Source organism: Quercus robur, chromosome 5 (assembly GCF_932294415.1).
Source record: "Quercus robur chromosome 5, dhQueRobu3.1, whole genome shotgun sequence".
In the NCBI taxonomy this organism is placed as follows: Eukaryota; Viridiplantae; Streptophyta; class Magnoliopsida; order Fagales; family Fagaceae; genus Quercus; species Quercus robur.
In genome coordinates, this window is record NC_065538.1 from 36,449,795 (window position 1) to 36,521,883 (window position 72,089).

Sequence of the window (72,089 nt, forward strand, 5' to 3'; positions counted from 1 at the left end):
TTTAATAAGAATGCATGTAAATCAAATAGTGTATGGATATGCCAAATTTGATAAAATAGCCTTCATACTATTCATATTGTTCTTAAAAATAACTTAAGAACTTTCAGATGAGAATGCTTCATTTATCTTTTATATAATAAATAAAATGACATAATAAGGAACTTAAATATAAGTTCAGTAATTTTATCTTTGAACAGATTATCAAATACTTTATCATAACTTCTCATCAGATTTATAACATATTCAATATACCTTTCTTATAATTTCCAAATAGCTTTATACCTCATTTATAATATAGATTAGTTAATCCAATTGTAAGTCTGTCACTACTTTGGGAGGCTTCCAACACAGAGTGCCAGGCATCCAACATTCCCACAATGCCAGGTAATTCCGAAATCATATCATAATACATACTTTCAACTATGGGGGTAGGTTGACATTCTCCACAAGTTGGCTGTTACCAACAAGGGCGGGAACAGCAGAGCCAGTCCCACTTTTAATGGCCAATCAGAATTTCCATGGAAATGCCAGTACTATAACCCCTACTGGCTGAGTTCAAAACATAAAAATGGAATAACCTGAAACTACATTTTTTCTGATAACTTTGCTTTTATATAAATGTTTCACAACAGTAGCATATCCACTTCGTTTTTAAATAATATGTTCGTGATATATATCATAGCATCAATATGCTAAAACTATTATGTATATAATATTGAATAACTCACGAACACGTATTTTACTTAAATCATGTATATACGTAATATCTCTAATTAAAAGCTTTAATACATAATATTTTTGTAAACATTTTTTTATACTTATCAAAAGCACATGTCACAAGTCCTTTACCTGAAAACAGAAGGCGCGAGAGATGGTACACGAGGAGCTCAAGTGTCCGTGTTCTCGTTCTCGCCACCTAAATGAAAAAAAAAAAAACCAAAACTTATTACGGACAAACTCTTCCTAATATATAAACTTATACCTCAATCACAACCTAACTCTCAAACTCAAGCAAATCTTAATTCTCATCACATAAAGTTCCCCAAAACATATGATACAATCATCAAACACATTTTGCAGCCAAACCATGGAGAAACCAATCCATAAAATTTATATATGCTTCAAACATACCAAAGGATGAGCATATTAAATTATAGCCCAAAACATACACCCTAACTTGAGAATTAAATCCACAAAGTCGGGTGTAGCATATGTTGTTCACTGCTCATTCCAGCAGCATATGCTCCATTTGTAAAATACAAACGGGCTGTCCAAACACCTCCAATCGTCATTAAATTTTACATAACTACTTTCCTGTATGTCCAGTATATACCATAAAAATTTCGGAGTCAAAGAATAAACCAATAATTTACTAAATATCACACAAGACAGCATACTCAAATCTGTCCTGACAGAATTTCTTGTAACTTACAAATTAAACCATTATTTTTTATGTTCATCCAAATGCTGTGATACCACTTCTATAAAAACCATGTGTACCTTAGAATTCATAAAAACTACCCCTTGCATCCTAATTCACAAAATACGATTTAATACAGAATTTTCTTGTAGTAAACATCAAATCTGTCACAGAGACAGCTTCACTACATAATCTTATAAAATCATCAACAAATAGCAATAAGTCTTAATTTAATTTGGGTATTTTTATACCTATAGTATACATATTAAAATACCCTAATAAGCATTCAATAGACCACAATATCATTAATATTTCAAGTAACTAAAACAGAATCACCAATCCAGCTTCCAAAATCAGAGTAGAGAACAAAGAGGGAAAGTAAGCAAGCAATTATACTATCCAAATACACAAAATCAGATGAGGTTTAATTACTTACCCACACACTTTGAAGATGAAACCTTAAGGCTAATTGTTTAATTTCTTCTTTAAAAAAACTAGAATTTTTGGTGAGAAAGGAAGAGAGAGATGTTGCCGTGTAAGAAGGGAAGAGGAAAGAAGAACAAAGAAAGGGGAAAAAGGAGTAGAGAAAGAGGAAAGTGAGCTGCTGGACTTCAGATGCAGCAAAATAAAGATAAGCCGAATTGACTTTAGGGGTGGGGTACGTGGGATGCTAGGGAAGAAAATATCCCACCCCTTTTCAACTTTTTTTTTTCTTTGCATTCACACTTATATATATATATATATATATATATATATCCTTACCCTTATAAAGTTATACCCATCACATTAAAATGGCATACATGTTCTATAATATCACAAAATCAAAGCTTCATGCACTAAAAGTAATTAAGATAATGACATGCATATAAACCCATAAATTAATTAGGCAATTAGGTTGGGGTGTTACATCCTTCCCTCCTTAAAAAAAATTTTCGTCCTCGAAAATTGTACACATACCATCAACAAAGAGATTTGGATACTTTTGCCTCATTTCCTCCTCTACCTCTTAGGTTGCCTCTTCTGTAGAGTGATTTATCCACAACACCTTGACTATAGGAATTGTCTTTGTGCAAAGAACTTGCTCCTTACAATCTAAAATTCTAATTGGGATCTCTTCATATGACAAGTTCTCTTGGATTTGAAGTGGTTCATACTCTATCACATGCTTTGAATCAGGAATATATTTTCTAAGATTAGAGATATGAAATACATTGTGCATCTCGGATAACGTAGGAGGTAAGGCAATTTGATATGCAGCTGATCCAATCTTGTCAAGTATCTCAAATAGTCCAACAAATCTAGGACTTAGCTTATTTATCTTCCCAAATCTCATCACTCCCTTCAATGGTGTGATCTCCCACATCAAATTCAATGTCTCATTGTTTCTTATGAGCATGGCTTTTCTACCTACTCTGAGTAGCCTTTAGTCGTTCTCAGATCAACTGGATTTTATCAACTGTAATCTGCACAATCTCGGGTCCTATCAACTTCCTTTCTCCAACTTCCTCCCAATAGATTGGTGACCGACATCTTCATCCATATAAAGACTCAAAAGGAGCCATCCCAATGCTAGAATGATAGCTATTGTTGTAGGCAAAGTCAATTAACGGTAAATGACTATCCCATCTACCTCCTAAATCCAAAACACAAGCCCGCAACATGTCTTCAAAGGCCTAAATAGTAAGTTCAGATTATCCATCTGTCTTATGCTGAATGTCAGTTTAGTACCCATAGCTGTCTGTAAGCTCTCCCAAAAATGCGAAGTAAACTTAGGATCTCTATCAGACACAATGGATGAAGGAACCCCATGTAACCTCACAATTTCTTGTATATAAAACTCAGCAAGCTTATTTAAAGGATAGTTGAACTTCACACGAAGAAAATGAGCTGACTTGGTTACTCGATCTACAATCACCCAAACCGAATCATAACCTTGAAGAGATTTTGGGAGTCCCACAACAAAATCCATAGAAATATGCTCCCACTTCCACTCAGGGATAGGGATAGGCTGTAATAGTCCTCCAGGTCGTTGATGTTCAGCTTTTATTTGTTGACAAGTCAAGCAACAACTTACAAATTCAGCAATATCTTTCTTCATACCACTCCACTAGAAATTTCCTATCAAGTCTCGATACATTTTGGTACTACCTAGATGTACAGTATAGGGAGTACAATGAGCTTCTTCCATAATCTGTCTTTTCAACTCATTATCTACTGGAACACACAATCTGGAACCATGCATTAAAACACCATCCTTACTAATGAGAAAACCATGTATATTGCCATTAGTTGCTCTATCACGGATCTTAGCTAATTCTGGATCATTAAATTGAGAGGCCTTAATTTTATCCAATAAGGCAGGCTTCACAACTAGAGTGGAAAAACATATACTTGAACCCCTGATCATAAACTCAATCCCCATCTGTTGTAAATCAGCCAAAAATTTTTTTTGAGTAGTTAACAAGCAAGCTAATTGTCCTGAAGACTTTCTACTCAAAGCATCTGCCACCACATTTGCTTTGCCAGAATGATATTCAATGGAGCAATCATAGTCATTTATCAACTCCAACCATCTTCTTTGCCTAAGATTCAACTCTTTTTGTGTAAAGAAATATTTGAGACTCTTGTGATCTGTGTATATCATACAAGGTTCATCGTACAAATGGTGTCTCCAAATTTTAAGAGTAAAGACCATTGCTGCTAATTCCAAGTCATGAGTAGGATAATTCTGTTCATATGACTTTAGTTGTCTAGAGGCATAAGCTATGACCTTCCCTTGTTGCATGAGAACACATCCCAAACCTTTCTTAGAAGCATCACAGTATATCACAAAGCCTCCTGAACTTGAAGGTAAAGTAAGTACTGGAGCTGTAACTAGTCTCTATTTTAACTCCTTAAAACTATGCTCACATTTATCAGTCCATTCAAACTTCACTACTTTCTTGGTTAAATTGGTTAGAGGCCTGGAAATCTTGGAGAAACCTTCCATGAATCTCCGATAATAACCAACCAAACCCAAGAAACTATGAACCTCCGAGACAGTCTTTGGTCTTTCCTAATTCACTATAGCTTCAATCTTCTTTGGATCAACAGAAATTCCATCCTTTGATATCACAAGTCCTAAGAATGAAATTTGTGCCAGCCAAAATTCACACTTCTTTAGTTTGGCATAAAGTTGCTTATCCCTTAAGGTCTGCAATAAAATCTGCAAATGCTTCTCATGATCTTCCTGACTCTTAGAGTATACTAAAATGTCATCAATGAATATCACCACAAACTGATCTAAGTAAGGCTAAAACACTTTATTCATTAAATCCATAAAAGTAGTTGGTGCATTTGTCAATCCAAAAGGCATCACAAGAAATTCATAATGACCATATCGGGTTTGAAAGGCAGTTTTCAATATATCATCCTTCTTCACCTTCAATTGATGATAGCCAGAACGCAAATCAATTTTCGAGAAAACTGATGCTCCTTGTAATTGATCGAATAAATCATTAATTTGGGGAAGTGGATACTTGTTCTTAACTGTTACCTTATTCAATTCCCAATAATCAATACAAAGTCTCAAACTTCCATCCTTCTTTTTAACAAATAGAACTGGTGCACCCCATGGTGAAACACTTGGCCTAATAAAGCCCTTATCAAGCAGATCTTGTAATTGCAATTTTAACTCTCTAAGTTCAACTGGGGCCATTCTATAAGGAGCCTTAGATATAGGACCAGTACCAGGCAAAAGTTCAATAGAGAATTCAATCTCCCTATCTGGAGGTAAGCCAAGTAACTCTAATGGAAAAACATCCAGAAATTCCTTTACAATAGGAATATCTTCTAACTTCTCATTAGTAGCTTCGGAGTTAATCATATATGCCAAAAAGCCACTACACCCCTTTTTAAGCATATTACTAGCTTGAAGAGTAGAAATTATACTTAATGGTTTAACCTTTCTATCTCCCTCAAAATAAAATTTAGATTGGCTAGGTATATGAAAAATTACACGTTTCTCAAAACATTCTACAACTGCATGGTGAGTCGACAACCAATCCATACCCAAAATGGCATCAAAGTCATGCATATTTAACAATATTAAATCTGCAACTAACTCCCTACTAGCAATATTTATAACACAATTTCGATACACCCATTGAGTACACAAAATTACATCCGAAGGAGTAGACACCCATAGTTCACAATCCAACAACTCAGGACTCATATGTAACATATCAGCAAAAGTAGGGGATACAAAAGAGTGTGAAGAGCCAGAATCAAAGAAAACATGAGCAGCTTTAGAGCAAACATTGAGAGTACCTGATACCACATCCGGTGCTGCTTGTGCATCTTGTTCAGTGAGGGCAAAAACTCTTCCCTGGGCCATTGACCTCTTTTGTCCACTTCCAGCATTGGAGTTTCCCCTATTAGGATTATTTGGGCAATCCCTAATAAAATGCCCAAGTTTGCCACAACGAAAACATGTATTGTTGGCAGCACGACACTCCCTAGAATGAGGCCTTCCGCAATGGGCACATTTTTGTGCAGCTCTTGGCGGGTACTTAGTGGTATTCTTCTTAGAGGAGTTATGGGAAGATTTTCCTTTCCAGGGCTGATTAAATTTCACTGTCTTACCTTTATCTTTTTCCATTACTGCTTTCATTTTACTACATTCTTGAATGTCTTCTTCTACAGCTTCAGCAAGTGTAACCAAAGTCTTGTAGTCCTCAACTCGAGAAGTAGTTAAACGTTGTTTGATTTTGAAATTCAGCCCTTTGCGAAACTTCTTAACCCTTAAAGCCTCGGTAGAAACAAGGTGAGCAGCGAAACGAGACAACTTAGCAAACTTTGCTTCATATTGAGCAACCCCCATACTCCTTTGGACAAGTTCATCAAAATTTTCAATTTGTTTATCTCTGAAACGTTCTGTAAAATATTGCTCATAAAATTTCTTCACAAATTCTGCCCAACTAATCTGAGCATTATCACCTCTTCCTTTTAAGAGAAGTCTCTTTGCTGACTTCCACCATATGTCAGCAGGACCTTGAAACATATATCTAGCATAATTCACCTTCTGAGAATCTGTGCATCCAAGGAATTTAAAGATCTTTTCCATTTTAAAAACCCAACTTTCCGCTTCTAATGGATTCGTAGTCCCACTAAAAGAAGGAGGCCTTTGCTTTAGAAAAGCCTCTTGGGTAGAACCTTGGCTAACTCCAACTGGAGGATGGATATTAGCTGCCCTTTGGGCAATCTCCTCCAACACTTGGTTGCACACATTACTTATATATGAAGCTTGCATCCTATTAAGAAACAACATCATACATGCTAGGATACCATTTTTTATTATTAACATATTCATAATCATGAATATTATAATTTAAACTCAACATGTATGTGCGGTAAATTAGGCATGCAATCATACAAACATAGAGCACAAAAAAATTCACAAAACAAAATTCAAACGTCTCCAAAGAGATATGCATTTACTAATCTACCCAAGCTACCCTTTCTGACTTCTAACAACACTTACATCTATCTAAAAGTCTATAAAATCATAACCTATACTCTGATACCACAACTGTCACAACCCAAACTTGTAATTCAGAGTTTAGAGCATGACCGACATGTTAATATTAAATTTACCTCAATACTAACACGAACCAACCTAAACTGAAGGTACTTATCAAGAATTATTTCTTGACTTCTTGCATATTTTCTTGCATAAAAGCCAATATATATACAAAAATGATGGCAACCCTGAAATTTCATTTCCTTCGAACTTGGAAAATACCACCTAGCTGAAACTTAAGGTATTCATGAAATATTGGCTTTTATGCAAGAAAATAAGCAAGAAGTCAAGAAATAATTCTTGATAAGTACCTTCAATTTAGGCTGGTTTGTGTTAGTATTGAGGTAAACTTAATATTAACATGCCGGTCATGCTCTAAACTCTGAAGTACAGGTTTGGGTCGTGACAGTTTGAATACCATTCAACATGGCTTGAATATTCTCCAACAAAAGATATAGCTTATTGTCTACTTTGCTTTATCTTTCATAAGCTAAATGGGCTTCTAGGACAAAATGCATTCACCGTTGATGGATTTAGAAATTGGAAAATAGTTGGGGGCAAAAATTGTTATTTTCAAAGTCATATTGGGAAAGATCCTAACTCGACTCATAGAGTTGCATAGTAAATATGTAAGGATTTGATGAACCATCGCAGCATTTACAAAAGGTGATTGATCATTTCACTAAAGAACAAATTGCAAATAATCAATTGTAATTGAAGGCCTCAATTTATATTGCCCAACATCTTGCCTTTCAAGCTATATCTTCTAGAGATTGAGGTGAAAGCTTTAGTTTATCTAATCGTGGGAACTTTCTTGAAACATTGGATATTGTGACTTTTTGGAATGAGAAGGTTGCTAAAATAATAGAAAAAGTTCCCAAAAATGCAACCTACACATCACCTAGGATTCAAAAGTAAATTCCACATGTTTACTCAGCCAAAGTGAAGAAGGCAATTCAGGAAGAAATTGATGATGCAAAGTTTTGCATAATGGTTGATAAAGCTCGTGATGAGTCTATGAAAGAGCAACTGGCTGTGGTTTTTAGATATGTTGGTACAAAAGGCTTTATGAAAGAACTTTTTTTTGGGCTTATTCATGTTTTTAACACTGTGGCTTTGATTCTAAAGTAGGGGATATATTCTTTGTTATCTCAACATTGCTTAGATATACAATATATTTTAGGGCAAGGATATAATGGAGCAAGCAACATGCGAGGTATGTGGAATGGGTTACAAGCTTTGATTTTGAATGATTGCTCATATGCTTATTACATTCATTGTTTTGCACATTGCTTACAATTGGAATTAGTAAAAGCATCAAAACAAGTGGTCCCCATTAGTGGGTTTTTTTCTAAAATTAATTTTGGTGATCAACACTATTAATGCTTCATGCAAGCATAATGAGTAATTGAAAGTTGCCAATGCTAATGAAATAGCACGTTTGATTGATCTTGAAGAGCTTGAGACTAGAAGTGGACTTAATCAAATTGGCACTTTACAAATTGGAGTTCACATTTTAGATCAATTTCCAGCATATTAAGGATGTTTACTCCAACGTGTGAAGTTTTACTAAATATAATTGATGATGCAAGTAATGGTGAACATTGGGCAGAAGCAAAGTCAGCTTAAATTTGTCTTCATCTTGCATCTTGAGAAGGAAACTATGGGGATCACTGATAAACTTTGTCAAGCTTTGCAAAGCCAATCTCAAGATATTTTAAATGTCATGCATTTAGTTTCATTTACTAAAGTACTTATCCACAAATTTAGACATGATGGATGGGATGGCTTACCTGCCAATGTGATATCCTTTTGTGAGAAGCATTGCATTGATGTCCTAGATATGAATGCTTGTTATGTTTAGAGGTGAGGCCGAGCTTGTAAAAAAAAAGATGAATGTATAGTTGAGCATCATTATCGAATTAGTTATTTTTATGCTACAATAGATTCTCATCTACAGGAACTAAATCATCGGTTTAATGAGGATGCAATGGAGTTACTTAGGCTTTGCTCAGCTTTAGAACCTTGAGAGGCATTAAATTCTTTTAGAATCAGTGATCTTTGTTTGATGGTAAAGAAGTTCTATCCATAGGATTTCACAGATTATGACAAACAAGTGTTAGAGAAGGACTTTTATCATTATGAGCATAATCTAGTCCAAGATCCAGAGTTCAAAAAATTGAAAAGTTTGTCTGAGTTGTGCCAATGGTTAGTGAGAATTAGAAACTCAGAACACTACAAACTTGTTTATAGAATGGTGAGACTTATGCTTACTCTTCTGATTTCTACTGCAATTATAGAACAAGCATTTTCAGCTATGAAAGTTGTCAAAACTAACCTTCGTAACAAAATAGAAAATGATTTTTTGACGAACTCTCTGATGTTTCACATTGAAAAGGATATAGTTTTGATATTTAGTTTGGATTCAGTCATAGATGATTTTGAAGATTTAAAAGAGCGTCAAGTTCCGTCTTCATAGATAATGTATTAAAAGACAATAGTGTTTTATGTCTTTTGTTTTTGTTGGTAGATGATTGCATCTTAATATATTAAGAAACAATGATTTTTGTATATTTGTCTTGGTTAATAGTTTGTTAATACTATATGGATGTGTATTTGATTTTTTTTTTTTTTTAGCTTATCTCTGGCTCCCTCTAGCTTGAAATCCTGGGTCCGTCCTTGGTACCTCGGGTGTGTGACTGGAATATGAGTTGATTTTAAGGATTAAGGGATAAGTGAAGTCGCCACCAATAATTGGGTTTTTCTAAGGTGTGATTAGTCACCTGACTCTATTTGATTTTATTACTGATCTTAGGTTAAGAAAAAAAGGTTGTTTTTCCTAATCTAATATGGATGGATAAAAAATCTTGATTCTTGAGTTTGGAAGTTTGATTACGTGTGGGAAATGTGTTAGGCACATGATAATGCTTTAAAATGTATACTTGTTATATATTTATGTGGGTGTTATCTTCTTATTACTATGCTTAATTTGTATAATTAAGCCATGATTTGCATTATTCCCAATCATTTATATTTACGTAATTTCTTGAATAAGATGTCATTCATTACATGCAATTTTCTATTTTCAAGAAATTATGTGAATAAAGATGAGTTCACAGGAGTTTGTGAGAGAATGGAGGCCAAACTAGAATTAAAGAGGAGCTAAAGGACCATGCTTAAATGTCTAAGGAGGTGCAACTGGAGTGCTTGGGTCATCAACCATGTTTGGAAGCTTCAAATAAGGAAAGAAATCAAAGAGGCAAAATTTGAAAAGGAAAAATCAGATTTGAGCGCTGATCAGTATTTTGGGCGTATCTCTCTCTTCAAATATCTAATTGATATAAAGCTAGATGTGTTGGAACTGTGACTTAAATATCTACAACTTTTCAGTTGTGAGTGTTTTGAAATTCACAATTTTTGTAGACCGAAATTAACTCACAAGTTATTGCTGTAAATCTAGATGAAAATTAAAATAGTAAAACTTTTATTTTCTTTGGACACTTTGACGATAGGATTTGGAGGGAGGCCGTAGAGAACGAATTTTGGATAGAGAAAAAGCTGTATTTTCTTTTCTCTAATGGAGCCTAAAGTCTTTGCTAGGGTTAGGTGTTATATTTCTTCTATACGGTATGAATATTCAATATGATTCTTTATAAGATTTTAGACAACAATACATTTGATTGTTCAATTAGATTTCTTTTGATGTATTAGTTCTTCCATGCTTTCAATAAGTTAATCATATTTTTCTTACTCTTTAGATGAATTTCTAATAGTTTCAAATAGAAATCAGGTTTTAAAATGAATGAATTTTTCTGAAAACTATTCTAACTGCATTATTAATATAGGTTATCATGCATTCTTAAATTTTCTTAGTTCAATTTTTGCCTGCATTATTAATATATTTTATTAGATCACAAAGAATTTCATATCGATATAGGGAAACACCCTGATGTCCTAGTATTTACATTATTGACTTAAATTAGTTATCATTGTTATTCTTGTTTACAATTATCAGGCAAAAATTATTCTTCATCCTCACCAAAAGTTTTTATTTTTATTTTTTTTTATTTTTTAAATTACATTGTCTAATTACATTGTCTTTGAATTCACCCCGCTCCTTGTGGTTCAATCTCAATACTCCAAGAATTATATAGCTACGATCTCCTGCACTTGGGAGTGAGCAAGCAACACCCTATAATGCCTGTCCATAAACAGTTCTTTGTTTAAGTAAAATCATAATTTTTAGACATTGGCAATTGAAAACAAGCTATTGGCAATAGCTTCCAGGGCTTTAAATGTGTTGGGCTTTGAGGTTTGGTTTTGGAATGGGTGTGGTCCCGATCGATACTTTCCAAGTGTGTTTGAAGTTGATAGGCCAAAAATAAATTAACCTCTTATGATAAATTAACTAATTAATTTAGCCAAGTGAATTAATTAAGTTAATTAACATGCAAACGCATGGTAGTACAAACAAATCACCAATAAACTAAGTATGCAACGGAAAATAAATTGACACGATGATTTGTTTACGAATGGGGAAAACCTACACGACAAAAACCCTACCGGGTGATTTTAAGGTTATCACTCCCAAAATTCCACTATTATCACAACAAGTGGTTACAAGTAAAGGAATCTCAGTACCTTATATCAACCTATAGTTGAACCCTTACCCCAATACCCAATTGGACTTGTTCTGTAGTGACAATTTCTCCCTATGATGCACGCTCCCAGTACATGACTAACCAATTGCGCAAATCCCAGTATGCGACTTCAATCACCAACTAGAGAAGGTTGTTGGCTACAAAGTTCTTTAGTCCATCCCAACAATGAAGATCAAAAAGATGCTTGGTCACAAAACCCTACGGTGCACAAATACAGTAACTTCTTCACAAGAAAGATGACCTAGGACAAATTCTGTCTCGATCATAATTTACTAGAACAAACTTTGCTCAACACTTGTGAACACTTTGACAACCCTTAAAATAATCATTTTAAATGTCTAGGGTTGTGAGTAAAGAAAGCTCAAACACGTAATCACAGATTAGAGTCAAAACATAACTGAAATTCTGTTTTTCATAAACCTCGACAGATACCCTATCTGTCGAGTTGTTGTCAAGTTACAAGGCTGAACAACTCTTTAAGCTCGATAGATGGCTAGCTGTCGAGCTTTAATGACAAACATTTTTCAGCTTAAATCTTGGACAGACTTGCATGACTTCAATGCTTAATCTTGAATCAAAGTTTCTTGAAGTATTAAATGCATCCTAGATCTACCCAAATATAAGCAAAGTGCGTTTTGTCAAAAGATAAGTCAATTACATAAAATAGTGACATATCTTCCTAACAAGTAAATCACATATGTCCTAACAATCTCCCCTTTTGAAAATCTGTGACAAAACCACAACAAACAAATGAGATATGAGAGAAGTCATAAATCACTCAACTTTGAAAAACTTTGTAAGAAGAGAGTTTATGGTAAGAAGACTTTGACAACCTGTATTTCTGAAACACTTTAAACAAAACTCATTAAGGCATCTTTATGTGAAACAAAAATAATAGATTGCATACAAGTAATAAGAGACATGTGTATAAAGAAAGAAAAGAAACAACACATGCAAGGATAGGTGAAAGAAACATACAATAACATATAAAGAAAATAAATACAATGTATGTCAATAATGGTCACAAGACCTAAGGTACAAGAATAAATGTATCTAAAGTAGCAAAAAGAAAAAGATACACGTAATCCTCACTACATCCCTCAATATGCACTCTCCCCCTAAAAAAATATCCTATGCTAACCCTTCTCCTAAATATGACTACTCTTATAACCAAAACTACTCCCCCTTTTTTTCACGAGTGACAAAGGGTATTAGTGTCAAATAGACATCTCATCATCGCTAGGTGAGCTAGCATTGCCATCAGCTTCATCATCAGAATCAAAATCAATATCATCAGCATCACTTTCATCCGTAAGGGCCACAGGAGTGGAAGGCATAGTATAACCACCCATCTTAGCCTGGCGTCAAGCAATGCATCCAACATGGGTGTTCACTTGACACAACTCATCACTGAGAGTGTTGAGGTGAGCATCCATACGTTAAAGCTACGCCATGATGTCCTCTAAAGTCACTTCGCTCATAGAAGAGGAGGGAGCGGATATGGATGGAGCAAAAGGAATGGGAAGAGCTGCCGTACCTAACCGCCTCGATCGAAACTACACCTCGCTCTGTTTAACGGTAGCATAGTCAATGGCACACATAACGGAGAAGTGGTAAGAAAAGGGAAAAAGAACAAAAAAATGGCATAAAATCCGCGTGATAGCCGAAAGGAGAATGAGCTTATCACGGGTATCCGTATCCTTATACACATCTATAATAGAAAGAATAACATGTGTAGGAAAATCTATAGTGAGGTGCCCTAACAGAGAAAGCAAAAATCAAGCACGAGGTTCTGTGATAGAGTTATAGTGAGAGAGTGGATGCAAAACAAAAGTCATTACCATGCTCAAGAATCTGATGATCACCCCAATCAGATGAGCTCTTGCAGAAAGCAGAAATCATCTTGTCTTTGGAAACAGTCCTTAGATGCTCACATCAAGGTAGTCAGGATGCTCTACCTTCAGGACACGAAGCACATCGAATACCAACTCCTGTGTGACAACAATTCACGTACCTCGAACGTGAGTATGAAAGAGAGGTATTGAAGAATCAATTCCATGCATGTTGGAGTAAAACTCCGGGATTAGCACAGAAGGACATGTGACCGAGACATCACACAGTGACTCTTAACCCCAACTGTGAATGACATCGAGTAGGTTAGTGTCGGCGAAGTTTGCTAAAATGACTCGGCGTTCCAAATGAACAACTCATTGGGAAAAGTTCTCCGAGAAGTCCTTTTGGGCATCCTCATCACGGAACTGAATAGAAGAAAGGGTTGGATTAGAAGATGAAGTGTAGGCCCTAGAACGCAAAGGGTTCTAGAACGGAGCAGACTTACATTTTGGTGCCATTGACGCACCAACTTAAACAAGAGAGAGAAGGGGAAGAAATAGACAATTAGAAAAGCTCCAAACAGTTCAAATATATAGAAATATACTAAATGTAAGGTATGTATGCATGAAAATGCATAAGCATGTGACGTGCAAAGTAAAAAGCATCATGGGCTCAGCCAAATCCAAACCCACCAGCACACAAATAGTTCAACATGTATAACACACAACTTGCATGAAAATACAATTATAGTGCACATGTAATGCAATGCATGGAGTTTTTTAAGATTAAATCTTCAAAACCCATCCAAAAAAAAAAAAAAAAACTCAACAATTTTGAAAAACCCCAATTTTGCAAAAATCCCAAAAACTTAGGTTTCAAAGAATGAAATGCATGAAAATAAGGGATTGGAGACTTACCAAGTGAAGAAAAACTTGATTAATCTCAAAAAATGCTTAAGGAAGAGGTTTAAGGGGGAGAGGAGAGTGTTTGGAAGGTGAACAGCCACGGACAGATCGAGAGAGATCGAGAAAAATGAAGTTCGGATCACATAGAACCTATATATAGATCCTTAGTAATTCTCGATAGATAGAGGTGTCGAGAGGTATCGAGACAAGTGTTGAGATAGGTGTTGAGGAAAAAAGGCGTCGACAGATGAAGCTATTGAGAAGCTGTCGAGGGATAAATCAACAAAAAATAAAAAGAAGCTCGATCGATCCACCAGCTGTCGAGAAGCTATCAAGGGTCCAAGAACTTTCTTGATCGATCCACTAGCTGTTGAGACAGCTAATGAGATTGCGATAAGAAACATCTTAAGATCTCGACAGATAGGCCAGGTGTCGAGAGGTGTCGAAAAGGTGTCGAGGTTGCTTAAAAACAGTTTTTCAAGAAGGGAAAAATACAAATATGAATGCAATCAAGCATGTAACTCAACCAATGATCCAATCAACATTTTAAACTCTCAAAAACATCTCTTAACAACAATTTTTAAGCACATGGATCCCAAAAACACACACACACACACTAAACAAGTCTAACCAATTTTATATTTCAAAAACAAGTTAAGACAGTTTAGTGAGCATACATTAACACATGTAAACCTTGTGATGGCCAAATCATATTGTACTTGCACATGTATCAAAAGTAGCAAAGAATATTGCGTGTTGTGTGTGAAAAACATTGCAAGATTGCATAAGTGTATACATGTTATAATGATTTGAGATATGAGAAAAATACTTTTAACTCACACACAATCATAACTATTTGATGGGGACTATCACCTTTGAGGTACATCTTATAACTCTCACATCTCCTACAATACACGCTTGCAATCATATTTAAAGCATTTTGATCTTTTTGCTTTTTATTTTTCTTTGTATATTTTTCTTTTTAAGAAAATCATGCATGAGCATATAAGAGAGACAAAAGAAATACCCTATTATGTTAAGCATTTGACATTCCAATTTTGTTATGCCGGAGCACACAAATGTCATTTCATGATTGGCGGGCAATAGTGGTGTGATGCTTATTTATGCCTTTCTCTCAGAATTTTCTAGTCCTTCCCGTTAAAAAGAGTGATACGAGTGTTAAGTACAAGAGATTACTTAACCTTACTCATCACAAACACGAGCCACAAAACTTACTTAGTTAGTTGTGCATAGAGATGCTCATCTAAATTACAAGAGATACAAAGTTTAGAAAACTTTGTTTTAATAGCCATCCAAGGTACACAAGTACCAATGTACACAAAACACACACTGTTTTTGTATTTTTCTAATTTTTCCAAATTTTTTTTAATTTTTACATGAAAAACAAAATAAACAAAACTAAAAATAAACAAAAACATGTTAAACAAAGTAAAACATAAAACTAGACTGACTCAAAACTTGAAAGAAAAACACACAAGTAATGCACGCACAAAAACAAGAAGAGAGAAAGAGAAAAGTATTAGAATCACTTGGAGCATTTTTCCTTCCACGCTTTGAAAGAACTTTTCCTTTGAGTGAACTCTTGAACCAGCGGTGAGGGGGAAGAATTGAAACTGTTGAAGTTTAAAAAGAATATGAGGGTTTTAAGAAGATCTCCAAAAGGAACAAGAGAGGATTGAAGCTAATTCTGGCTTCCTGATGATATCATGCCGTTGCTTTGTTAAATGGCTAACCGCTTATAACAATTTGGTCGAGTATGACTGGTAACTCCACAATGATGACAGAGATGCTGCTTCTTCTATTTAGGCTTTTGAGAGTTAGCTTTCTTAGCCCTAGGGTTTTTAACTTCCTTCTTATCTTGCCTAAGGGGTGCTCCTAAGATAGATTTACCTTTGTCTATGTTCTCACTAGCTAAATCAATTTTAACATCATTGTTCTCAATCTCAACATTATTACTAGGAGGAACAAAAACAGTAGTACTAGTAGAAGCAATATTAGAAGAAGAGAGACCATACCCTAAACATATTCGATCAGAAGCAGATTTCTGAAAACTGAGCATCTCATCAAGCTTTGCACTTGTAGTCCTCTCCAATTGAGCTCTAACTTGAAACAGCTTTGCTTCAAGCTTCTTGGTCTTCTCAGCCAAGAAATTATTTTCAAACCTCAATGCTCCAATAGTCTAATTAGCTTCATCAAACTTTGTGGAAAGCTCTTCACAATCAAGTTCCACATCACTGAGCTTTTTGGTGGCTAGCCTATAAAGTTTCTCATGTTTCTTAGAAAGCTTGTATAATTTCTCATAGGCTGTATGGATATCATCTTGATCATCCATCTTCTCAAACTTGGACTCCACTAATTCCTCTTCTTCATCGACATCTTCAACAATCCTCTCAGTAGGATTGACAGTGGCAGTGAAGGCATTCAAGATTCCGTCATCCTTATTATCGGAATCATCCTTAGGCTCGGTGTCGCTCAAAGTAGTAGTAAGTGCCTTGCTTTTCCCAATGCTCTTAAGATATGTAGGACACTCATGTTTCATATGACTGAAGCCTTGACACCCAAAGCACTTAGGTCTTGTAGGAACAGTGTACTGACCGCCATCCCTAGCATTCTTCTTCCCTTTGTCTTAACTCTTGAACTGAAAAGAACTGGATTGCCTATGGTCCTTGTCGAAGCCCTTCCCATTGGCATTCTTTATCAACTTCTTGAATTTCTTGGTGATGTAGGACTTCATCTTAGAATCTTCATCATCTGAAGACTCATCCGTGTCACTGCTCTTGGCCCCGATTTGCCATTCTAGTTAACCCTAGCTTGTAGGTCTGTAGATTGCCAACCAACTCTATTAAAGGAATCTTGTCAATATCCTTTGATTTCTCAATCGTTGTGATCTTTGCATGGAATCTCTTGGGTAGAGATCTGAGCACTTTTCTCATAATCTTGGATTCAGGAATAGTTACCCCAAGATTAAAGGCTGAGCTCACTGTGTCCTTGAGCTTGGCATAGAACTCATCAAACGACTCATCCTCTTCCATTTTAATCTCTTTGAAGATTGTAGTAAGCCTCTGGAGTTTCAAATCTTTGACATCCTTAGTTTCTTCTTAGGTTGTCTAGAGGATGGTCCATGCTTCCTTTGTAGTTTCAATGGAGGATATCTTCTTGAATTCCTCATTAGTGACTGTATTGAACAAAGCATTCAATGCCCTATTGTTGAAGTTTGCTTCCTTGATCTTGGCTTTATCCCAGTCGGCTAGTGCTTCCTTTGGCTTAGTCTAGCCTATCTCAACAGCTTGCCACACCTTCTCATTTAGAGACTTCAAGAAAGTTCCCATGCATACTTTCCAGTATGCATAGTTAGTACCATCAAATTAAGAAGGTATAATTAATGATTGTCCTTTATCCATGACAAACAGGGGTCAATGGATCAACACAGCAAACATTAACCCTAATAAGAGTGTGTCTGCTCTGATACCACTTGATAGGCCAAAAATGAATTGACCCCTTGTGATAAATTAACCAATTAATTTAGTTAAGTGAATTAATTAAGTTAATTAACATGCAAATGCATGGCAGCATAAACAAATCACCAATAAACTATGTATGCAGCGGAAAATAAATTAATACAGTGATTTGTTTACGAATGGGGAAAACCTATACGGCAAAAACTCCACCGGGTAATTTTAAGGTCATCACTCTCGAAATTTCACTATTATCACAACAAACGATTACAAGTAAAGGAATCTCGATACCTTATACCAAACCTACAGTTGAACCCTTACCCCAATATCCAATTAGACTTATTCTGTAGTGACAATTTCTCCCTTTGATGCACGGCACCCAATACGTGACTAACTAATTGCACGGATCCCAATACACGACTTTAATTACCAACTAGAAAAGGTTGTTGGCTGCAGAGTTCTTCAGTTCATCCCAACGATGAAGATCAAGAAGATACTTGGTCACAAAACCTTACGGTACACAAACACAGCAACTTCTTCACAAGAAAGATGAACTAGGGAAACTTTTGACTCCGGTCACAATTTGCTTGAACAAACTTTGCTTAATACTTGTGCAACTTGTGAACACTTTAATGGCCTTTAAAATAATCCTTTTATATATCTAGGCTTGTGAGAAAAGAAAGCCTAAACATATAATCATGAATTAGAGTAAAAATAGAACTCAAACACAAACACAGCAACTTCTTCACAAGAAAGATGAACTAGGGCAAATTTTGACTCCGGTCACAATTTGCTTGAATAAACTTTGCTTAATACTTGTGCAACTTGTGAACACTTTAATGGCCTTTAAAATAATCCTTTTATATATCTAGTGTTGTGAGAAAAGAAAGCCCAAACACATAATCATGAATTAGAGTAAAAATAGAACTGAAATTCTGTTTTTCATAAACCTCGACAGATACCCTATCTGTCGAGCTGCTGTCGAGCCACGGGGTTGAATAGCTCTTTAAGCTCAATAGATAGCTAGCTGTCAAGCTTTAATGATAAGCACTTTTCAGCTTGAATCTTGGACAAACTTGCATGGTTTCAACACTTAATCTTGAAACAAATTTTCATGAAGTATTAAACACATCCTAAATCTACCAAAATACAAGTAAAGTGCTTTTTGTCAAAGGATAAATCAATTATATAAAATAGTGACATATATTCCTAATAAATGAATCACATATGTCCTAACAAAATTCAGTGCCAAATTTCCACGGCAAAAATTTGATAGCATATCGCCTTATTTTCATGGTGGAAATTTGGTAGCTTTTCATCTTAGATGCGTCATGGCACACCAAATGCTATTCTTACCAAGCTTTTGACGTGAGAATACGGCAATGGAGATGCCCCATTTTCATGGCAAAATTCTGCAGAGTTTGGTGCGCTATGGCGCACCAACATGATTTCGCATCTTTGTATATGGCGTGTATCGATATGCTTGCAACGTGGCAAGCCAAAGCCCTCTAAAGTATTAAGCATATTGATGCGTGTCATATACACGGGGCAACCAATATTACTTGGTGATATGGATCAAGACAATCACACTATGGTGATCGTGCACACAGTATAGCATGAATATGCACCTAAGGCAATTACCTTGAGCACATACCCATACTATAAGGTTAAGAGCTCTCATGATTAGAGAGGGTCACTCTCGTAGCCATGGGAGTCCATCATACAAAGTGCACAATCACCCATATACAAGCAAGCATATATATATATATATATATATACACATGCATCATGCACAATGCTATCACACAGAGCGGGAAAGTAAATTAGACATTGCCAACATTCCAAGGGTATGGCCCAACAAGGTACAGAAAATGTAAAACAAACATTGCCATACCTAGGGAATGCGACCTAACCAAGGAGAAGGAAAAGTAAAGGGGTGCATGGATGGCGACCTTAATACATGCTCTGGAGAAGAGGCTTAGAGAGAGGGAGAGAGAAAACCATTCTGGAGGGGCTAGGCCCCCTAATCTACTAAACATTGCCCTTTGTGGGCTTGCATCCTCTTGCTTGCATCTTTGCCCTTTTTGCTCATGCCTAAGAGGTCGCACCCTTGCTCCAAGCCTCCTCGCTCCATGTGTGTACATCCAAAGACAAAAGAAACAAGCCAATAGACAAGCAAAGAAACAAATAGAAGGAAAACATGCTAAAAGACAAGCTAGCAAAGGATGCCAAATGGGGGCAAGCAAGCATGTGAAGCACATGAAGAGGCAAACGAACATGTTATCCAACAAAAGGGGGTGTCCTAGGAGGAAAAATGTAGGTTTGGATCGAGTGTCCATAGTTCCATTCGATTGGAGTATGAATGACACATAGATCCATGCATGAATATGTAGGCAAGTGTGCAAAGATGCAGAGAAGTAAAGAAGCAAAAAAAAAGCCAAACAGATGTCACAAAGCAAGCAAGGCAAGCATATTAACATCACACGGAGCGAAGAAGGGTTTATATCAAGAACACCCACAATACAGTGGTGTATCTCACAAGTGGTTACATCCAAACAAACCATAGGAGGGATGGATGTAACCACACAAGCACAAGCCCACGGAGGGCACAAAGTGAGGCAAAGCCTAGATCTAGAGAGGCTAACATTGAGATAAATCATAGAAGCAAGCAAGCAAACATAAACATGCAAAGGAAATGATCCAAACCCTTTAATATAGGCCTAGATCATGGGATCTAGATCTACGCCCTACTGAATGGACCAAAACACAAGAAAAAGAGATATCAAGGGACAAAAAGGGCTATAGTAGCACATGGCATAGCAACCAACACAGATCCAAGCATACAAGCATGGCATAGAGCACATAAACACATAGATCTAGGCATAGGAACATAGATCTAAGCACTAACATGTAGATCTAAGCAAAAACATGGCAAAAAATACATAGGCATGTAGATCTAAGCATAAACATGGCAAGGAGCCCAAAAGCATGTGGATCTAAGCACACACATAAAACTTAGACATATCCTACCCAAAATGGCTAGGCCAACAACGTCAAAGTGGTAAATCATGGCAAAAGCAAGGAAACGTGCAAGAAAGACTATAAAAACATACTAGGAAGCAAGAACATGCTAGGAAGATCAATAAAAGCATTTTATTAAGCAAAACAAAGCTATGCAAAGTAATAAAGAGAAAGGGATGTGGATTGTAGCTGAAAAGTTACATCCACACCCTTAAACCTCAAATCCAAGGTATGCAACCAAGGAGACGAAGATTAGGTGCGAGAACACTACCTTGAAGATTGTAGAGAAAATATAAGAATCTAAGGTTATGTTTGGTAACAGTTTTTATTTTCTATTTTCAAAAACTTGTTTTGGGGAATATAAAGAAAAAACAATTTTCTTGTATTTTTGAAATCAAACCATGTTTGGTTAGTTGAAATTAAAAAGATAGTTTTTTGAAGAAAAAAAATAGAAAATACTAAAATATATTGTTATTAGAATTTGAACTCTAATCCTAACTTATTAAATGAGATGGATTCATTAAATTAAATGCGTGTTTTCATTAACTTTTGAAAATTTAAAACTAAAAACAGCATTTTACATGTTTTTAGTTTCCTTCACAAATTGAGTTTTGAGAACAGTTTTTGTTTTTTTGTCCATTTTGAGTTGTCAAACAAGTTTCTTAGTCTCAAAAATAGAAAATTGTTTTTGAAAACAAAAAATAGGGAAAAAAAAAAATAGTTATCAAACATACCCTAAGGTGTTTGAAGGTGTTTTAATGTGTTTGGGAGAGAAATTAGAGAAAGAATCTACTTCGGATTTTTTTTTTTTTTTTTTTTTGGAAAATGAGGGGTTTGGGGGCATTTATAGTAAAAAAGTACCATTTTGGCTTCTAGCGAACCTCGAAGGGCCACTAGTTACCTTGCTGACATTAGCAATTCTGGCATTTTCCCAATTCAAATTTGGAAGTGTATTTAAAGGCCTTCCCAGACCCTGATTGAGTTGATATTGGTGTCCCTGGAAAGCTCTAGATGTCTAGTTTCCAGAACACTAAAGAAATTTAAAAATCCAATGGCTTGATCAAAAGTTATAGTCTCGAGAAGTGTGCTAATGCGCTTTTCATGGTCTCAACTATTTTAACTCCGATTTCGACCCATAAATAGTTATTGGAAAGAGAATTTCATTATCTTTGCAATGGCACTAGTCCCAACCTATTATGATAGTTGGATCAAAAATTAGGGTTTTTAGTGCCCATAAGAGTCAACCTTGAGCCAAACTTGGTCAAAGTTGGTGACAATCACTAAGTAGTTCGGGTTTGATGTAGAAATATGAAAAATGACATTTTGGGATGATTTTGACCAACTTTTATTTTTGGAGATTGACTAGGGGTATTTTGGTCAATTTGGCATGAAATGGCATTTTAAATGCTCCGATGCCCGAATGGATTGTGCCACGTCAATCTAGATGTTTCTGTAGCCCCTTGGAGAAAAGATAATATTTTTGAAATTTTCAGGGTCTAGCACGCAAATAGAGAGCAGACAAAATAGAGTGTCTAAAGTTGTAGTTGGACCACATTATTGAGTTCAACACGTAACTCACCGAGATAGTAGGCTATCATTTGTGCCTTTGGTTCTATAATATTGCATCGAATCATAAGATGATCAAACTCCTTTGTATACTCCTCTATAGAAAGCACTTTTTGTTTTAAATTATGAAATTTAAGAAAATGATCTTATTTGTAGTGGTCAAGCAAGTATTTTCTCTTGAGTTCTCTTTTCATCTTTTCCCATGTCACAATATGATCTCTTCCTTTACATTGTCACCGCCACTTGAGATGCTCCCACTAGATTGAAGCATGTTTCTTGAACTCGATAGCATTAATCTTTACTTTGCGATTTTCTAGAACATCTTTGAAATCAAAGATTCGCTCAACAGTAGTTAGCCAATCAATGAAATCATCAGGTTGCATTTTCCCTTCAAATTCTGTAATGTCCACCTTCGTATCATAACCTCGTTGTAAGTTTCTAAGATGACAAGGATGGGGTGGAGTGCTCCCATCGGAGGAATGACTATGAGCATAGTGAATCAGATTCTCCTCTTCATCATCGCTAACAACTTCATATTCTGAATTATGATGTTTAGGACCCTGTCCTTCATTTTCGTAAAACTCCAAACGCTCTTGGAGTTGCTGAAGTTGTCTCCTTAAATCATCTCTTTCAAAATCTTGATGATCTTTCTCAGGTATTTTAACATTATTTCCATGTTGATGATGTCCAGCCATTGAACCAAAACTCTAATACTAATTGATATCGGAATTGTATGGGGCAAACGAAACTGTTTTGATAAGGGAGTGAAGGATGGCTGGAATGTAATATGGTACAATAGTTTGAACCTAACACTTAATAAATAAAAGGGATAAATGACTCATCACTTTATGAGATATAGAAACACCATCCAAAGAGATACAAAACCAAAACTCACCACCCAAGGAATCTACCAAAGGGATAAGAGTTTAAAAAAAGAAATCCATCTTTTGAAGCACAAAGCTTTTTAATCTGAAAATACACTCTGATTTTATTTAATTTAGCCAAAAGGCTTATATAGAGCTTAGAACAACCTTTTAAGCATAGGAGAACAAAAATAGTAATTAAAACATTAACTTAGCATGACCAAAGTCGGACATGACTCTTAGGAATTAGAAGCACAATAAAATATTTGTTTGTTTAGGAGAAATAAAACATAAAGTCTGATACATCCTAGAAGACACTAATTAAAAACTATTTTAATTCTTTATTAATACTATTAACAACATTTTGCGTACTAAAATACCATTACACATATTTTTAAATTCTCTAAAATACCCATATCTTTTAGTTAAATAATTTTAAATTAAAAAAAAAATTGGCTAAAAAAGTAATTTATTGTTCCTAAGTTTTATCCCTTTTCATTTATCTTCTCTATTCAGCTTAAAACTTAGTATACTATCTCTATCTCAATTTTAAACATTATTCTACATTACTTTATCTCTTTCTAAAAAAATAAAAAAATACAAACTGTTATTTATGTATCACATTTAAATATTATAACACTAAACCAAAAATAAATAAATAAATAAAAAGAGCATAATTGCATGTGCAAAGTGTATATGATAAGTCTAACTAATGATATAAAACGTACAAATTGATGCATTGCATCTTTGCCGTGATGGTCACGGAATTAGACTCACATACTCTGGTGTTGTCAGGTGGTGCTATTAGGCAAGTATAGAGGGATCCATATCTGGTATGGATACGGATCCTCTACCAGATATGGATCCTTTCCATTTCCCTTTGAAATGGAGAGGCTCCAGTACACGGTGGGGATTTCGTCCAAAATAATCCACGCTCAAAAACTGGACACGTCATTTAAAATGTTAACACCACACTTAACTGGAGTTCAACGCACTTAACTGGGGTTTAACTCAACTGGACAAAAAAAAACTCAAGTTAAACTCTTAACTCTCACTAGCCGTTCAAACTCTCTCTCTCAAATTTCAAAGTTCAAACTCTCTCAACCTCCACTTCTAGCATACTCAACTCAAACCCATCAGCAAAAACAAAGAAAAAACCTTAGCTCACCAAGATCTCGACACCCATACACGCATCCTTTTTAGACCCAGATCAGAGAGAGAGTAAGGGTTGGGTTTTGGAGAGAATCGGGTGTAGAGAGAGACATTGACAGAGAAGGTTAGGTTTTGGGTTTGGAGAAAATCGGGAAAGAGAGAAGTTGATGATCTTTCAGGTTTGATCTGTGGAGGATTGAGACACAGAGAAAGAGATTTTGGTCGAAGGAAAGAAGAAGCCACCATCGGAGGTGGTGGTTGCGAGGAGCCAGCCTTGCCGATTTGGTTTAGACCCAAATCAGAGAAGGTTAGGGTTTGGGTTTGGAGAAAATCGGGAAAGAGAGAAGTTGATGCTCAATCTCCATGGCTACTGCTAGCAGCCACCGTGTTCCGCTCCACTAATTCCGGCCATGGTTCCAGTAAAGTTCCTCTATCTCTCTCTCTATGATTTTTCCTTCTTTTAATTTTCTCAACAAAAAAAAAAAAAAAAAATTGTTCTTGGCCGAGCTTCTTCTTGCAACCACACTACTGCCGGTGGCGGTGCATATCGACGGTGTTTACACCATTGGTGGCCACTGGTACCCCTCTTTTTCTCTTTATTGTCTCTTCTCTTTTTATTTGCTTTTTAGATATGATCAAAACCCCCATTTTGTTTCTGTTTTTATTAGTGACTAGGTTTCCTTTTGCATAAAACAATGGAGGTTTTTGGGTATAGCCAAATGTGCTGTGATTGAAGGGAAAGTGGCTTGCTTGTAGTTGTTGTGTGTTGTTGTCTTTGACATCAGTAAAGTAATTGTGTTGCTTGGTCTATGCTAAAAAAATCGTTATGAAATTTCTCTTTTTGTCCTAATTTTTCTTAGGTACCTGTTATTTTCCTAAATTGTAGATGGGTATTCTGCGTGTTGTAGTTCATTTTAAAGGTATAAACTGTGGCTCTTGATAGGCTAACTTGAGGGGAAAATTTTTGCTTACTTGAATTGTTACCAATCATACTTAACAAGTTTAGTCCAAATTTTAGGTAGTCAATTTAGATTTTTATATGTTAAGGCCTCCCTGAAATATTCTGGGTTTTTGGTTCAAAAGAATGTTTGAAAATTTGGTGATGTGTTTTTTCTTTTAATAAATCTTCAAATATTTCTAGATGAACTCTAATTCTTGGGCATTTCAATGTTATACAGATATGTTACTGATTTATGAACTCTAATTCTAATTGGGCATTTCTAAGTTATACAAATATGGTGCTAATCTATACAATAAAGCAGAAATTGCATTTAAATTTAGGCACAATTGAGCTTATGAACAAGAGTTTGTTTTATGAAATTTTCCCCATTTATTGTGCCAAAGCTTAGATGGATTAATAGCTAAATGTCTCTTGTTTTTTTGTTAACAGGATAAAATGTTTTGAAGCATTCCATGATCTATGACACATTCAGAAAAGTGCATAGTAGCTAAGACACATTACATGACTGAAAGTTCAAAAACGTGTACAAAAACACTTTTGAACGTTTAGACCCCCAAAAACCAATTTAATCAACACATGCAATATGTTAAACAACTAGTGTGCGGAAACTTAACATATGCTATAACATGGAATTGATTAAACAACTATCTAAGCCACAACAAAATAAACCACAGCAAATAATTTAAAGGCAGAGATAGAGAGGAAGGAAGATGCAAACACAGCGATAACACCAGATATGTTATCGAAGAGGAAACCGAAGACCTCGGCGAAAAACCTCTCCGCCGCCCTCCAAGCGGTAATCAATCCACTAGAAAATACAGTTGGGATACAAGGACAGCAATAGACCCTCCAAGCCTAATCTACCCAATGCACCTAAGCCCTCCAAGCTTCTTGCTCCAACGAGGTTGCGCCGAACCTTTTTCTTTTCTAGCTTTCCGGATTCCGCTACTACACCGTAGCATCAACCAATGAATATTGGCTCCTTCCTAACTGCTTCCCAGAACTCCAAACGTCTGTCTCACAGAGATGATAATGGTGAGAACCAGGTTTGGTATAATGGCCTCTCAAGGATTTGACAATGGAGAGGAAGAGAGTGAGGGATTTTGATGAGACTCTAAGGTAGAGATTGTGGGTTAAACAATCTGGTTTTTCTTTAGGGTTTCTCTCTCAAAATTCTCTCTGGAAGCTCTCTTTCAATCGTGGGTTAAAAGGGTATTTATACTGAAGTGGAGTGGAATGCGAAACGTCAGGTTTTTCCAAACAGGGGTGGCTCGCGGCTTGACCTCGCGGCTTGACTAAGTCGCGAGTTCCAGTCGCGAGTTAACCGTATGGCCAGTTGTCCTGTTTTGTCCTGTAGTGCTCCAGCTAACATGACTGTTCATCTTCCAGCATGCTTGGCACGTGTGCATCTTCTGGCGGGTTGAAGCCGCGAGTCCCAGCCGCGACACTCTGTTTTCTTGCACACTCTTGAGCAATCTTCACACTATCTCACTCACTACCCTTACAACAATCCCACTTAAATACAGGGTTACTAAATGCTGAATTACAAGCAAATTTGGCACGGAATAAAGCCAATTAGATGGTTGAATAAATTCAACCTTACAATCTCCCCCTTTGGCTATTCCGTGACAAAACCCTAAAACAGACTCTAGACTTAACATGTGAGTTGGGAACAGTTGATCAAAACTCACTCACACCTAACTCTAGAAGCTGTGAAGCACTTGAATCATATGAACATAAACTCCTGAAACACAACAATACACCATGATCATTGTAAGCAGAAAATTATAAATGCATATGAAACAGGCAAAATGAGATCAAGCATAAGATGGAGTTAATGAACAAACCATGGCTTGATCAACCAAGTGAACACCACAAGGTAGTGATCACAGTGCTCATTCACACTTGGAATGAACACAAGGACATACAAGTTAACAAGCACAAGGCAAGACACTTGTATGCACAACACTCAACCAATGCATAGCACACAAGGCATATGCATCTAGGAACAATCCTACAAGGGCACAAGAGTGACAGTACAACAATCACAATGCAGAACATTCAGATTAAAGTACTGATTTCAACATAGCATAAAGGCTGCACTTAAGCATGGTACATACCACAAGGCCTACAAACTATGCATAAAACCATAACCCTAAAAGCTTACAAAAGCATATGGGTACAAACCAACAAATACCTGAATCACAGTTTTACAAAACATAATATAACAACTTAAAGAGAAGAAGGAAACAAAAAAATAAAGACACTCCCCCTTAGATAGTGACACTCCCCCTTAGGGTAATATCCTCCCCCTTGATTATGCCTATCACTCCCCCTTTTTGTCATGGAATAGGCTAGTCATCCTCTTCGAGCTTTCTCTGAATTTGATCCAACTGAGTCTGAAGAGAAGTGAACTTCATATCCCATCGGTTGCTTTGATGGTGTAGAGAAGCAGTGAGTCCAGACATCTTTGTATTCAACTCGTGAACATAGGAGACAATGCAATCAAGTTTCTCATCGAGGGAGAGATTGCTGAACTAAGAGTCACTGTGAGGTGCAGAAGTTTCTGGTTTGGCTCTCTTCCGATTATGTCCAACACTTGCATTGTATGTGCGCATGTTGATCGGACTTGGTTTGGGGATAGGAGACTCATCAGCCGTTGGATAAATTCCCTTGAGCTTCAAGATCCGTGAAATGAGACTACAAAAAGGAATGCATATCCGAGACTCACTGCGAAGAACCGTTTTGCGCAGAACATGAAAGATGTGAGCACAAATGTCGATTTCTTCATCAGAGACCAGATCATGAAGAAACAAAGCTCGTCCGAGATTCATATACCCAGTACTTGATAAAGGGTACAAATTGTGAAACATCACAATTGTAAGCACTCGCAGTTTCGGAGAAAGGGAGGAGACATTGATGGATTTGCCATTTGGTGAGAACTCCAAATCTTGACCAAGACTTTGTTTGAGAAGCTCCTCATCAGGACATAGATCATCATAGACCGGTGAATGACGAAAAATGGGTCTGTTGATGTGAAGAATTTCTGCCAGGTATGTAGGAGAGACAGAAAAGCTCTTTTGCCGAACCCAGCACTTAAGCTCATCTCCTTCCACAATTGCATTAGCATAAAATTCTTTAACCAACTCTTCATACACGATATCCGGATCCGAGAGAAGGTAATTCCAATCCTTGTGAGCAAAACATATCGGAATGTCAGTGTTATGAAGTGAAGGCAGATCCACAGCTCTCTCTAGTAGTGGTGTGGCATGAAGAAAGAAATTCTCATATGACTGATATGCTGAATAGGATCTGAACTTATTGGGATCGAATCGCTGTGATGAAGAGCGAGTCACTTTCGGGAGAGGTGTGTCTTCATCAACATCAATTACAGGTTCCTTCCCTTTGGAAGAACCTCCTTTCACAGCAGCCTTTTTGAATGGAGACATGACTAGTCTGCATTATAAACAAGGAAAATGACAGAACACAATCCAACAGACTATATCAGCAGTGGGTTAGTGAAAATGTAGGAACAATGAAGAAATCCTAACAGCTGGATGAGAATGGTCAGAAAGTAACAATGAGGGACACCAAAGGCCCAAATTAGAACTACACAGCAGAGAGATCAAATATAACCACATAATCAGCTGCAAAAGGACCAAAATTAACACCACATCAACAAGATACCACACAAGATCAAAGTGAAACATGATAGCAACATCAGATCAGACAAAAAGAATAGCTAACCCTAGCTAAGCACATGATGAAGAACACAACCAATCAAAATAAATTAGCTCAAAAACCAAAAGAACAGGTTACCATAAGCTAACGATGACATCACAAAACCCATTACAAAACCCATCACAAAAGTGAATAATCCAGAGGGAAAAACCATGACAACAGGAAAATTAGAGTGCAAGACAAGGAACCATACCTGTGAGTCGACGATTTTTAGCTGAGAAGAAGCAAACAATGGAGATCGACAATGGAGGCACGGTGAGAAAGGGAAAGTGCAGAAGAAAAAGACAATGAACAGTCACAAAAAGATCGAGGGAAAACAGGAAATTTTAAAAACTGCCCCTGTATGTCCAAAACACGCGATTTTCGCGACTGAGACAAGTCGCCACACAGTCGCCAGATTAAGCCGCCAAAGAACACAAAAACAAAATTTTGAAAAATTTTTCTAAGTGTTTTTCGCGACTGGAAGGTCTACCCGCGAGAGAGTCGCGAGCTGAGCCGCGAAAATCTCTGAGTGAATCTCGCGACTGGACCTTCCACTCGCGAACAAGTCGCCAAAACTGACCAGCGAAGATGCGACTGAGTCTCGCGACTTGACATACTCGCGACTAAGCCGCCAAAACAGGGCAAAAACTGGATTTTTGAAATTTTCAGATTTTTTAACAAAATACTTTCCAAAAACACCTAAAACACTCAAAAATCTTTTTGTGCTTGAATTAACAAAGATTGAGCATGTGAAAACACATTTTATCAAGTACAATCACACAAATGAATATGGCATTTATTGAACATAAACTTGTGTGTTGTGTGTGGATATCAACAATGAGATAGTCCTTTGTCTAATGTGAAGCTTCAATGATCAATTCAACCAAGACATACACAATTAGCACAAGATCATGTGACCAATCTCAATTATAGAAATATGAATATATGACCTCCCACACAACTTGATAACATAACTTGGAGCTTTTTATTTGACTCCACTTTCAGCCTTAACATTTGATCTTTTGAGGCAATCATCTCTCATTGTGAGAGGGATATATAACATTTCTCTTTGAAGAACAGGCCTTTGGCCTTTTTGACAAGAAATTTCACTTTTGATATAAGGTCGCTTACCCTTTTTCCTAGTCAAATACTAGAATGTGCGACAGGCTTTTGCAGCTCAATATCTCTTTTCATTTGGAGATTTACATTTAGTGAGCTCTTTTTAGCAAAACAAAAAATAAAAAGTGGGAAGAGATATAGACACAAGTCTATGCATGTTTCAAGATCAACATAACCATTCACTAATCATTCATGACAAGTTTGAAGATCTATTTACAACAATCACATAGATTTCAAGATTTTTTCCCATAGTGATATGAGTGCATGAAAACAAGCAATGCTCGAAAATGCACAAAGCCATTAGCACAAAAGTACAAGGCAAAACGAGTTTTAAGACAAAAACTCAACAAAGTCAATCAAGCGTTTTGATTTTCAAATTCTTTATGTAATTTTTGGATTTTTGACTCAAGAAACAAAAAGAATGAATCAAACACAAACAAAACCAGCAGCAACCACAAAAGAACAAGCAAACAAGAAACAAGTTGCAAAAAGAAATGTGTGCTCCAACACAGACAGATATAAAAAAATGAAGCACACAACACACAAGAGAGTCAAGGAATTGTACCGACACCAATGGTCTTACGGAGTGATTCAAACCGTGGACCATCGAGAGGCTTGGTGAAGATATCCACCTTTTGATTGTCGGTGTGTATGAACTCAAGACACACAACTCTTTCCTCTACCAAATCCCGAATGAAATGGTAACGTATCTCTATGTGTTTGGATTTTGAATGCTGAACAGGATTTTTGGAAAGATTGATGGCACTGGTGTTGTCACAGAAGACACACATCGTTTCTTGAGGAATTCCATAGTCATGAAGTAATTTCTTCATCCAAAGAAGCTGAGTGCAGCAACTTCCAGCAGCTATGTACTCTGCTTCTGCAGTAGATAGAGACACTGAATTCTGCTTCTTGCTCATCCACGAAACAAGATTGTTACCAAGATAAAAACAGCCGCCTGAAGTGCTTTTCCGATCGTCTACACTTCCAGCCCAGTCAGCATCCGAATACCCAGCAAGACACGCATTTGAGTCTTTTGAATACCACAGACCATAGTTTGCAGTACCACTCACATATCGAATGATTCGCTTAGCAGCAGTCAGATGAGATTCCTTCGGATTAGCTTGGTACCTGGCACAAACGCCCACACTGAAAGCAATGTCCGGTCTACTTGCTGTAAGGTAGAGCAAACTTCCTATGATGCTCCTATACAATGTAGGACTTACTTCTACTCCTGATGAATCCACATTCAGTTTAGTGGAAGAGCTCATGGGAGTGGAGGCATGTTTTTTGGAGTCTAGGCCAAACTTCTTGACAATATTTCTGGCATACTTCTCTTGAGATACAAATATACCCTCCTTCTGTTGTTTGACTTGAAGACCCAAAAAGAATGTGAGCTCCCCCACCATGCTCATCTCAAACTCCTTCTTCATCTCCTCAGAAAATTCAGTAGCACGATCTTCGATAGTTGCTCCAAACACTATGTCATCAACATAGACTTGTGCCACAAGGAGATAATCTTCATCATTTTTGACAAATAGAGTTCGATCGGCGTACCCTCTCTTGAAACCTCTATCTAGAAGATAATGTGTGAGACGATCGTACCAGGCTCTAGGCGCTTGTTTTAAACCATATAGTGCTTTCTTCAATCTTAATACATGATCTGGAAAATGAGGATCCTCAAATCCTTTTGGTTGCTCAACAAAAACCTCTTCATTTAGATATCCATTCAGAAAAGCACACTTAACATCCATTTGATAAAGTTTGAACTTCAAAGTGCACGCAATGGACATGAGGATTCGAATGGATTCGAGTCTTGCCACCGGAGCAAATGATTCATCAAAATCCACCCCTTCTACTTGTGTGTAGCCTTGAGCCACCAACCGAGACTTGTTTCGAATTATCTCTCCATCTTCATCAGTTTTGTTTTTAAAAATCCACTTTGTGCCTATAACATGAACGTTCTCAGGCCGTGGAGCAAGTTCCCACACGTCATTCCTCACAAACTGATTCAGCTCGTCATGCATTGATTCAACCCAATTCTCATCTTGAAGAGCCTCTTCAACCCTCTTTGGTTCAAACTGTGCAAGATAACAGTGATATGTTACATGATTGGCTAGCAGAATATTTCCTTTCCTGAGGCGAAGACCGTCATCAAGTGATCCTATGATATTACTTTCCGGATGATTCTTGAGAATTCTTGAGGAAGGCCTTTTTGAAGTGGAGACTTCATCACTACGAGAGATAGGAGGATGAACTTCTGGAGGAGTAAGAGGACTTGAAGTTCTAGACATCGATCTCGTTTCCCTTCTTGGGTTGATGGGAGTCGATTCTACTTCTGGTATAGGTTCTTCACCTTCTATATCCAATGCTTCTACCTCAACATCAGGCTCTTCGGTGCTCGGCCCTTCTACATCATCAATCATTTCCACCTTAGGTAAGGCATCATCAATCTTGACATTTATGGATTCCATCACAGTCTTTGTTCTCTTGTTGAACACTCTATATGCTCGACTTGTAGTAGAGTAGCCAAGAAAAATACCCTCATCACTTCTTGCATCAAACTTCCCAAGATTCTCTCGATCATTTAAGATATAACATTTACTTCCAAATACCCGGAAATACTTCACTTTAGGCTTCTTCTCATTCCATATCTCATATGCAGTCTTCTTTGTACCAGCTCGAAAGAAAATCCTATTGCCAATGTGACACGAGGTGTTGACAGCTTCTCCCCAAAAATTTTGAGGTATTTGCTTATTAAGCAACATGACTCTTGCCATCTCCTGAATCACACGATTTTTTCTCTCTACCACTCCATTTTGTTGTGGAGTTTTGGGAGCTGAAAACTCTCTTTTAATACCATTCTTCTCACAGAAGGACTCGAATCTTGCATTCTCAAATTCTCTCCCATGATCACTTCTAACTTTGGCTATTGGAATCCCCTTTTCATTTTGTAGTTTCTTGCACAGAATCTCCAGCCTCTCACAAGCTTCTGATTTTTCTCTAAGGAATTCAACCCAAGTGTATCTTGAGTAGTCGTCCACAATGACCATAATATATCTTTTTCCCCCTAGGCTTTCAGTTCTGGTGGGCCCCATCAGATCAACATGAAGTAACTCCAAACAACGAGAGGTGGCTATCACATTTACCTTGTGATGACTTGCCTTAGTTTGCTTCCCCATTTGACATGCACCACAAATGGTCTTCTTTACTTTTCCAAACTTAGGAAGTCCCTCGACTGCTTCAAGTTTGGAGACTTTGGCTACTTGTTTGAAGTTGGCATGCCCAAATCTGTGATGCCACAGCTCCAACATATCCACCCGAGCACTTCTACATGATATTGGTGCCGTGGGAACTATTCCATAACAATTATCCGTAGTCCGATTTCCTTCCAAAACCTGAATCCCCTCTTTATTGATGATCAAACATCCTTTCTTGGAGACTTGTACCAGGAAGTCGTCATCACAAATTTGAGTGATGCTCAGCAAATTTGCCTTCAGCCCTTTTATGAACAGCACATCTTTCAACAGAGGAAAACCGGGTATCTCGATGGTTCCTTTGCCTAGGACTTGAGCATGGCTTCCATCCCCAAAGGTCACATAGTCACCCACCTTTTCTTTGAGTGACTTAAACAGTGACTTATCCCCTGTCATATGGCGAGAACATCCACTATCAAGATACCACAAACATGCATTAAACACCTTTAATGAGGTATGCACAAATAGGTTCACATGTGACAGACAATCTTGACCTTCAAACACAAACTCATCATCAGGTTTTATGCTACTTTTAGATTGATTTTTCATTTTCAGATTCTCAATCATCTCACACAACATTCTATTCTTTCTTTTATATTTCTTAATCAATGATTTTGATTCAGATATGCTACTGTGTAAGACAAGATTCTGATTCTCAAGAAATTTCAGCATGTGAACAAAAACTCTAGCATGTTTCTTAGTTTTTAATAACTCTACAAGGTCATCAGTAAGACACCTTTCAGTCATATGCATAGAGACATTTTCACAAACACTTGAGCTACAATTCAGCATGGTATAAACAAAAACAACAACCACAACTCAGGGGTCTAGGATCACACAAATGGTAATGAAACCAAACAGCTGTGTACCCGCTCTGATACCAATTGAAAGTTCAAAAACGTGTACAAAAACACTTTTGAACGTTTAGACCCCCAAAAACCAATTTAATCAACACATGCAATATGTTAAACAACTAGTGTGCGGAAACTTAACATATGCTATAACATGGAATTGATTAAACAACTATCTAAGCCACAACAAAATAAACCACAGCAAATAATTTAAAGGCAGAGATAGAGAGGAAGGTAGATGCAAACACAGCGATAACACCAGATATGTTATCGAAGAGGAAACCGAAGACCTCGGCGAAAAACCTCTCCGCCGCCCTCCAAGCGGTAATCAATCCACTAGAAAATACAGTTGGGATACAAGGACAGCAATAGACCCTCCAAGCCTAATCTACCCAATGCACCTAAGCCCTCCAAGCTTCTTGCTCCAACGAGGTTGCGCCGAACCTTTTTCTTTTCTAGCTTTCCGGATTCCGCTACTACACCGTAGCATCAACCAATGAATATTGGCTCCTTCCTAACTGCTTCCCAGAACTCCAAACGTCTGTCTCACAGAGATGATAATGGTGAGAACCAGGTTTGGTATAATGGCCTCTCAAGGATTTGACAATGGAGAGGAAGAGAGTGAGGGATTTTGATGAGACTCTAAGGTAGAGATTGTGGGTTAAACAATCTGGTTTTTCTTTAGGGTTTCTCTCTCAAAATTCTCTCTGGAAGCTCTCTTTCAATCGTGGGTTAAAAGGGTATTTATACTGAAGTGGAGTGGAATGCGAAACGTCAGGTTTTTCCAAAACAGGGGTGGCTCGCGGCTTGACCTCGCGGCTTGACTAAGTCGCGAGTTCCAGTCGCGAGTTAACCGTATGGCCAGTTGTCCTGTTTTGTCCTGTAGTGCTCCAGCTAACATGACTGTTCATCTTCCAGCATGCTTGGCACGTGTGCATCTTCTGGCGGGTTGAAGCCGCGAGTCCAGCCGCGAGTCCCAGCCGCGACACTCTGTTTTCTTGCACACTCTTGAGCAATCTTCACACTATCTCACTCACTACCCTTACAACAATCCCACTTAAATACAGGGTTACTAAATGCTGAATTACAAGCAAATTTGGCACGGAATAAAGCCAATTAGATGGTTGAATAAATTCAACCTTACAATGACAATGCTACATAAAGAAAAGCTTGACATAAAAATTGCTAAGAATATGAAGTGTTGGTACTCTGCCAGGAAAATAGTAGCTTTATCAAAGATGGCCTTCTGTTGTAACTTGTAACTGAATTTTTTCGAAGTAGAATGTGATGTCTGAAGAAAGAAGTGCACTGCTGAAAGGGAGAAGATTACATGGAAGACTTGGCATTGTTGATAGCTTTTGTCGTGGGTGGATAGCTATTGCATTTGAAATTCATATTTCGATTACTAAGGAGTTGCTGTTGCATTCATATTTGAATTATGTTATTTAGATAAAGTTATACCTGATTTGGTACTTGTATTTGAGTTTCTAAGAAGTTGAGTCCCTTTAGGATTATCTGTTAGTATTTTGAATATTCATAGGAGTATCTATTGTTATTTGTTTGTTATTTGAATTCCTAAGACTTGTATTTAACGTAGAATGCAATTAATAAAGCAGCAGAGAATTATTATCCCAATTCTCCTCTCTATTCTCTTATTCAGGAGACTGGTCATCTTGAATACGACCAAATAACTATCCATTCAGTTAGAAATTTAGCCCAGTCATAACATAGAACCTGTTACAAGCACTCCGTGATATATTGAAGCCATATCTTGTTGTCAATAGGCTAATTTAGTTACATTGGTTTGAGTGTGTAATACAATGTAATTGATTGTGCACCTTTTTATTTCTAATTTCTTGTAATGCTTCAAATTGAACAATTTTGATGTTGCCTATATGGTCATGAATTGATGCACGAGTTTGATCCAATAATGAATAAAGTTAATAATAAACAAAACTTTATTGAAATGTATACTTTGATTACAAAACTATTAGAACAAGAGCCCTAATTAAAAACACAGTCATGGGCAATGATTTATTTCACTCAAAAAGAACCTAAAATTTGCATTCACAAATTCTGTAAGGATGCAAGTTGAAGCCCAAGTGTAATAAATAAGATTATACCCAAGCAAAATACTTCCATTCAAAACAATTTTTGAATTATACAAGTGGCTGAAGTTTAGGTATCCAAAAAATATATATATTTGTACAATATTTCTTCTTAATGGTAGAACTTATACAAGTGTGAGAACATGTATTCTTCACTAACATAAAACAATCTAAACTTAGCACCAATCCCTCCAGCAGATGCCATTTCTCGCTCTTGGTGATCAATCGAAGAATAGTATTCCTTTTTTTTTTTTTTTTTTTTTGACATCAAGAATAGCATTCCTTTAATCATGCCATTCAACCTGACAAAAGAACAAAGCGTGATTTCAATGATAAACATAAATCAAAATTGCCAATTAACGGCAGGCACAAGTGAAGCCATAAGATCACTATCACTATTTACTACTAAATATGTAAGTTTGTTGAGGGTTTAGCTTGGGAATTTCCATCTTAAGAACTCAGGTAAGGGACCAACATTAAAAGTGAAATACAAAGCAGATCATATAGTCTAAATGTTCATGAGATACATTTAATTCCTTTGTAATCAATGGCATAATATGCTAGGTGAACAACCCAATTTAATGGGGCAATCAGAAAATAACAAATGCATTTTGCATTAAGGAGAAGCAAAGACTAAAAAATGGCATCAAAGCAAAATTACACTCCAATAAAGGTTGCCACTGAAAGAATCTGAAAAGAGACCCAAGGTATTTAGTGGCAAATGTCGGTGAAAATTTTTTGGCATGAATTTTATTTCAAGATAAGCCAATTAAATTCACAGCATGTTTCTATGCTGGACAAAAACAACAGGGAGCACCAATGGACAAAAACAAGAAATCAAACCCAGAGAAGGAAAAATCAAAGAGAGAGACAGAGGAACTTTGTTATACTTCTCCATCTTTCTCCTTCCATATATGTTTATCAAAAGCAAGATATCATATATCCACAATGAAGTTGCAAGCCATGCAACTAATCCAAATCTTTATACCTATTTTCATGAATTACGATTCAAAATATAACCATTTAAATGCTAAGATAAATTCGTTCTTACATTAAACAAGCAGCTAGACTATAAACACTTAAACTCATCATACTGTCATACACATGAAAAAAAAAAATAAAAAAAAAAATAAAAAGATCAAGAAATACTCCAATTTGGGGAAAAAAAAACTTCCCAACTTTTGAGGAATTCATTACAAAGGTCTGCTAGAGTAAATACTCACTCACTATTAAGCAATTAAAAAAAATCCTTATTTGAAGTAATTTTCAGTTTATAGCTAATCAAGAAAAACATGGAACATGAATTAGAAAAATTCATGAATCAGTTTGACAATGGTAAAACGCATTCATCAACTTAAAGGTTATGATGAATATATAACAACCTTAAATCAGCAAAGCGAAACTTTGCAAAAGTTTGGGATTTAGTCCTCTCATGGTGAAAAATGACAAAAGATAAATGCTTGTTTATTTAAAAGGAAAACAAGTAGGTAAACCACCATTTATACATACAGATTCTGTTATTTTTGTTGTCTTTTCACTTGAACACAATCGGTATCCAATAACACAAATTCCACATTATTTTTTTTCCCAAGTACAATAGGGAATTCAATTTCTTTATCAAAAGAAAACGAAATCCTAATACAACACTAAAAATTAAAAAATCTTTTTTTTTCTTTTTTTGTTGAGAAAATTAAAAGAAGGAAAAATCAAAGAGAGAGACAGAGGAACTTTACCGGAACCACAGCCGAAATTGGTGGAGCGGAACACGGTGGCTGCTAGCAGTAGCCATGGAGATTGAGCATCAACTTCTCTCTTTCCCGATTTTCTCCAAACCCAAACCCTAACCTTCTCTGATTTGGGTTTGAACCAAATCGGCAAGTCTGGCTCACCGCAACCACCACCTCCGATGGTGGCTTCTTCTCTCCTTCGACCAAAATCTCTTTCTCTGTCTCTCAATCCTCCACAGATCAAACCTAAAAGATCATCAACTTCTCTCTTTCCCGATTTTCTCCAAACCCAAACCCTAACCTTCTCTGATTTGGGTCTGAAAAGCATCAATGTCTCTCTCTACACCCAATTCTCTCCAAATCCCAACCCTTACTCTCTCTCTCTAATCTGGGTCTAAAAAGGATGCGTGTATGGGTGTCGAGATCTCTAGTGAGCTAAGGTTTTTTCTTTGTTTTTGCTGATGGGTTTGAGTTGAGTATGCTAGAAGTGGAGGTTGAGAGAGTTTGAACTTTGAAATTTGAGAGAGAGAGTTTGAACGGCTGGTGAGAGTTAAGAGTTTAACTTGAGTGTTTTTTTTGTTCGGTTGAGTTAAACCCAGTTAAGTGTATTCAACTCCAATTAAGTGTGGTGTTAACATTTTAAATGACGTGTCCAGTTTTTTAGCATGGATCATTTTGGACGAAATCCCTACAGTATACTGGAGCCTTTCTATTTTAAAGGGAAATGGAGAGGATCCGTATCCGGTATAGAGGGTGTGGGTGTGTTATAAACAAGTGGCCTTCCTTTCAAATCTAATTTGTGCATTTTGTCATTTTCTCCTCTCTTCGGATGGGATCTTCTCAACCTCAGAGTATCTCTCTCTCCATAAACAAAAAGAAATACAAAAAAGAAGCCAAGATTATGTCCTTTTTACTCCAAGAAGAAGACACAGGTAGGGTTAGGCATGGTGGGCATGGCCAACGCACTAACACTCTCATTCTCTTCTTCTAGCTCTCTTAATCTTATTCTTTGGCCTCACCACCACCTTTCAATACCTAATTGGAGTTGGAGATACAAACGCACTCCTACAATGGCCATGGCCATGGCCAAAGTGGTCCCAGCCGTAATTGTGGGCAGCGGACGAGTGGGAAGGGCATTGCAGGAAATGGGCAACGGTCAGGATTTGGTGGTGAAGAGAGGACAGTCCGTGCCTCTTGATTTCGAGGGACCCATCTTCGTCTGCACTAGGAATGATGATCTTGACGCCGTTCTTCAAGCCACTCCTCCCTCCAGATGGAACGGTAGCTAATAACTTAATTTCAATTATAATTTTTTCTTTTTTTGCCATTCAATCTCAATCTCAAATCAAAATGTAGCGCAGATTTGGTATTTTTCCAGAATGGAATGCTGGAGCCATGGCTTAATAGTAAAGGTCTAAGTGATGCGGAGCAAGTGTTAGCCTATTTTGCAGTTTCAAAGCTTGGAGAAACCCCTGTGGATGGAAAGACTGATACCAATCCTGAAGGACTAACTGCGGCTTATGGCAAGTGGGCCCCTGCTGTTGCTGCAAGGTTGCATGCTGCTGCCCTTTCTTGCAAGGTAACACCAAACCCAACTATACTTTTTCAGTTTCACCCATAAATTAATTTTTTAATGTTTTAACATCACACACACTCGCTCAAATACTGTTCTCCAATTAAATTCAAACACCTCGTTGCATTGACCAATGAAAATGCAAATATTGTTAGGACCTTTAAATTCTATGCAACTATGTGTCTGGATTTAGTTGAGTAACCTGACGTACTGCATCTACATCTATGCTACTGTACATATTGCCTGACAGGATTTAATACAAGCTTGTGTAATGTGTAATGTAACTTAAGCTAGGTTCTGGACAAGGAAGCGTTTCAAAAGCAGATGTTAGAAAAGCTGATATGGATATCAGCATTCATGCTTGTGGGAGCTCGTCATCAAGGGGCCACTGTTGGTGTTGTGGAGAAGGAGTACCGCTCTGAAGTATGTTACCTTTGTGAATAACATTTTTCCCCCTCTAAGTTCCACTGCAAATTAATTAGTGTTGTCTATCAGACTTTTGGGCTGAAAATATGAGAAATGAAGTTAGACTAAATTAGCTGCATATCATTTTTATTTGCAACTATTACTAGATTTTGGAGCTTCATAAAGAATATGTTGGAATGTGGGCTTTGGATTCTGATTTCTTGCTTTATCTACTTCTTCCTATGCCTCTCTATCCCTTACAGCTGCAGGCGGTGAACTAGGGTTTTGCCCTGATCTGCCATTAATTTATTTTTTAAACATAATTCCTTATTTTCTTTGTTTTTTCAGTGATCTCTTTGTTCAATTGTGTGCCCTCTTCTTTCTTAGACTGTAGTATCTAAGCTCAACTATTTAATGATATGAGAAAAATATACAAACACCTACTGTGGTGTGTCCTTAAAACATGAAACCTTAGTTTTGAATGTAATACAACCCCCTTTTGTTATTGTTTTATGTATAAACCATTAAACATCTCTTTATATGAATTGTAAGTTGCTCATGTGACAACACATGTCCATATTTAGTGCTGCATTTTCACATAAAACAATACCACAAGATTGTTTGTTTTGTTTTGGTTTTTTTTTAAGTGTTACATAATTAACGATTTACCCTTAAGACAACTAAATGAGGATTAAGTGTTACACACTTACACTCAAAACCTCAAGTGGGCTCCATGTTTTTACGGAAATCACAAAAGGTTTGTATATCTATCCCTAATATCTTATTAAAAAAGAGACGCATATGGGGAGTCAAGACTCATTGTATTTATTATCTTTAAAATGATTTGATATAATTAATTTATATCAGCTTATGATCATATGAGGCATCACTTAGCAAATTGTGTAATCACATAACTTGATTACAAAAGTAGACAAAACCCTGATCTCAAACTCTTTCTTGAATAATTTATGTATAACATCTAGGTCTTTGCTTTGTTTGCAATGACTGACATTATATGTCTTGCAAGAAGCAGTATTTCTTTAAACATATATTTGATCCAATTGTTGACTTTAGCATTCACTGGGCAGTAAAATGATTGTTTTGGTGAGGCCAAAGTTGAATAGAATTGTTAATCATTTTCATTAGAAATGCGTACGAGAATTGTGTGCTCAAACACCATTAATTAACTCTATTCCAAATAAACCATAATGGTTGCTTTCATTTGCCAGTTTTGTTTTTCACATTTCTATATAAGCCTTCTTGGTTACTGGGAAGATGACCTTCTGAATGCTAAATATAGGTTTGTGGAAGAATTTATTAGTCCTATTTTATAAACAAGACTTCTTAGTGGTATCAGGGGGTTGAGTTCAGTGGAAATTGGGCTTTCTGTTTAGTTCATCTAATTCATTCCATTTTCAACAATCTTGATGGATTTAGGTTGCATAGTTTAAGAACTTAATTTCCCCCCTTGCCAAGGAGTAGGGATTGAATCAGGTTTTCTAGTTTTCCTCCAACTAGGTTGATATTGTTTGGAATGGGCTTATTTGCTGCTTCTCTTCCCAGTGATATGATCAATTTTGAAATACCCTAAATTGTGTGGAGTTGATTGGATTGGATTGTTTGAGTGTGTGTTGTGCGGGCATGTGCTGAGTCCTATATTTGCTGTGTATTATGTGGATCTTGGGTTTATAAGTGATTACGAGTAGTCATTGTAACTAAAGTAGTCAAGATTGAAATCCTACATAGGATCGATGAGAGGATTAGTTGATTGGATCGAATCGTAAGAATTTACTTTTCATAAAAATATTTAATGAGAAATCATCAGTAATGATAATATATGTTAAAGCTAAGGAAAAAAGAAAAAGAAAAAGAAAAAAAAGAAAAGTAAATGTGACACAAATTACGCTTAAAAGGTACTAACTACTTAATACAACTTGATCGCTAGGGTTGGAGAATCCTAATCTCACCATAGAAAGATATAATTACAAATAATTGTAATAACTCTAATGGGTGTCGATTCCGTTGCTTAGATGCTATATGAACGATCCTATACCGATCCAAATTGATTCTTTGGGGTAGGATCGTAGGGATTCTATAGAGTAAGATTGGTGGATTTTGCACTCCATCATTTAGGATTGGGATCCCAAGTCAATCCTACCCTATGAAATATTCTACACCAATTTGGATTGTTTTTATGGGGTAGAATCCTAGGATCTTAGGAGTCTAAGATCCAAGATCGAGATTCTAATAGCCATGTCTGTAATTTGACTAATCTTTTTAGGGTGTAAGAATAGATATGGCTAGTGATTTCCTCGGGGCAGGTCGCTCAGGGGCACTGCAGCACGTGTACCCCTAACGACTACGTTAGGAATTTAAGTAGGGGAGATTTTAATAACTTGACTGGTCTTTTTGGGGGTATTTAACAAGATTACAATATCGTTTAGGAAGGAAAATGAAAATCCTGAATTGTAATATGTATGGTGCTTTTTCACCCTGAATCTATCACATTAAACAGTATACTTGAAAGGATCTCTCATGTCAATTGCACCAAAGTTGGTCAATGAATGGAATATAATGAATTTAATCTGCTTTGAGTTTGAGGTACTGTGTGAAATTGACCATGGAATATATAGCCTTGTGGAAGAATGCCAAGTTCAAATTGGTTATGGGTTGAGAACCAGAATTAGCTCAATACTTAACAATCATCATTTATGCTTTTAGGTCTCTAGCCTTATAGTAGAACTCACTTCTGCAGCAGCTGCCGAGAAAGGTTTAGTATTTGATGAGGCTATGGAGGATAGATTATGTGCATACTCCCGAGCTGTTGCCCATTTTCCTACGGCAATTAAAGAGGTAAAAGATACAATTTACAGATATTATTAATATGTCTGATTCATGAACTTAAATCTGTTTCTCATTGTTAAGTTTTCTTGATGCTTGTAGTTCAAATGGAGGAATGGTTGGTTCTACTCGCTCTCAGAGAAGGCAATTGCACAAGGAAAACCTGATCCATGTTGCCTTCATACAGCGTGGTTGAAAGAATTGAAAATTGTCTAGAAAATGGAACTCTGAATGTTACATTGGATACCCACGCTTATAGTTCTCTTGTAATGGTCGTTGGTGCTTTTTTGATACTTGTTATGAACGAGGTACGTTCCACACGGGAATTTTCTGATTTATAATGCTATTGTTTAAAGAAAAAGAATCAAATAAAAAGAGAAAAAACAAAGAAAATTAACAAGAGATGAATTATGGGTTACTGTGGTTCTCATGTCATTCACGTACAAGAATTTTGATGGCAATTTTGCCTTGCTCCACTTGACCCATCCCATCCCTGCTTCGCTCCATGCTGGCTTCCCTTGCCCCGCAAAGGTGGTGGGATGGGGATGGGACGAGATTTTAGACTTGCACCACGAGATGGGGTTACACTTTTTAGACCCAACCTACTCCGCCTCGTCCCGTCATGCTTCGCCCCATATTAATAAGGGTTAAATTGTAAATTTTTCATACTCTAAAACCCTACTATTTAAACAAATATATCATCAACTTATTTTATTCTACTCAATGTGACTCTACATCTTTTTCTCTCCAGCAAAGTTAGAAATAAGGTACCAATTTTTACATTTTCTTTTGCCTTTATTAGAAACAAATTTATCTACTATTGAATCATTAATTCCATTCAAAGTCTTTCTCAACATAGTTTTCATCATAAACATAATAGAATGTTTTCTATTTTTATGAGTTACGAGTTTGAATGTTTGTGTTTGTGTCATTGTGTGTGGCTATTATGAGGTACAAGTCTAAATGTTTGTGTAGTTATTTCTATCATGAACAAATTGGTACAACATAATAGCTTGTCCTATGAGGTATATACATATTAGAAAAAATAAAGAAAAAAGGACTTCCAGATTAGTTTCTAGAAAGAGATAAAGATGTTATAAAAAAAATAATAAAGACAGAAAAAAGATGTTATAAAAAAATTAGAGACAGAAAAATACATTAGGTATTATTAAAAAATAAACAAAATATTGTCATGAAAGTTAACTCACTATACCTATTGGTGTGTTTGGTTTTGTATCCTGAAGTATTTCTAATGGGATAAATTTATTTGTAATTTCAAGTATATTTTTATTAATGAAACAGATAATTTTATTTTAAAAAATTGTAATAGTTGTAGGACAAATTAACAAGAAATAGAGTTTTGCGGGGATTCGTAGGGCCCTAAGGGGCACGGATGGGGCAAAAAGAATTTCTCAGTCATGCAGGGCGGGGATGGGCAAGACAAAACCATGTAGGACGGGGGCGAAGATCCCATCTTTCAACCTTGCCCCACCATATTGCCATCCCTATATGAGATGGTTAAATTGCGGCAAGTGTGAGAGCTAATCCACATTGACAATAATAGGACCGCAACAAGCAAATGTATGCAGGGGAGGTGTAACCGGAGAAGAAAGCATAGTTTATACAAAACTTTTTTTTTTTCTTTTTAAAAAAACTTATTTGGAACAAACTCAAATTGTATTATTTCTCCAACTACTAAAAAATATATAAAGCCCATCAAATTGTAGGCAATTATGAGATGCAACATGCAAGGGGATTCTAGCATTTTACTCTTATTTTTTTAAAAATTTTGCAATATGCCATTGTTTTGAAACTATATAGGTAAATGCTCCTGTTTCGATACTCGATTACCTTAAAATCAAGTTTCAATGAAATACTCGATTTGTACAAAATCGAGTTATGTCCGATCAAACTCATAAAAAAAAAAAAAAAAAAAAAAAAAAAAAAAAAAAAAAAATTGCATGGAACTCAAGTTCCATTAAAACTGCCACTATAGGACAATCAAAATGTAACTATAGGTTATGCTCAAGTTCCATGCAATTTATTTTTAGTTTGATCAGCTATAGCGGCGTTCAGGAACACCTATAGTGGCATTTTGGGACTCGAGTTCCATGCAATTTTTAATTTTTAATTTTTAATTTTTTTTATTTTATTATTATTATTATTTTTTTATTTTTTAAGTTTGATTGTGCATAACTCGATTTTGTACAAATCGAGTATTTCATTATTTCATTGAAACTCAATTTTAAGGTAATTGAGTATTGAAATAGGGGCATAAATCTAGATAGTTTGGAAACAAGGGCATTTTGCCAAATATTTTAAAAAATAGGGGTAAAAAGCTAAAATCCCCCAACGTGCAATTTGTTAGTTATAGATCTAAAACTAAATACTCTTGAAAATATAAGATCTACCTTATTCCATCCAGGAGATCTAATCCTTGTGAAAAAGAAAGTAATTTTTGAAGAATATTCAAATCTAATCTTTTAATGATAAAAATAATGAAGGCATGGAGAAAAGAAATTTGAATATGGTTTTTGAAAGGATGACTGAATTTTTATAGATAATTCTATATTTGATTTTAGGTATTGAAAACAAGGAATTTTATGAGAAAATTCCAGATCTGGTTTTATGTTTAATAGAATGAATGAGATTTAGGATAAAATTTCAGATTTGGTTTCATGTTTAAAAGGATGAATGAGATTTAGGATAAAATTTCAGATCTGGTTTTATGTATTGAGAAAGCAAAGGAATTTTTATAGAAAATCCCATGTCTGGTTTTTGGTGTTAAAAAAACAAAATAAGAAGTTTTTTAATCATGTAAAAATTAAATCTGATGATGCACAAAATCTTCAATCAGTCAAGTGTCCATGTGTGCAACGATTGGAGGTTCTGAAGAACAAAAGGTGAAGAACGTACAGAGAGCACTAGTGGGGTTCTGGCCAAAGAACATCTGAAAGTTAAATCAATATTTGAACGATCTCCAATAACTCTAAAGTATGAGAGCTAGGAAATTCATATACCTTGGAGAAGAGGAGGCTTGGTGCTTATATAGTAATATAGAGCTGACCAGGTGTAGACACCTTATTTTGTAACTGAATAGTAAACTTTAGTCCCCAGCCCAATGATGAGCTCAACATGTCTACAAAGTAGGGGTGTCCAAGGGTTGGTCCGAGTCGGGTTTATACCCAACTCATAATTGAACAGCTTACATTGGGTGGACGGTTGAACGACCCACCGCTGCTCGTAGACAACCTCAAGTTGAGTTAGATCGGTCTCTAGTGGACAACAGTCGGGTCAGTCAGCCTTGGAACTGAGTTACAACCATTGGGTCTTTTTCATATCGTAGCTTAAAACCACCACATCAAGCCCAGATTTGAGCGAAAACTTCATCTCATCACCAGATCTAAAAATAAAAATAAATAAAATAAATAAATAAAAAACTAGATCTCCACCATATCTAACCAAAAACTACCAAATCTTCACCATAATATCGCTAATTCTAAACGGATCTAGGTAAATCTGGCCTTCTTTCATGGGTTTTGTCAGTCAAATCAGGTTCATCGGGTTTTGGAGAATAAAACCCGCTATCCGACTTGCCTAAGTCAGTTTTTGGTGGCAGAGACCCGTCGTTGACCGTCATTGGTGTCGAGTCAGCTTGGGTGGTTTGGGTAGGTGGGTCAGTCTCTAGGTTTCGGTGGACAACCCTACTACAAAGGGTAATTGAAGTTATTTTGATAGTTTGGAAATAATCACAACTCAAAAGTGCTTAAATCGCTTTGAAAATGATGCAGAAAATGACATTTTCTCATTGTTTGGACCATAACTTTTGATTCAAAAAGAATATTTTAGTTAGGTTTGTTTCATTGGAAAGTAGATATACTGGGCTTCAATTTGAACATAAATTTGGTTTAATTTGGATTTAAATTGAGTGAGTTATGACCGTTTGAATTTGGGCCAACTACATAGTCAAAATTAGGATTTTGGGGAAGCATTTGTACGCATGCCCCGAACATGCGTACGTAGGCTCATTCCCAAGCCTTCATAACTTGAGTTTTGGGCCCTAAATCATCATTCTTTGATGGGGCTCAGCCCTCAGACCCTTAGGAACGTCCAAAATCCTCTAAATGAGTCTAGAAACCCTAGTTTAGGAATATAAATACAACTTTATGCCTCCAAAATCAAACCCTAGCTAGAGAAGATGACTTTTTCACTAAACTCTTCCAAGAACATCTTCTCACTTTGAATCTTCTGATATCATAGCAGCTAGCATGTTTTTAAGTCTTTCAAAATCTCTTTCTAGTGGTCTTAAGGTAGAATCTATCTATCTCATTCCAAGAAACGTTTTTTAAAGATTCTTTCTAAAGCTTTTCAAGAACATCTTTTTTTCATTTTGAGTTGTGATTACCTATAACCTATTGAATCCTATGATTTCCTTGATATCTCATTGAATCTTGTTGTGTAGGCACTAAGGAACCGGTTAAATATCAACTAAGTTATGTTCCATAAGCAAAATGAGTCTCTTTCCATGGCTCTTCCTTAATTTGGGTTTTTATAACTTGTATTCTTGTTATTCTATCTTTGATTTATATGTTATGCATGCTTAGAAGTTTTTATTTATTTTTTTATTTTTTATTGAATATATTGTGTTATTTTCTGTCCTAGTTGAAGAGTTAAATGATTGGATATATTGATGAACCTGTTTTGATGTGTTAAATGTTTTCCTTGATTGTTGTTAGATCCAATGCATGTTTAGGAATAGATTTTTTTTTTTTTTTTTTTTTTTTTTTTTTTTGTTTTTTTGTTTTGTTGATCTTTGATATATATGTTGTTATTTTAGAGTTTGTAGTTTATATATTAAAAGCATGCTAGGTTTTGTTTGATTGTCATTTTGTTACTACTTTAAAACTATGTTTCTAAATGTGTATGTATGCCCATGCTTCATGCGTGCGTATGCATTCTTAATGTATGAGCACAGATACTCATGCCTAGAAATCCAAATTTAGGATTCTTATTTGTTTTGCTTTGTTTCAATCCTTTGTTTAGGTCTTATTAACATGTTTAGCTTTAAAGTCAGTAGAATAATTAGTTTTACTTGTTTAATTGTTAGATTAATGATATGGATGAGTATTGGACATATGCCATGTTTGGATGTTAGATGCATGTATGCAGTTAGACTAACCTGTTTGATAGTTCAAAAACGTGTACCAAAACACTTTTGAACGTTTAGACCCCCAAAAATTAACTAAACCAACACAAGCAATATGTCAAACAACAAGTGTGCGGAAACTTAACATATGCTATAATATGAAATTGGTTAAACAACTATCTAAGCCATAACAAAATAAAACCACAACAGATAATGTAAAGGCAGAGATAGAGAGGAAGGAAGATGCAAACACAGAGATAACACCCAATGTGTTATCGAAGAGGAAACCGAAGACCTCGGCGAAAAACCTCTCCGCCGCCCTCCAAGCGGTAATCAATCCACTAGAAAATACAGTTGGGATACAAGGACAGCAATAGACCCTCCAAGCCTAATCTACCCAATGCACCTAAGCCCTCCAAGCTTCTTGCTCCAACGAGGTTGCGCCGAACCTTTTTCTTTTCTAGCTTTCAGAATTCCGCTACTACACCGTAGCATCCACCAATGAAGATTGGCTCCTTCCTAACTGCTTCCCAGAACTCCAAACGACTGTCTCACAGAGATGATGATGGTGAGAACCAGGTTTGGTATAATGCCTCTCAAGGATTTGACAATGGAGAGGAAGAGAGTGAGGGAATTTGATGAGACTTTAAGGTATAGATTGTGGGTGAAACAATCTGGTTTTTCTTTAGGGTTTCTCTCTCAAAATTCTCTCTGGAAGCTCTCTTTCAATCGTGGGTTAAAAGGGTATTTATACTGGAGTGAAGAGGAATGCGAAACGTCAGGTTTTTTCCAAAACAGGGGTGGCTCGCGGTTTGACCTCGCGGCTTGACTAAGTCGCGAGTTCCAGTCGCGAGTTAACCGTATGGCCAGTTGTCCTGTTTTGTCCTGTAGTGCTCCAGCTAGCATGACTGTTCATCTTCCAGCATGCTTGGCACGTGTGCATCTTCTGGCGGGTTGAAGCCGCGAGTCCAGCCGCGAGTCCCAGCCGCGACACTCTGTTTTCTTGCACACTCTTGAGCAATCTTCACACTATTTCACTCACTACCCTTACAACAATCCCACCTAAATACAGGGTTACTAAATGCTGAATTACAAGCAAATTTGGCACGGAATAAAGCCAATTAGATGGTTGAATAAATTCAACCTTACACTGTTAGAGGACTCTTTGATAGGATTAGGATTTGGAACACAATGAGTGGAGGTTGACCTACGGATTGGGTGGGGTTGGGTGTTTAACAACTTCTCATCCCTATATCTAAACTCTGAACACGTGCTCTAGTAAAGATTAGTCATTCCACAAGGGCGTCATTCATATGGTTCCTAGACCTAATCTAGGTGGCAACTCCATTTATACCTTCTGCCTAGTCCACCCTAGATTGACGCATACTTTCCACGAGGAACTCACTCATTACAGGTGCTTGTGTCCATAGTGGCATCTCTACTAGGGATAAAGAAGTTTGACTACAATGTGTTCCATTTCCTAAATTTAACAAAGGCTTTTTTAATATGGTTTTGCACTCACTTTCACTTGGTTCTTTGTCCTTTTGCCATGGTTGGAGATGAGTGGAAAAATGGAGGCTCCATTCGGGCCAGGACTTTCCAAAGTTCATTGCACCAACTCAATTCGTGCCATTGCCTATGATAGGCTTTGAGTACGTTAAAGATTTGCCCACCAATCCGTATGGGGTCCATTTAGGCCAAAGGTTGGAATCATTACCTAGTTGTTTAACCTAAAAGAAAAAGTTTAAAAAAAAATTAAAAAAAAAATTCAAGAAAAGAAGAAAGTCTATTTGCAAAGAAGAAAAGTTTTTTTTAAAAAAAAAAATTTTGTAAAATTTTTTTTTCTAAGAAGAGGAATTTTCAAAAGAGAGAGAGAGAGAGAGAGAGAGAGAGAGAGAGAGAGAGAGAGAAGTTTTCAAAAGAAAAAAATTAAAAAGAAAAATTTTGAAAAAAAAATTGAAAAGATAAATCCAAAAAGAAGATAAGAGATGATCCACAAAGGCATGATATACCCTAAATTCTGGGTCCATTAAAAAAAAAATCAAATCAAAAGAGCCCAAGACCATGGGTATACCATAGACTTTAGAGGAGGACAATGGGCCATGAAGTCATGACATATCCTAGCTTTTGGGTCAAAATTCAAAAATATTTTTCAAATTAAGAGAACACAAGATTATGAGTATGTTATTGAATTTATTGAAAAAATGTTGGATCCATCCATGCTTTGGGAAAGTCTTGAAACCCTAAAACCCAAAGACATGGGTAGACCCACTAAGAGCCTAATGAGGATTAAAATGTGAAATCTTTTTAAACTAATTGACCAAACCCTTTTGTCGATGCCTCGCGATAGTTCGACCAGCCATCGTGGCAACGTTCGCGCGTTCCTGAAAGCGTATAGGCTCAAGAGCCCAGGTGTTGTGGGGGAGGTTTGTACCTTGGGTGTGTGACTAAAACATGAGTCAATTTTAAGGAAATTACTAAGGATAAGTGAAGTCACCACCAATCATTAGGTTTTTACTAAGGTGTGATTGGTTACCTAACTTTATTTGATTTTATTACCAATTCTAAGTTAAGAGAAATTTCGTTTTTCCTAATCTAACATGGATTGGTAAAAAATCTTGATTTTTGAGTTCGGAAGTCTAGTTACGTGCAGGGAAGGTGTTAGGCACTCCACAATGCTTGTCCATAGACAATCCTTTTTTTGGTAAAATCTTAATTTAAGGACTTTGGCAATTGAAAACGAGCTATTGACATTAGCTTTCAGGGCTTTAAGCGAATTGGGCTTTGAGGTTTCGATTCAAAAAGCGTGTGGTCTTGATCAATGCTTCCCTAGTGTGTTTGGAATCATTGCCAAATTTCCATGACGAAGATCCAGCAACATTTTGCCTTAATTTCGTGGAAAAAATCTAGCAGTGCCTTACCTCAGATGCATCATAGCATGTAAAACACTATTCTCACCAAGCTTTCGTTATGAGAATATGGCAATAGGGATGCCCCATTTTCATGGCAAAAATCTGGCAGAGTTTAGTGTTTGGTGCGCTGTGGTGCACCGTTAGGGTTTCATGCCTGTGTATATGGTGCGTCCAACATGCTCATGCTAGGACGAGTCGAAACCCCACAAAACAATTTAAGCACATTGATATGTGTCACATACTAGAGGAAACCAATGTCACTTGGTGACATGAATCAGGATGGTCACACCGCAGTGACAATGCACACTATATGACATGAATATGCACTTGCAACAAATGTCGTGAGCACATACTCATGTCATAAGGTCAAGAGCACTCATAGCTAGAGAGGGTCACTCACATAACCATGAGAGTCCATCATACAAAGTGCATGATTACCCACACACATGCAGGCATATATACATAATGCTATCACACAGAGCTAGAAAGATAAACAAACATTGCCAACATCCTAAAGGTATAGCCTAGTAAGGTACAAGAAATGTAAAACAGATATTGTGATACCCAAGGAACGCAGCCTAAGCAAGGAGCGAGAAAAATAAAGAATACAAGGAGAGGGGGAACCCTAATACATGCTCTAGAGAAGATGCTAAGAGAGAGGGAGAAAGATATAACCACACGGGGAGGCTAGGCCTCCTAATCTATTGAACATTGCCCGTCTTCCTGCTTGCATCCTTGCCCCTTTTGCTTATGCCTAGGAGGTTGCACCCTTGCTCCAAGTGTCCATGCTCTATGCGTGTACATGCAATGACAAAAGAAACAAGCCAGCAAACAAGCAGAAAGAAAGCATGCTAAAAGACAAGCTATCAAAGAGAGAGAGAGTTAAACGGGGGCAAACAAACATGTTATCAAACAAAGAGGGTGCCCTAGGAAGACAAATGTAGGTTTGGATTGAGTGTTCATGGTTCCATTGGATTGGAGTATGGATGACATACAAACTCATGCATGAACATGTATGTAAGCGTGTAAAGATGTAAAGAAAGCCAAACGAGTGATAAAAAGCAAGCAAGGTAAGCATAACAACATTGCACAGAGAGGAGAAAGGTGTGTATCAAGCACATCGACACCATGGAGGCGTGGCTCACAAGTGGTTACACCCTAAGCAACCCACAAAAGGGACACCACACGTAGCAAGTAACCTCAAATACTAACAAGCACAAGCCCATAGAGGGCACAAAGCATGGCAAAGCCTAGATCTAAATAGGCAAACATGGAGATAAAGCATAAAAGGAAACAAACATAGACATGCATAAAGCAAATGATCCAAACCCTTTGATATAGGCTTAGGTGTATGGATGTAGGCATAGACCACAAGATCTAGATCTAAACCCTACCTAGAGGGCCAAAACACAAGAAAGAGGAGATAACAAAAAGTAAAAACACAAGAAAGAGGAGATAACAAAAAGTAAAAACACTTTAGAAGCACATGGCATAGCAACTAACATGTAGATCTAGACACATGAACATGGCAAGGGGCACACAAAGATATAGATCTAAGCATAAACATGGCAAGGAGCACATAAACAAATTGATCTAAGCATAAACATGCTAAGGAGCACATAAACAAGTAGATCTAGGAATAAACAAGGCAAGGAGCACATAAACAAGTAGATCTAAGCATGAACATGGCAAAAAGAGCCTAAGCCCATGGATCTAAGCATAAACACAAAATTTAGGCATATCCTAGCCCAAGAAGGCTAGTCCAACAAGATCAAAGCAGTAAAACATGGCAAAAAGCAAGGAAACATGCTAAAAACATGCTAGGAAGCAAGATAAAACAAAGATTTACTATGGAAAGCAAATAGACATGCTATGAACAAGGATAAAGCAAAGGGTGTAGATTGTAGCTAAAAAGTTACATTTACACCCTTTAAACCTAAAATCCAAGGTCCTAAGACCAAGGAAAGGGAAAAGAGTGCAAAAGCACTACCTCTTGATTGTTGAAGAAAGAGAGAAATTAAAGGCTTTTTTTGATGTGTTTGGGAGAGAATTTAGAAAGGAAAAGAGAGAGAATTTGCCCCAAAAAATGCTCCAAATTGCCCAATTATTTATTTATTATTATTATTATTATTTTTATCTGATAGTGGGTCTAGGGGTATTTATATTGAAAAAGTGACTCTTCAGCTCTGGAATGGCTTGATGAAGGCCTTCTTGGGCTTGGATTGGGTTGATCTTGGTGTCTTTGGAAAAAATCTAGATGTTTAGTTTTTGGTACACTAAATAATTTGAAAATCAAATGGTTGGATCAAAAGTTATGGCCACGAGAAGCGAGCTGACGCGCTTTGCACAGTTTTCGAGATATCTCCACCGTTTTAAACCTAATTCTGACCCATGAGTAGTCATTGGAAAAGGAATTCAATAATCATCATGATTACGCTAGTCTCGACCCATTCCAACAGTCGGATCAAAATTAGGGTTTTTGAGACTGTCAAAAGTCAACCTTGGGCCAAACTTGGCCAAACTTAGTCAAAGTTGACGAAAATCACCTAGTGGCTTGGGTTTGATGTAAAAACATGAAAAATGTTATTTTGGGATGATTTTGACTAGTTTTGACTTTTAGTCAACCAAAGGTTAACTAGGGGCATTTTGGTTAATTTGACCTGAAATAGCTTTTTGAGTGCTCCGATGCCCGAATGGGTTGTGCCATGTCAATTTAGATGTTTTTGCGGCTCCATGGAAGAAAGTTAATATTTTTGAGATTTTCGGGTTCAGCATGCAAATCGAGTGTAGACAAAATACGGTATCTACAACTGCCCCTTCTTTATCTGACATCTCAATGGTAAGGGGAAGAGTTCGATAAGGAATGTAATTCTACATTTTGTTGCCCCAAAATTGCATACGAAAATTGCGTTGTTCATGAGTCGACATTGGTCTTACCTAACAAGGTTGAGCTGTTGCAACTAGTCCGGAAAAATTTCTTCTAGCTTGGTACTTAGTGCTAGGTAGAAATTCTCTTTTTTTTTTTTTTTTGGGTCAACGGTCAACCGTTCAACATTGACCCAGTCAACACTGACCGATGGCCACATAAAGTATGCTAGGTAGGCCTCGCGGCCACTAAAGGTGCACCAGTCTACACGTCGTATGGTGGCCTATAAATGGGCCCGAAATCCTCATTTTGACCATTCTAACTTCATTTCTCTGAACTCTCACTTCTAAAAAAGCTTTTTGGAGCAAGTAGCGGTCTAACGGGTCTAGCTTTCAGCTTCGGTCTAGATTTCAGCTTCAATTTGCAGCTTCAACCTTTTGTTCTGCACTTGAGGTCAATGTCTATTTTCTCTTTCTTTTTATTTTTTCTGCAAATATGTTAGTAACAACACAACTAGAGAAGCATGCTAGAACTTATTTTATTTTTGGTACTTTTGCGTATATGTTTTTTTTTTTTTTTTTTTTTTTTTTTTTTATCATTTATGCCATGATGATGTTGGAAGATAAATTTGTTCACATGTTTGAGTAGCATAGATGAACCTGCATATGTTGGATGCTATGAAAACACATGAAACACTACGAAAACAAAGAGAAAAGCTAGGTAGATATGAGAAACTATGCATGACAAATGGAAAATTTTGGGAGATTGAAAAAGTGAGAACAATGTAATTTTGAGTGAGGGTAGTTTTGGAAAACAAAGGATTAAACGATCCCTGCTGAATCTGAATCTCGATATAGGAATAGGATTAAACAGTCACTACCAAATCTAGTCTTGATGAGACTAAACGGTTGCTGCTGAATCTGAATCTCGAAGAAGGCATATAAGATTAAACAGTCGCTAGTGAATCTAAATCTCGATGAGACTAAACGATCGCTACCAAATCTGAATCTCAAAGAAGGCATAGGATTAAACGGTCGCTACTGAATCTAAATCTCTAAAGAAGGCATAGGATCAAACAGTCGTTGCCAAATCTGAATCCTAATGAGACTAAATGGTCGCTGCCGAGTTTGAATCTTGAAGAAGACATAGGATTAAATGGTCATTGTCGAATCTGAATCCTAGTGAGACTAAATAGTCATTGCCAAATCTAAATTTTAAAGAAGGAATAGGATTAAACGATCGCTGCAAAATCTAAATCCCGATGAGACTAAATGGTCCTTGTTGAATCTGAATCTTAATGAGAATAAACTGTTGCTGCCAAATCTAATTCTCGAAAAAGGCGTAGGACTAAACGGTTGCTACTGAATCTGAATCCTAATGAGATTAAATGGTCACTACCGAATCTAAATCTCGAAGAAATAATAGGATTAAACGGTTGCTACTGAATCTAAATCTTAATGAGACTAAACAGTCGTTGCCAAATTTGAATCTCGAAGAAGGCATAAGATTAAATGATCATTATCGAATCTAAATCTCGATGAGACTAAATGGTCGCTACCGAATTTGAATCTCGAAGAAGGTATAGGAGTAAACGGTTGCCGTTGAATCTAAATCTTGATGAGACTAAATGTTCACTGCTGAATCTGAATCTTGATAAGACTAAACGGTTGCTACCAAATCTGAATCTTGAAGAATGCATAGGATTAAATGATCGTTGCTGAATCTAAATCCTCATAAGACTAAATGGTTTTTGCCGAATCTGAATCTTGAATAAGGCATAGGACTAAACGGTTGCTACTGAATCTGAATATTGAAGAAGGCATAGCATTAAACAGTCGCTACCAAATTTGAATCCTGATGAAACTAAATGGTCATTGCTGAATTTGAATCTTGAAGAAGGCATAGGATTAAACGGTTGTTGCTGAATCTAAATCCCGATGAGACTAAACGGTCCTTGCCAAATCTGAATCTCAAAGAAGGCATAGGATTAAACAGTTGCTGCCGAATCTGAATCCTAATGAGACTAAATGGTCGCTGTCGAATCTGAATCCGAAAAGACGCATTTTGAAAACTTGGATACTTTTGAGGCAAAAGAGATAGGACTAAATGGTCATTGCCAAATTTGAATCCTAAGAGATGTATTTTGAAAACTTGGAATACTTTTGAGGCAAAAGAGATAGGATTAAACAGTCACTGCTGAATATGAATCCTATAATACCCGGAAAAAAAAAAAAAAAAAGGATTAAAAGGAAGGGTATTTAAGTAAATCTCTTGTGGGGTCAATTTGATAATTTATAATTATAAGGGAGTTTTAGAAAATAAGGTTGAAACCTTAACTACATAAAAGCTTATTATATCAATTTATATGGGAGATGTTTTGAGAGAAGAGACTACCCAAAAATACTTGAGTAGAGAAGGTTTGATTGCACAATTGAGGTGATATCTAAGGATTTTAGAGGAAGGATTAAGAAGAAATTCTTTTGTCATATGCTAGTTGAGTTTTCAGATTGTGAAGAATACCAAGTTTTGGGAGTTTTGACATTGTGTTGTGAGTAGGAAAAGAAGCTTAGTGATTTTGGAATTGGATGGACTTCTAGTAGTTTTATATTTATTGGCCAATTGGCATTATGGACATGAGGTTTGGATTTTGTTCCTATTAAATTATTGGAGATCTATTCATAAAGAAATTGTTGAGGTATTTTGGATTTATTTGATTTTAATTTTTGAGGATAAATTTTAGTTGCTAAGAAAGCCTTGCACACTTGTAGGGTGCCTAATTTATAAGCGTGCGGCAGTTGTCACGTGCCTATCTTTGTAGTTGGGTTCGGGACGTGACAAATCCTAAGAGAGGTATTTTGAAAATTTGGAATACTTTTGAGGAAAAAGAGATAGGATTAAAAGGTCATTTCCGAATCTTAATCCTAAGAGAGGTATTTTGAAAACTTGGAATACTTTTGAGGCAAAATAGATAGGATTAAATGGTCATCGCCGAATATGAATCCTAAGAGAGGTATTTTGAAAATTTGGAATACTTTTGAGGAAAAAGAGATAGGATTAAACAATCGTTTCCGAATTTGAATCCTAAGAGAGGTATTTTGAAAACTTAGAGTACTTTTGAGGCAAAAGAGATAGAATTAAATGGTCATTACTGAATCTAAATCCTGAAATAGGTATTTTGAAAACTTGGAATACTATTGAGGCAACATGACATCTTGGTATGAACATGCATGATATGTGTTAGATAGTAGGGTTAGATATACTTGCCTGCTTGCATTGCCATATGTTTTGGGCTTACTAATTAAATCTGGATTTGTTCTTTGCAGATTATGTCTTGGTAACCGAGATCAAGTGCGGATCATGGGAAGGCTCCAGTCATTCTTCCATCTTGAGTGGACTTATCCAGCGGTGATGATGACACTATTTCAGCTAGCGAGCAAGTTGCGCAGACCCTTCAAAGGGACTTTGATCGAGAAGATAATGACACTACGCCCCCTAGGAGCATACATATAGCACATCATACTAGGAGCCGATGTTCGGTAGAGATAGGCAGTGCCTTATCTCAGTCCCGCACTGGTTCAGGAGGAGGTTCTTCATAGTTCCCTTGGACCGAGAAGGGAGTAGGCCTAGGGGTGGACAAGTTTGGAGATGAGCTCATGTTTGATATGCATGTTGATCTAGAGGCCGATGATATAGCCGAGGGAGTCCCTAGTGCTCTTAGGTGCAGGAGTCGTAAACCAAGGTTACCACTTCATCAGGCCAGATTAGAAGCCTATACTAGAGAGATAGATGACAGCATTGAGGACACCTATCTACAACATGATTTAGAGAGGCATCCTTCCGCTCAGGCATGGAAGGGTCAAGTACGCTTTTCTTTTCCCTTCCTTTTGTCAGTTCGGTATATATATATATATATATATATATTCTGTGTACTAACGGATAGCTCTTCTTTGATTTTGAGCACAGGGTGCTGATAGGGTTCCTAGTTGTGGGGCATGATCTTCATTTTCGCTTCGCTTGTTTTGTGCCTTTACTGATGTGCACTATCATGCCTTCTTGATGGAGCAGGGGTTCAAGGCCTTTCTTAGCATTCCACCTTGTTCCATGAGGCATAGGCTAGCTGAGGCTTTGGTGCAGCAATTTCATGCTGTGACAGGCACTTTTCACCTAAGCTACGGGGAGTATGTAGTCCTTCCCCTTGACTGGATGGCCATCTTAGGCCTTATATTTGGAGGGGAGCCTGTCAGGATTGAGTTTGTGAGCTTTGCAATGGTGAGCGAGCTTTTGGGCATTCCCTACCCTTTTACCAAAACAGCCAAAGGGTATTTTGGGCCTATTGATGAGCCCTAGATTTGTATACGATGGCTATAGGAGAACATAACTTGGGCGGTAGAGCCAGACGACGTCAGTCTCAGGCGGTTCTTCTTCTACTTCATCAGTAGTTACCTGCGGGGCAATAACAGGTGAATGCTGACTTATAGCTTATTGGCAGCCATGAGAGTGGTGTCCGTTATAGGGGCTTATGATTGGGGGTCCCTTTCTTACGGATTTTTCATTGCCTATTTGAGGCAGGTGTCATGCTAGGGCTTTAGGAGCCTTGATGGTTTTTGGTAGAATTTGACTTGGTGGGCATATGAGTACATCTCGGCCATGCGACCGCAATATTTGGCCTTTCCATGATGATATATCCCAGGGCATATGCTTGGTGTTGGAAAAATACATATTTGTATCACAAAACATACACAGCGGAAAATTAATGGATTTACTTCATTTGCAATTGATAACATGTACTATATAAATTTCAAAATATAAGAACAAAAGAGTGTACCTTGGTGCGGTGAAATTCAAAACCAAAGATTAGAAGTACTTGAGAACACTTTTAATCTTCACTCCAATTCCACTAGTGCCCAAGAAGTGTGGTCCCTCAATTAGTTTATATGTATGTGTTCAAGGGAGAATAAGAGAGTATCCTACACTCACATACAAACCATTTCATTCTCTTTCAAAATTCTGTATGTTTCTCTCCTTATAACTAATTATCTAATCGGGCTAGCCTTATGAGCCATTTCAATTGGGCTTTAGTATGTGACTTGGAGTGGGACTAAAAGGGAACAAATAAGACTTTAGCTCCAATGGGCCTTGGGCTTTTCTGTCAACTCTTGGCAAGTCCAAAGTTATCATTAATTATATTTAATACCACTATATAAATATAATTGCACTCTAGGCCTTATTAATAAATTATATCCCAAGACTTTATTGTACATTCAACTCCTTCATAAAATATTCGTAGTAATACATAGTCATGAATGTAGACTACCACTTTGAAGATTACTACATCTTAATCCTTAAATACCTGGTTTAATCCTTTAAGTTATTCATCATATATTTATGAAATCCAATTTCATAAATATCTACTTTAGTAACTCCTTACTAAAGTGGTTAGGCTTAACACTCTAAATAACCAAACCCATTAAACTTATCTCAAGGGAATTTTTTATATCTCCATTAAGAGATTATGAATTCCATCTTGAGAATATATGTTCCATCAACACTAAATGTAGCTACCCAACATATTGAGGTTTTGATCGTGACTTTAGATCTCACTCTTGATATATCAAAGTAACCTACACTTCATGATCATATCCATTATTCTCTTAGGATTAAGAGTTCCTGTAAATAGAAGTCGTGAGATTTATTATTCATTTGACAGTTGTTAGGAGAATAATAAATCTCACAGTGGTCTAGTTCAATATGTCTTAACTCTTAAAATATATCAACATACCAACTAGAAGTCTTCACTTCTATGATCAAGACAAATCATCTTGGTCGATACGTTATAGTCTTCAGATGAAATACCAAATTCCATCACCGACTACGAACTAAAATTTTGAGTTTACAAAGAACTTGTGATTTATATCTTCTGTGACTAAATCACATACTATGCATCTCATGGACTATATGATAATGTCCCATTAGTTCATTTATAAACAGTCTCATATAATTAAACAATTTAATTATTTATGACATGCCAATAAATTGGATTTTATGGTACAAACCCTAACAATCTCCCACTTGCCCTCAAAGACAATTTATCAAATATCCAACATTTATTTCCCTTTAGAGTAATTCATAGTCACTCTAAGGCAAGGTTTTGAAACAAGTTTCAGCCAAATTTATTACATAAATTATCTTTTCTGCTACTACTTCTCACGTACTCATATCTCTCTAATGAGATAATACTTACGCTTAATGTGTATCTTCACCACCTAGGATGAACACATATCTTGAAGTCCAATTTCATGAATCATAATCAAACTACAAGTCAGCATTTGTACATCTAGTATCCATCAAATCCTCACTTTGGTGGACAAGCATATAGTCCTTCATTCTCCTAATATATTTGAGTATATGCTTTACTCCCACTAAATTAAGTGATCTTAGATTCAATTGATATTTGCTTACCATGCTCATCGCAAAATAGATATTTAGCCTAGTATTTAGCATAGCATAAAACTTCCTATTGATATGGTATAAGGAACCATCTTAATATACTCTTCCTTTTATATGTCTTAGGACTATAGTCCTTTATAAAGGAACTTCAAACTTAAAAAGAAAGAATCCTTTCTTGAAGTATTACATGCTACATTTGGCTAGAATCTAATCTATTAAAGCAGTTTGAGGTAGACCTAACATCCTAATTTCTGAATTTTAACAAAGTTTAATTCTTAGGATGTGACTAGTCTTTCTCAAGTACTTTATATCAAACTAGACTAGACAACAAAAACTCTATTGATGACAATAACTCTACATCATTCTAAATGATTAGAATGTCATCAACATACATTAAGAGATTTACTATTCTATAAGCATTTACACACATAAGGCCTTTTAATACTTGAACAAAATCAAACAATTTAATTTCTTGATCAAAGATTGTATTTTATGATTAGTATGCTTGCTTTAGTCCATAAATGGAATTTAAGCAATTTGCATACTAAACACTATTGGTTCTTTACTATGTACAAGTCTAGTTACAACATACAGATGTCTCCCTTAAGATTGCTACTAAAAGAAGCTTTCTCGATATCCATTGCCATATTTCATCCAAATGAAACATAATGGATAAAAGAATCTAGATAGAGTCAAACTTGACTATTGGTGAAAAAAAAATTTCATAGTCGAACCATTTCTTTCTGAATAAATCTTTTCACCACTAGTCTTGACTTTGAAGGTTTGTACCTTCAAATCTATCAATCTCATCTTTCTTGTAGACCTATTTGAGAACAATAGGTTTAATGCCACTAGACTTTGAAGGTTTGTACCTTCTAGACTTTAAATAGAATTTAATTCTATTCACATAACCTTGATCCAGTATTCCATATTCATATCGTCTATTGCCTCTATGTAGGACTGAGGATCATATTCATATCCTTGTGGAATGACTTCAAAAGTTTATCCTAAAAGTATGAATTTATTTGGTAATTGATAATCCTCCCACTACGATATTGTACCAGTGTACTAGCTGTAACGCCCCAAACCCATACACAGGATTTAAAAGCATAACCTGTCTTAGAAATATTCAACAATAATATAATGGAACAGAGCGTAATTAAATATCCACAAATAAACTTCAAATAATCAATATCTTTCCCATGAGATCCATAAAAAAAAAAAAAAAAAAAAAAAAAAAAAAAAAAAAAAACCTTAACAATAAAGTCTCCAAATACAATCTCAAATAGTTCCACAAATGTGAAACTCACTATCCAAAAAAAATATTAAAATAGTTCACCAACTAACATAGCTCCAAAAGAAGTCGTCAATCTAAGGCTCCACTGATCTACCAACAAAAGATATACCACTGCTCTAATCTGAAAGGATGGAAAGAAGGGGGGTGAGCTAGAAGCCCAATAAGAGACAACATAACATGAGGATGTCTTTCAAAACAACCATTAGTATCATTGACAAAGCATAGTCTTTACAAAACATTTACAACTAGCTTTTAATAGTAATATAATATATTCTATAAAACTGTCAAGAATAAAACATTTCACTATAATGCTGTAATCATTAAATAAAATAATAACCACTTTAGTTAGCCAAAATACACTAAATAGGTAGAAACAATATATTATAACAATAAACAATCTTTTTCCACTTATAAAGATTAGTAACAATAAAATAGTAATTCGATATGGAAAACATTAGTCAGACAAAGATATAAGATGCTAAATACTTGGTGGGTGATTCCCATGGGAAACAATAACACTAACCTCAAAGAGGCAACACTGGCTCTAAAGAGCAAACAATAACACTGCACCACACCACAATAACACTACATCGGCCGAAGGCCAACACTTAACCCTGTGTTGGCAAAGGTTGCAGACTGTCTAACTAACTGTTTGGAAACATTCTTGACATGTACAGTTTCATAATAACAATATATAATAAATAATAAAATTTTGGTATATATATTATGCATTTATAATGGTATAAGTTTTTGAAACTTCCTTCACAATTATGTATATATATAAGTATATTTTTACCAAATATATATATATATATATATACGTCTTGAGAGACGTCATGTTCTATAGTCTACTTACCTCTAGTTGTTAAACCAAGCTTCACCTCAACGGTCTGAAACAATATCAAATAGAACCTAAATAAACACAAGACGACTCAATAAGAATGGATACACTAAGGCAGCAACAAAATATAAATTTCACTCATAAAATTCGTATCTCACTACTTATTCTGAAACTATAGCTAATCTAGTACTCAATTGCTTTATCAAGTACTCCAAAATCAATACCTATAAGCAATTCTAATGAGCCAAATATGTAAATCTCTATGCTATTAAATTCTCCTAGTACAAGTTGGCTTCCAAATGATCACATGCTTATAGATCATATAACCCAAAATAATATATATATCATTCACTTAAAATTCTACCCGTAGGACATAGTGACTATAGTGTGTACTGAGTGTTAGAGAGTTTATCTAAGATATAAATAAATAAATAAATATATATATATATATATATATAGTTTATCTAAGATATAAATAAATAAATAAATAAATATATATATATATATATATATATATATAATATTCAAGGATCTATCCTACCCGTAAGCCATAGAAGGAACACAATGGGTTATATACCAATTAATTCCTAGCCATAGGACGTAGTGAGTTGAAGCATGCATTGAAAAAGTTTAGAACTTGACCACGATATAGATTACAAGATTCAAAAGTCCAGCCCCACTACCATGCGTAAACTCTAGCAACTGGGTTATTTCCATGAGGGTTTGAGAGAGATAAACCTGACCACACCACCACACCGATGCAGGATTTTGTTTCTGTACTTTTGCCGTCTCTCTCTCTATGTCTTTCAGCAGGAAAACCCTAACTTACTTACATGTAAAAACTGTTTTCACTTGGGCTCAAATTTAAAACCCACTAAAACTCATATTAAGCTTGTTTACATAGGCTAGGACTCTAAAGAATTTCAATAACACTTAAACTCCTAATCCAAATAGGTTTTAGTCTCTTATCCTAGTCCTAAACCAATAAGGAGACTAAAAGTTAAATATGAATAATCCATACAAAATAACTATACACGTTAGCCCCCCTTTTTTTTTTAAATAATGTCACCATGAAAATAAATTAAATAATTCATCAACTCCACTTTAGAAGTAATTAAAATAATTTTAAGTGAGACGGTTGTTACACTAGCTATATATATATATATATATATATAGAATAATGCCTTGTGGTGTATCTAATACAACCATCTCATTTCTTAATGTATTTTATAGTTGTCCTACAACAAATTTGACATTTTTCTTCTAGAACAATTCTACGTTTAGCTTTAAGATTATTCACATAGTCATCATCAAGAAACTTTGTATTTGTACTTTACAAACATCTTGTCTTTATGACTACCAAAATAATATTCTGCAATTCCTTTTGGATACCTCACATAAACACACATTTTTCTATCTTTTGATTTCAATTTGTCAGACTTCCTTTCTAGCACAAGTGCTAGACATCTCAAAAAGTGGAAGTATCATATACTAGGTTTTTACCCAATCCACAATTTGACAAATGTTCTAGGAACAAACTTTTGAAATCAATTTTAGAAAATGTACAGTAATACATAGAGTATATCTCCAAAAGAAACAAGCAAATGGAGATACTTGTAATGTATGTTACTATTTCTTAAAGGGTCTTATTCCTCCTTCATGTATGCACTAACTTAAAGAAGTCATTGAAACTATATTTCTTTACAATAAAGGAGCCCTACATCATATTATCCTCTAAATAGAATTCATAGACTGGGAATATAAAAAAATAATGGTTCTAATAGCCCTCTTTCACCAATCTTGAATACCATTTAGATTAATAAGATCTAGACATAAGTGTCAAGACATACAATACCAAAGGGTGGAAACTTTCTCTTTAAAAAGTAAAACATGTAAATTTCCATTTAGAAAACAATCATGGACAATGCTTAGCTTTACCAAAATGGAAACACTTTCTTTTGGTCATACTTTTGAGTCTAATTTCCTTTTGGCAACTAGCTTGTCAAACTGTTTGGTATTATGATTCCTCTTCTTACCACCCTTACCTTTCGGTTCAGGCTAAGAATTTGAATTAAATCATATTGATCCTAGCCTTAGCTTTTAGGATGTCTTCTGTTGCGTAGAACTCACTTATCCACTCAGATAATATAAAAAGAATATATTTTCAAAACAATCTGAATTGATCAAATGATTCTAACACAGACCTGTGGATCATATCCATATGAGATTAACACTTAATCTCTACATCCAAGAATTCCAATTCATTTAAAAATAAAATATTTTCATAAAATGATATAGAATTGGAACTCTTAAGTGTTTCTTAGCACTCAATATGATTCATACCAAAACTCTCATTTAGACTAAATATAAAGTCTAAGTCTAGTACTAACTCTTGCATCTCATGCTCTAGCACAATTGAGATAAACATTTTAGCATTTTAGTGGAGACTATGATCATATCATAAGCTATCTTCCATCATTGCATCATGCATAAGAAATTATGACAACACTGAATTGAAACATATTTATGTACTTCAGCTCCTTTAAGCACCATGTCCAAAATTATTTCTTAGTTAATGTGATTCAATTAAAATAGTAGCTAGAGAACAAAATTTATTGCAACTTTATTTGGAGACTATGAACATAATTACAAGGACATTATATTTTGCATCCATAACCATATAATATGGAACCTGAAAACCATATTATAGTAGGTGCAACGACAACCTAATCCCGCAATTAACATTCCTCAGCATAGAGTGAATACCAAGCACTATGATTAGGTGAAAATTATTCTCATTATTAATGCTATCATGGTAACTCTTACCAAACAAAAATAATTTGCCGCTTTTCCTTCAGCCTCTAAGTAATAATGACATAGCTCCTTTGGGAGGTTAACATTACACTTAGTCTAGTGTACACCATTATCTAGAATCATGTGTAGCCACATTTCATCTCCCTTATAGTGTTTAAACTTGTAGTACCATGAAGCAAAACACCCTCCTTTGGGATTGCGAGGCATATATGCCAAGACGAGGTGCTTGTTCACACTACTTTAAACGGATAAGTTCAATCTTATAGTACTATGAAGTAAATGATAGGCCAAGAATGTATTGACCCCTTTGGTAAATTAATCAATTAATTAGCCAAGTTAATTAATTAAATTCAATTGCATGCAATAAGCATGGTAGCACAAACAATTCACCAAATAAACTAAATGCATCGGAAATTAAATTTGACACGGGTGATTTGTTTATGAATGGGGAAAACCACTGAGGAAAAACCCCATTAGTTGAATTTAAGGTCACCACTCTCGAGAATCCACTATTATTATAACAAGCAGTTACAAGTAAAGGAATCCTAATACCTTATACCAACCTATAGTTGAACCCTTACTTCAATACACAATTGGACTTGTAATGTAGTGACAATCTCTCATTTTCAATGCACGGCTCCTAGTACGTGACTAACCAATCGATGCACTAACCCAAGTACATGACTAACACACCAACTTGAGAAGGATGTTGGCTATAAAGTTCTTCAGTTCATCCACACGATGAAGATTAAGAAGCTCCTTGGTCACAAAACCCTAAGGCATACAAACGTAGCAACTTCTTCAAAAGAAAGATGAACTAGGGCATATGTCTTCGGTTACAATATGCTTGCATAAAACCTTTGCATCAAGTTTCATCCAATTGCATTATCTGAGACGGCCCTTAAAATAATCCTTATAATTGTCGAGGATCGTGAGAAAAGAAACCCTATACAAATAAACATGGATATGCGTGAAATTAGATTACACATGTTTTCTAATTAAAAAGCCTTTCTTTTAAAATATCTAGTGGGAGAGAGATACAAGGGTTGGATCTCATGGCCTCCATTATCGGTTCAAAGTAGTGTGGGTAAGCACCTCATCTTGGTGTATATGCCTCACAATCCCAAAGGAAGGTGTTTACTTCATAGTAATACAAGATTGAACTTAACCATTTAAGGCAGTGTGAACAAGAACCTCATTTTTTCGTATATGTCTTGCAATCCCAAAGAAGGGTGTTTTGTTTCATGGTACTACAAGTTCAAACACTATAAGGGAGATGAAATGTGGCTACACATGATTCTAGATAATGGTTTACACGAGACTAAATGTAATGTTAACCTCTTAAAGGAGCTATGTCATTATTTACTTAGAGGCTAAAGTTAATATGGCATATTATTAGTGTTTGATAAGAATTATCATGACAGCACTAATAATGAGAATAGTTCTTAATCAATCATGATGTTTATAATATACTTGCTACAAAGGAATTATAGACATGGATTGGGTTGTCGTTGCAGATTTTATGTTATGGTTTTATTAAGGTTCCATACCATATGTTTATATGCTAAATTGATAATATCCAGTTTACTTATTATATTCATGTTTGTTATTTTCAAATTTAAATCATGGCATCTTTTAGCCCACTTGTTGCTATTCTTAATCAAAACAAACTAACTGGATCTAACTATGGTGACTAGAAAAGAAACTTGGACATTGTTCTCGCCACTAAAGAACCTTGTCCTAACTTTCCATTATTAGACGCTCCTTCTGAGGAAAAATAGCAATATGTTTGTTGGCAGAAATCTAATGAGATGGCCAAGTGCTATATCCTAGCTTCTATCTCAAATGTTCTATAACATCAAATGCAGGATGTAGAACTAGCTTCAGACATAATGCTAAGCTTGAAGGAGATGTTTGGTGAGTAAGGCCGTTCTGCTAGGCAAGAAACTATGAGGTTGATTTATAATACCAAAATGGCTGAAGGTACTTTAGTAAGGGAGCATTGTCTTATGATGATCTTTCATCTGAATACACTGGAGGTTTTAGGTGCCGATATTGATGGAGAATCCCAAGCGGATATGATAATCTAGTAACTACCAGAATCATTCAAGGAATTCAGACTTAATTATAACATAAACATAAAGATTTATACATTTTCATAATTAATGAACGAATTGGTGGCGGCGGAAGGCATTCTTGGTACATCCAGTGTTGATGCTAATATGGTTAAAGCTTCTTCTTCTCAACCTAAATCCAAAGGCAAGGGTAAAAAGAAGAAGAAGAAGGACTTCGCCAAGCAAGATGGTAAACAAATTACCTTAGGAGTTGCCAACAAGGGAAAGAAGAAGGACTACGTCAAAGGAAAGTGTTTCCATTGTGGCGAGAAAGGTCTTTGGAAAAGAAATTGTCTAAAATTCAGAGCTGCCAATAATAAGGGTATGAAAAGTTCATTCCTTCTTGAAATATGTTTAGTATAAAATCCCACGGATTCTTGGTGTGTGGATTCAGGTTGTGCTAATCATAACTACAATACTTGGCAAGGGTTCTAGGAGACCAGAAAGTTGAATGAAGGGGAATTGTTTCTTACTTTGGCTGATGGGAGCAGAATTTCAGTTGTAGCTGTTGGAGTGTTTAATTTGTGCTTTAGTTCTAGAGTTTTAATATTGAAAGATTGTTTGTATTTACCTAATGTTCATAGAAATTTGATTTCTACAACTTATTTAGGTAAACATGGATATTGTGTTATACTGAAAGACAATGTTATAATAAAGAGGGATAAAGTGTTTATTTGTTTTGGCAATATTGTTGATGATCTTTATATTTTAACTCCTAATAAGCATGAATTATAAAATTTTGAATTAGATAATTATTCTCATGTAAAATCATTAAAGAGAAAGTTTCCTTCTACTAATGATGCATATTTTTGGCACTTGCGTTTGGGTCATATAATTCAAACAGAATTCAAAGACTGATCAAAGATGGACTCTTAGAGCCATTGGACTTTGATAAATTTCTAGTTTGTGAATCTTGAAAGTTCAAATATGTGTATAAACACCCTTAAACGTTTAGACCCCCAATTTACAAATTACCGATTCAAGCTTTATATCAAACAATTAATGTATGGAGCATGAAGAAAAACTTAATATAGAATTGGTAAACAAACTATGCCAATTAAAATCACATCCACAACATAAAATAAAAGGCAAAGATAAAGGGAAGAGAGATGCAAACACAAGGACAACACATGATATGTTATCAAAGAGGAAACCAAAGCCCTCGGCGTAAAACCTCTCCGCCGCCCTCCAAGCGGTCAATAATCCACTAGAAAATGTAGTTGGGATACATGAACAACAATAGACCCTCCAAGCCTAATCAACCCGATGTACCTAAGCCCTCCAAGCTTCTTGCTCCAATGAGGTTGCGCCGAATCTTTTTCTTTTCTAGCTTAACGGATTCGACTATAATCCATAGCATCCGCCATCCTTGGCATCTTCCAATGCTTCCCAAAACTCCAAAAACACTCAACACTCTAAATGGGTGTGGGTAGTGTTTGGATAGAAATCTCCTCTCAATAGGTATGACAATGAGAGAGGGAATGAGAAGAGACTACAAAGATTTTTCTCTAGGAATGAGTAGCTCTCTCTAATTGGGTGGGTGTTTTGAAGAAACCTCTCTTAGGATTTTTCTTTCTGAATCGCCACCCATATTTTGTGAGAATGAGGGGTATTTATACTGGTGTGAGAATGGAATGCGAAGAGTCAGTTTTTCCAAAATAGGGTTGGCTGGCGACTTGACCTCACGACTTAACTGAGTTGCAAGTTCAAGCCGCGAGCTAACTTAATGGCCAGTCTGGATTTTTGTCCTGTAGTGCTCCAGGTGGCATGACTGTTCAGCTTCCCTGCATGCTCGTGCGTGTGCAACTTTTGGCGGCTTGCAAGTCGCGAGCCTCCCGCGAGATCCAACCGCGAGTCCCTGCTTCATTGCACAGTCTTGAGCATTTCTTCACACTCTCTCACACACTACTCTTACATGATTCCTACCTAAATACAAGGTTTCTAATTGCTGTATTACAAGCAAATTTGTCACGGAATAAAGCCAACATATGGTTGATGAAATTCAACCTTACAAATCTTGTTTGGAGGGCAAAATGACCAAAATACCTTTTAATGCAAAAGGTAGGAGATCCCAAGAGTTGCTTGAATTAGTTTATACAGTTGTATGTGGTCCTTTATCAACCCAAGCAAAAGGAGTTTATGAGTACTTCATCACCTTTATGATGATTATTCAAGATATGATTATGTGTACCTAATGAGATGGAAGTCCGAAGCCTTTGAAAAGTTCAAAAACTTTAGGGCTGAAGTTGAGAATCAGTTGGGTAAATGCATAAGGGCCATCCGATCTGATCGAGGTGACGAATACCTTCTTGGGGATTTCAAGGATTACTTAACTCAAAATGGGATTGTATCCCAATTGACTACACCTGGAACTCCCCAACAAAATGGTGTAGTAGAGAGAAGGAACAAGACTCTTTTAGAAATGGTTAGGTCCATGATGAGTTATTCAACTTTACCAATTTCCTTTTAGGGATATGCACTAAAAACCACAATGCATATTTTAAATTTAGTTCCATCAAAATCAGTTCCCAACACACCTAAGGAATTGTGGAGTGGGTGCAAGCCTAGTATAAAATATCTTCACATTTAGGGATGTCCTGCACATGTGTTGAAAGGGAAGTCTGATAAGTTGGAAGCAAAAACAAAAGTATGCATGTTTTTAGGGTATTTAAAGGAAACCAAGGGTTATTTATTCTATAATCATAAAGATAACAAAGTGTTTGTTAGCACCGATGCCAAATTTTTAGAAGATGATTACGTGAATAGTTTTAATCCTAGAAGTAAAGTTGTCTTGGCTGAATTAGATGAACCTGTAATTGAACAACCAATAGATGAAACTAAGGATGATGTGGTTGTATTAGATACACCATAAGATTCTACTCATGAGATGTCTAGTACACGGTGCCTCGTCGTAGTGTGAGGATTATAAGGCCACCTGTAAGATTTATAGGTCAGGGACAAACTTATAAAGTTATCTCAAAAGAGGCTAATTTTGATCCTTCCACTCATAAAGAGGCAATGAAAGATAAAGTTGCACATCATTGGGTCAAAGCTATAAAATCTGAATTGGATTCAATGTATTCCAATCAAGTCTGGGATCTTGTAAAGGCACCTAATGGCATTAAACCTGTTGGTTGCAAATGGGTTTACAAGAGGAAGAAAGGGATAGATAGAAAGGTTGAAACCTTTAAAGCAAGGCTAGTGACGAAAGGGTATACATAAAAAGAAGTTATTGATTATGAAGAAGCCTTTTCACTAGTAGCAATGCTTAAATCTATTAGAATTCTTTTATCCATTGTTGCTCATTATAATTATGAGATTTGGCAAATGGATGTCAAGACTACACTTCTTAATGGCAATCTTGAAGAAGAAATTTATATGATGCAACCAGAAGGTTTCATAACAAAGAACCAAGAGCATATGGTATGCAAGTTGAAAAGGTCCATTTATGAACTTAAGCAAGCATCTAGATCATGGAACACCAGATTTGATCAAGTAATCAAGTTATTTGGTTTTGAACAAAATCTAGATGAACCAGGTGTGCACAAAAGATATCAAGATAAAGTAGTAATATTCGTAGTGTCTTATGTTGATGATATTCTACTCATTGGAAATGATATAGGGGTAATGTCATCAGGAAAGATTTGGTTGTCAAGCCAATTCGATATGAAGGACTTAGGCGAAGCTAACTTTATTCTAGGGATCAGGCTTTGGCGAGATCGCAAGAATAGAATGTTAGGCTTGTCACAAGTTGGATATATAAATAAGGTTCTAGAACGGTTTAGCATGAAAAACTCCAAGAAAAGATTGCTTCCTATCAGACATGGAGTTCCTCTGTTTGATGACCAAAAGGCCTAAGACTCTTGAGGAAGAAAATATGATAAGACAAATTCCCTACGCTTCTGCAGTGGGAAGTCTTATGTATGTCATGCTTTGTACAAGACTAGATATCTGTTATTCAATTGGCATGGTTAGCCGATATTAATCAAATCCAGGACTTAGACATTAGCAAGCTGTAAAGCATGTTCTCAAGTATCTAAGGAGAACAAGAGATTATATGCTTGTTTACCATAGTAAGGATTTGATTCCCATTGGTTATACAAATTTAGATTTTCAATCAGATCTTGATTTCAGAAAGTCCACTTCAGGTTGTGTGTTCACCTTGGGAGGTGGAGCCATAAGTTGGAGGAGTGTTAAGAATTCTTGTATTACTGACTCCACCATGGAAGCTGAATATGTTGCTGCTTGTGAAATGGCAAAGGAAGCTACTTAGCTCAAGAAATTCCTTTTTGATCTTGGTGTTGTGAGAATTGAGCAAGTTCCTATCACATTGTTCTGCAACAATAGTGGAGTAGTTGCACAATCCAAGGATCCAAGGAATCACAAGAAAGGAAAGCATATTGAAAGAAAGTACCACATCATTCGAGGCATTGTTGCTCGAGGAGATGTAGTAGTAGCAAAGATTGATAGTGAAAATAATTTAGCAAATCCATTTACCATAGCCTTGCCCCAAAGGACTTTTGAGTCACATTTGGAGAGAATGGGAGTTAGATTAGTGCATAATAATCTTTAGGGCAAGTGGGAGATTGTTAGGATATGTGCCTTTAAATCCTATTGTATGATGCTATGT

General features: G+C 36.2%; 1 protein-coding gene, 1 long non-coding RNA gene and 1 pseudogene across 3 annotated transcripts in view; 1 reads left to right on the forward strand and 2 right to left on the reverse strand.

The window, feature by feature from the left end:
- LOC126725870 (uncharacterized) overlaps nucleotides 1-2,075 on the reverse strand; it is a 2,457-nt gene extending 382 nt beyond the window's left edge. The window contains exons 1-2 of the long non-coding RNA XR_007655622.1: nucleotides 1,857-2,075; nucleotides 850-916 (exon numbers count right to left, since the gene is read on the reverse strand). This is a non-coding gene — a long non-coding RNA (uncharacterized LOC126725870). The remainder of the gene's footprint in view (nucleotides 1-849; nucleotides 917-1,856) is intronic.
- An 828-nt stretch (nucleotides 2,076-2,903) lies between these two features.
- LOC126728156 (uncharacterized) lies at nucleotides 2,904-12,993 on the reverse strand (annotated as a pseudogene).
- Nucleotides 12,994-38,962: 25,969 nt separating this feature from the next.
- Nucleotides 38,963-43,424, forward strand: LOC126725873 (uncharacterized). Of its 2 annotated transcripts, none has more exons than XM_050430876.1 (5): nucleotides 38,963-39,484; nucleotides 39,655-39,782; nucleotides 40,071-40,199; nucleotides 42,903-43,034; nucleotides 43,125-43,424. In XM_050430876.1, exons 1-5 carry the CDS (start codon nucleotides 39,148-39,150, stop codon nucleotides 43,236-43,238), a joined length of 840 nt encoding a protein of 279 aa, XP_050286833.1. In that variant the 5' UTR covers nucleotides 38,963-39,147; the 3' UTR covers nucleotides 43,239-43,424. The 2 variants fall into 2 exon arrangements, with proteins under 2 accessions (XP_050286833.1, XP_050286832.1); XM_050430875.1 differs by having other exon boundaries at nucleotides 38,974-39,484; nucleotides 39,565-39,782.
- Nucleotides 43,425-72,089: the final 28,665 nt, after the last annotated feature.

Excerpts from the sequence above, each read along its gene's own strand:
- LOC126725873 (XM_050430875.1), top strand. The coding sequence starts at position 39,148 with ATGGTGGGCATGGCCAACGCACTAACACTCTCATTCTCTTCTTCTAGC. Across the intron at positions 39,485-39,564 it reads TCCTCCCTCCAGATGGAACG|ATTTGGTATTTTTCCAGAAT; the intron begins GTAGCTAATAAC and ends AATGTAGCGCAG. Across the intron at positions 40,200-42,902 it reads AGAAGGAGTACCGCTCTGAA|GTCTCTAGCCTTATAGTAGA; the intron begins GTATGTTACCTT and ends TTATGCTTTTAG.